The sequence below is a fragment of the Entelurus aequoreus genome, linkage group LG05, assembly GCF_033978785.1.
Source record: "Entelurus aequoreus isolate RoL-2023_Sb linkage group LG05, RoL_Eaeq_v1.1, whole genome shotgun sequence".
In the NCBI taxonomy this organism is placed as follows: Eukaryota; Metazoa; Chordata; class Actinopteri; order Syngnathiformes; family Syngnathidae; genus Entelurus; species Entelurus aequoreus.
Genome location: NC_084735.1, coordinates 44,668,109 through 44,740,197, shown reverse-complemented (window position 1 = coordinate 44,740,197; position 72,089 = coordinate 44,668,109). Strand labels below are relative to the sequence as shown.

The 72,089-nt window shown below is 39.4% G+C and overlaps 4 protein-coding genes across 7 annotated transcripts in view; 1 reads left to right on the top strand and 3 right to left on the bottom strand.

The window, feature by feature from the left end:
- The window catches only part of specc1 (sperm antigen with calponin homology and coiled-coil domains 1), a 149,094-nt gene extending 126,991 nt beyond the window's left edge, over positions 1-22,103 (bottom strand). The window contains exon 1 of the mRNA XM_062048193.1: positions 21,993-22,103. The gene's annotated coding sequence lies outside the window, so the exon portion shown is untranslated. The remainder of the gene's footprint in view (positions 1-21,992) is intronic.
- A 3,289-nt stretch (positions 22,104-25,392) lies between these two features.
- Positions 25,393-35,885, top strand: timm22 (translocase of inner mitochondrial membrane 22 homolog (yeast)). The gene is made up of 4 exons (XM_062046408.1): positions 25,393-25,719; positions 26,086-26,282; positions 35,214-35,286; positions 35,368-35,885. Exons 1-4 carry the CDS (start codon positions 25,461-25,463, stop codon positions 35,442-35,444), a joined length of 606 nt encoding a protein of 201 aa, XP_061902392.1. The 5' UTR covers positions 25,393-25,460; the 3' UTR covers positions 35,445-35,885.
- Positions 35,886-37,179: 1,294 nt separating this feature from the next.
- Positions 37,180-45,418, bottom strand: LOC133650670 (ester hydrolase C11orf54 homolog). Of its 2 annotated transcripts, none has more exons than XM_062048190.1 (9): positions 45,309-45,418; positions 44,806-44,951; positions 44,635-44,733; positions 41,711-41,784; positions 41,531-41,632; positions 38,635-38,811; positions 38,365-38,514; positions 38,173-38,289; positions 37,180-37,833 (listed from the first exon to the last, which is right to left on the bottom strand). In XM_062048190.1, exons 2-9 carry the CDS (start codon positions 44,870-44,872, stop codon positions 37,660-37,662), a joined length of 960 nt encoding a protein of 319 aa, XP_061904174.1. In that variant the 5' UTR covers positions 44,873-44,951; positions 45,309-45,418; the 3' UTR covers positions 37,180-37,659. The 2 variants fall into 2 exon arrangements, with proteins under 2 accessions (XP_061904174.1, XP_061904175.1); XM_062048191.1 differs by having other exon boundaries at positions 44,806-45,020; positions 45,309-45,387.
- Positions 45,419-49,602: 4,184 nt separating this feature from the next.
- On the bottom strand, positions 49,603-70,088 carry LOC133650669 (tRNA selenocysteine 1-associated protein 1-like). Of its 3 annotated transcripts, none has more exons than XM_062048188.1 (9): positions 69,902-70,088; positions 63,068-63,165; positions 62,884-62,983; positions 62,753-62,802; positions 58,897-59,028; positions 55,822-55,938; positions 55,144-55,342; positions 55,026-55,059; positions 49,603-50,217 (listed from the first exon to the last, which is right to left on the bottom strand). In XM_062048188.1, the coding sequence occupies exons 1-9, from the start codon at positions 69,923-69,925 to the stop codon at positions 50,057-50,059; spliced, it is 915 nt and encodes a 304-aa protein (XP_061904172.1). In that variant the 5' UTR covers positions 69,926-70,088; the 3' UTR covers positions 49,603-50,056. The 3 variants fall into 3 exon arrangements, with proteins under 3 accessions (XP_061904172.1, XP_061904173.1, XP_061904171.1); XM_062048189.1 differs by having other exon boundaries at positions 62,884-62,980; positions 69,902-70,087; XM_062048187.1 differs by having other exon boundaries at positions 62,884-62,998; positions 69,902-70,086.
- Positions 70,089-72,089: the final 2,001 nt, after the last annotated feature.

Below are 72,089 nucleotides of genomic sequence, written 5' to 3'. Positions count from 1 at the left end.
TCTCAGCACGACAGACTTCCATCAGGCTTTCCAGCATGCTACCCACCACAAACATCTTTCTTCGCCTCCTTGCTGAGTTCCCCACCCTGGCGCAGCCCACGTTCTCGTCAGCTACCGCCAAGCATGGTGTGGAACACCACATTGCCACCACGGGCCTCCGTTTGCATGCACGAGTCCGGCGCCTGTACCCTGCAAAGCTCTCCGTCGTTAGAACTGAATTCAAGACTATGGAATGCCTCGGGATCATTCACCTCTCAGACAGCCCGTGGGCGTCGCCCCTCCACATGGTGAAGAAACCTGGAGGTGGTTGGCGGCCATGCGGTGATTACCGCAGGATCAACAATGCGACTACCCCGGACTGTTTCCAGTGCCCCAAATACAGGATTTTTCCACCAATCTGGCTGGGAAAACAGTTTTTTCTAAGGTAGATCTTGTCCGGGGCTATCATCAGGTGCCGGTCCACCCCTCTGATATCCCAAAGACGGTGGTCGTCACCCCATTTGGCCTGTTCAAATTTTTACGGATACCCTTTGGCCTTAAGAGCGCCGCACAGACTTTCCAGCTGTTTTATGTGGCTTGCCGTTTCTGTTTGTCTACTTGGACGACATCCTGGTGGCGAGCAACTCTCTGGCCGAGCATATGACCCACCTCAGGAGCCTTTTTCAGCACCTTAGCCAACTTGGCTCATTGTTGACCCGGCTAAGTGCCAGTTTGGGTTGTCTGTAATCGACTTCCTTGGACATCGAGTCACAAAGTGCGGGGCAGTTGCCCTTCCAGTGAAAGTTGCTGCCATTGCAAACTTCCCCAGCCCGCTCACGGTTAAGGCGATTCAGGAGTTGCTTTGCATGGTGAATTTTTACCATCATTTCATCCCCCGGGCAGCTGACCTCATGCGGCCGCTCTATGATGTTCTTAAAGGGGCTGCTCCCAAGCACACGGTGGACTGGTCTGACGCACGGCACATTGCTTTTGCAGGGGTCAATTCTGCTCTAGCTAACGCTACCCTGCTGGCCCACACATTACTTGATGCTCCAGTTGGAATCACCACGGATGCTTCAGACTATGCTGTAGATGCAGTGCATGAGCAGTGGGTGGGTGACACTTGGCAACCTTTAGCTTTCTTTAGCAGGCAGTTGCGCCCCTGCGAGCGGAAATATAGCACGTTTGACCGTGAGCTCCTCCGCCTCTATCTGGCCATACGTAATTTCCGTTTGCTGCTTGAAGGAAGGCATTTCACAGCTTTTGTGCACCACAAACCCCTCACTTTCGCAATGGCCAAGACGGCCGAACCATGGTCGGCTCGGCAACGGAGGCACCTCTCCTACGTCTCCGAGTTTACGACGGACATCCAGCATCTTGCTGGTAAGAACAATGTCGTTGCTGACTCCCTCTCCCAAGCAGTCACGGGCTGACCATGTGGGGCTCAATTTTGCACAGATGGCAGTTGACCAAGCAAACGACCCAGACATCTAAGCTCTGAAGGCTGCAGCCAAAGGGCTACAGTTGTCTGAAGTTCCATTTGAGGACACAGGTGTTACGCTCGTTTGTGACACCGCTACGGGTCAGCCACGGCCCCTTGTGCCCACAATTTGGAGGTGGCCGCTATTTTGAGTGGCTTCATGTAAAAAGATACTTCTGCTCTTTGTGTGAATAAATGGCGCACACGTTTGTGTGTCAAAGCTATGTCAAGTTGTTTTGCTTTCGCGTTACAAGCACAACAGTATCATCATTGGTACCGTATCGATTCAAATGTGAAAGGCACCCATCCCTAGCGGTTAGCAAGGCTTATTGTATCCCTCTACAGTGTGTAGTGTACAATGTTAAGCTATTTCTCATCTTCCTTGTAAGAAACGGTACATTTGCCGTCATGGACGCGAAAATTAGTGACTCGCACATCAGCTGATAGCTCATTAGCGAGGACTACATTGCGTTCAGGACAAATTTGCAGGCCACAGCTAGAACGTGTCATCAAAATGCATTATCACGATATGAAGATAATCCTAAAAGCTTTATCCTCAGCAGAATTTATATAACTTATATGATATATGTGGTGCAACCCTAAATGTAAAGTAACATAATATAATTATTCAAATCAGGCCCAAAATCTAATCAGTTGTTCCCTAACAGCTTCATGAAAATTTGACAATAACTACGAGTTATTTTGCCGACTAACTTACAGGCAAACCAACAGCACTTATTACATAACCCCCTGGCAGAGGTAACAAAATTGAAGATATAAAGCGTTAAAATTAAAAAATGTTATACCCACTGTTATACTGTATAATGATAGATAAATACCACTATGTTCAGTGATTTAAGGACTCAGTTTCTCTTCAGGCATGTACACCATGTGCCAGACAAAAGTGAAAAGCCTTGGCAAAATAACTGCTAGCAGATGTTTGCAACGTCGTCTGAAAAATGACCAAGTTATTCGCTTTTCTAAATTTCATGTGATAATGTGATGGTTACAATGCCAATCAAATGATTTATTAAAAATAAACCCCGGTATCCATTTTCAGCTTTAAACCATAAGGAATGAGAAACAAATCAATTCAGATAGAATCAATTTGAATATACCAAGGGATTAGTAACACAAAGGTCACTGACAGCTCACTCATTTAGTACTGATGGTACATGCTGAATACTCAAAGCTACAGTAAATACAACATTGAGTAAATACTTCACACTACTCACTTATTTATAGGCCTGTCTACTTTTGTTATTGTAGAAATCCTCACTTATTGATCTGCATTGTGTCTAAATATCAGACACTATAGTTTGTAAAATGCAAGTACAGTCAGATATTCCAGAATAATATGTTTACAATTGGTGAGAAATTGTATTTAATATGAGGGTGATTCATTCTGTATGGTTCTGAATTTTATGTTCTTCCAATGTGGTCATTTAAATCCCACATCCTATGGTATGCCAAGGCTGAAGTATGTGGGTAGAAACAAAACTGCGCTCTGGCCTAGAATGAAACAGGCCTTAGATTGTGGCAAGAGGCTATATTTGTTCTGACCACACCCCTATTTCACTACAAATCAGTAAGTTGAAAATATAATTGCCTGGCTTTAGGCTAGTTTTAAATGTAATAACATCATATGATCCACCTGAAAAAACAAGTCTATGCACAGTATTCCTTGTCAACTATCTATTTATCCATCTATCTAACAACACACAAGTCATCTGTCTAGATCAGGGCTATTTAACTGGCGGCCAGGCGGCCAAATGACACCATATTGGCCACGTGTGTTTAGTTCAAAACTCAAGAGACAACATTTTTGGAGCAATTATCTAAAAACTGGACAACTCTTCCACACACAACCGTGGGCTGACCTGGCAGAGCGTGGACAAAGATCCCCCATGACTATTTGTTGATTATGAATATATGAATACTTTTTTATTGATTGATTGAAGAGCTTTGCATTGACCTTTTAACAACCTAAAGACCATTGTGTGTACAGGGCTATTTTCTTCAGAAATGTTCAACTGATAAAAGACATGGACCAAAAAAGAATGTCCACTGCAGGAATGTTGGTTCTCAAAACAAAACAAAAAAATTCTAATAAAATTGAAAAGAGAATTCCCCGGTCCTTAGCTTTCTGGAAATACGGCTCCTAGAACAAATTAGCCCTGGTCTAGAAACAGAGGTAAAATATAACTATCTAGTTGATACACTTTATGGACAGCTGCAGTACAACGGGCTTGTTTAAAACTATCTTTCTTAAATATTGACCCAGTACAGTAATCTAAAACATACAGGAAGTGGACAACTGTCAATAGAGCAACTGCATGACCTGGCTACTAAAAAATAAACAGCTGCCAAAGCATCCATTTTTCCACTGTACTTATTATTAAGTTTATCTTCTAACAAATGTACAGTTTCAGAAATTATGCAAAAAGAATTTACATTATGTAATAAATATAATAAAATGTATATGCAAACCTTTTTTAGCTTTGCATCAAAGTGCAAAAAAACACACCAATTATAACTATAAAAAGGTTCTCTTACAACCCATACTGTAAGTGAAATGGGTCAAAATAACAAAATGGACTTGATGGCTTCTGACTTGATTGTCACCTGGTTACATAACTCTCAAGGGTGATACAGGAGCCATTATTGACAGAAATATTAGCATGAATACTGGGGAAAAAACTGCTGTCTGAGTTGCTTCCACATTTCTTCCCTCCAGGAAAAGGCCTGAGTCAGACTCTCCACTTACACAGCTTGGTTCCATGGAGTGTGAAAACAAATGTACAAATGCATGCACAATGATGATGATTTAGCTGAGTGGGTGGTTTTACACTACAGTTTTTCCTTCATCACTGTAACTAAAAATCAATGTTTCTACAACCACACAGACATGATTCAACACTGTGTTTACAAAGTGGATATTGTAAGTAATAACACATTTAACGTCAATTGCCAACATTCTCTGTTCATGTCGCACACCTATTAAACATTCTCTGTTCATGTAGTCACTCCTGTCAACACACACTTTATTGGTTCTTGATGAAGACAGTTTATTTCAATTACCTCTTAAAATATTGACGCGTTCCACTACACATTTGTCTGCTTGACTTAGTTGACACCTTCAGATGCATCTGTTCAAATGTGTTTATTTGTCTTGACTATACAAATGTGTTTTTTTTTCCTTGTTTTGAATTTTTTATGATTTTACCTTATTTTAAAATCTTTATTTTAATTCTGAATTCTTAATTGGGATTTTTTTTATTGCCAGTATTGTGACCATGGTGTTATGAAAGGCACCAAAAAATAAAATAGAGCCGGTCACTAAACAGATTTCTTTACGCAGGGATGATAGCCTGCAGAGGGTGGCTTGCATTATCTACGATGGCCAAAAATGTGTTTAAAGACTCTCTGCAACCATTAACCAGCCTGAAGGAGACCTTCTTGAAGGTGCAAGCCTACCACAGTGAAGAGGTTTATACTGGCAACACTGGACTTTTTTTGCAGGCATTATTTCTTGCAGCCTCTTCTGGAAATACAGTCTGCTTTGGCCCTTCTCTTACAGGTGGTCTGTGTTGGTTGGCCAGTCACAGCCCAAAGTACCGCCACGTCACTTCCCTATAATGAATTATTAGCTCCTTTGTTTTTACAGTGTTAAGATGCAGGTGGTTGGTATGGTTCCAGACACCAAAATACTTTACAAAACGGTTGTATCAGACGTTTCTGATTCAATCTATGATGGCTGTGTCATCTGAGAACTTCTGAATGTGACAACTCAAGAGTAGTCTGCAATATATAGAATGAGAAGGAGGGAGGCCAGCACAGTATCTTGAGTAGCGCCTGAGCTGTCAAACCACTGTCAAATATGACGTCTTTTAGCCGTACAAACTGCGCTCTGTCTGGAGATGCAGCTAGTATAAAAAGTAGCATAAAAATATATGATAATATAAATAGTAGGGGTGTAACGGTATGTTCACCCTGGACAAGTCGCCTCCTCATTGAGAGGTATTTACATTATTAAAAGTTAAATTGTTAGTTAACTTTTCTTAGAAACAGCATATTCCAGACTGACAAACATGTCCACTGTGGAGAAAATTGCTTCTCAGGAAGTAAAAGTTGAAAGACACTAAAGTAATCATTGTTTTACACTTGTTACATTGAAATATCACAATGTCACTAGAAAAGATATGTTTTTTTATTTGCTTGAAACAGTGGATGTCCGTGCATACTTATTTGCACTTAAAAATAATGTTTGTAGTAATACATATGGTTATTTTAGCATTATGTTTGTGTTCAATTACAGTAAGTGTGTTTATCCTAAACATTCCTGCCATTTCATTTCATACACTATAACATTTTTAAGGCTTTTGGACATATACCACAATAATATTGTGCCGTGGCCTTAAAACCTTGATAATATCGTACCGTGAGATTTTGATATCTTTACATTCCTAATTACAAGCCCCGTTTCCATATGAGTTGGGAAATTGTCTGTAATTTCCTCGTTCTTCTGCTTCGTCTCCTTGTTGTGTGCGCAGTTGTGCACTCTACTCTCTAAAAGCCCTAGATGTTATGACGTCATTGGGCAGGCAATCTGTTTATATTGTGGGAAAGCGGACGTGAGAACAGGCTGTCCCCACTCAGGTCCGCATTGAGCTGGAGGGGGCGTGGCCTCCAGCTCCGGCTGAATACCGGCAGTTTGTCGGGAGAAAATCTCTGCCGGGGAGGTTATCGGGAGAGGCGTTGAATACCGGGAGTCTCCCGCTAAAAACGGGAGGGTTGGCAAGTATGATATACTCTCATTCCCCTTTCTTCCTTAGCGGCACACCTAGCAAAACATGGCTAATACTAACGCTAATGAGACGTTTGTTGTCAGCACTTTGGTTTTGCGGCAACAGGCGTGGAACTAATGACTACACACGGCAAAGTGTTTAAAAAAGGCAGCAGCATCAGTGTTCTGATGTAACGTGGTACGCTACTTTTGATGTGGTTTTATGTAAACAGGACAGCATAAGAAACACAGAAAGTTCAATGCAGGAAACATCATTTTACTAATGAAAGCACCAACCAGAACTAAACACAAAAATGACCTTGATATCAATTAGAAAGAGGCAACTTTATGCGCAACAGACAACACACACACACATACACATTACTACTATCTACGAGGGAACAAATCAATGATTGAAGTGACTAGCTTCAGCTCGCAATCCAAACAAGCGCGGCCACCAAAACAACATCGCGGGTAAAAATATGTATAGTGTGGAAACATTTCCCGTTATTCTTGTTAAATACAGTACATGAATACCTTACCCATTTAGCAAAGCAGATATTGTTTTTATGACACTACATCTGTGATACAGGAGCATTTAAAGTGGGAAATGTCGGACATCTAGAGGATGCGGTACGAAATTGTGTGAAAAATAACTATCATTTTAGCCATTTTCGTCAATCAATTCAAATACTTTTTAAAGCAGAAATGCAATGAAGGCAGAACGGCAGAACGTCAATTACAAACACAAACACAGAAAATATTAGGCACCAATGCGGCGGTATCATAAGACTAAACATACAATTTGTTGTATAGCTAAAATGTTAAGAATTAATCAATGATACAATTCTGTACATTTAGTCTATTAGATTGATAACAATGCCAGAGTTCATCAATATTTCAGTAATTTAATTAATAATTTCAAACAAAAAATGCTTGTTTCTTTTTAATCAAGTCAGATGGTTTTGTTATTTTATTGTTTGTTCTTATTGCTGCTATTTTAACTTTTTTTTTTTTTCCACAAAACCAGTGAAGTTGGCACGTTGTGTAAATCGTAAATAAAAACCGAGTACAATGATTTGCAAATCCTTTTCAACCTATATTCAATTGAATAGACTGCAAAGACAAGATATTTAATGTTCGAACTGAAAAACGTTTTTTTTTTTTCAGGGGCATTTTTACCACTGTGTTACATGGCCTTTTCTTTTAACACTCAGTAATCATTTGGGAACTGAGGAGACCCATTTTTGAAGCTTTTCAGGTGGAATTTTTTCTTTCGTATTTTATGCTTCATAATGCACCACACATGTTCAATGGGAGGCAGGTCTAGACTACAGGCAGGCCAGTCAAGTACCCGCACTCTTTTACTACGAAGCCACGCTGTTGTAACACATGCAGAATGTGGCTTGGTATTGTCTTGCTGAAATAAGCAGGGGCGTCCATGAAAAAGATGTTGCTTGGATGGCAACATATGTTGCTCCAAAACCTGTATGTACCTTTCAGCATTAATGGTGCCTTCACAGATGTGTAAGTTACCCATGCCTTGGGCACTTATACACCCCCATACCATCACAGATGCTGATTTTGAACTTTGCGCCTATAACAGTCCGGATGGTTCTTTTCCTCTTTGGTCCGGGAGGACACAACGTCCACAGTTTCCAAAAACTATTTTAAATGTGGACTCGTCAGACCACAGAACACTTTTCCACTTGGCATCAATCCATCTTAGATGAGTTCGGGCCCAGCGAAAGCGGCGGTGATTGTTGGTTGTTATTGATAAATGGCTTCCGCTTTGCATAGGAGAGTTTTAACTTGCACTTACAGATGTAGCGACGAACAGTAGTTACTGACAGTGGTTTTCTGAAGTGTTGCTGAGCCCATGTGATGATATCGTTTACACACTGATGTCGCTTTTTGATGCAGTACCGCCTGAGGGATCGAAGGTCAGAGGCATTCAATGTTGGTTTTCGGCCTTGCCGCTTACGTGCAGTGATTTCTCCATATTCTCTGAACCTTTTGATGATATTATGGACCATAGATGGTGAAATCCCTAAATTCCTTGCAATAGCTCGTTGAGAAATGTTGTTCTTAAAATTTGCTCACGCATTTGTTCACAAAGTGGTGACCCTCGCCCCATCCTTGTTTGTGAATGACTGAGCATTTCATGGAAGGAAGCAGCTTTTATACCCAATCACGGCATCCACCTGTTCCTAATTGGCCTGTTCACCTGTGGGATGTTCCAAATAAGTGTTTGATGAGCAGTCCTCAACTTTCTCAGTCTTTTTTGCGACTTGTGCCAGCTTTTTTTAAACATGTTGCAGGCATCAAATTCTAAATGAGCTAATATTTGAAAAATATAACAACGTATACCAGTTTGAACCTTAAGTATCTTGTCTTCGCAGTGTATTCAATTGAATATAGGTTGAAAAGGATTTGCAAATCATTGTATTCTGTTTTTATTTACGATTTACACAACGTGCCAACTTCACTGGTTTTGGGTTTTGTACATAAAACTGATTCGGATTCAGATTTTTTTTTAAATATACTTTGGTTTTTTACCACCTTGCGTATCCTTGCTTTTAAATTGCCCCAAGTTTAGTAAATGTTTTTATTTTTGTAACAGCCCAATGAGCAGCACAGTTACAGTGATATAATATATGTATTAATAAATTAGTCATCTTTGTTGTTGGAAAGCACGTGCCTGAAATATCCCAAGCTGAATTTAAAAGTCGATGGCTAAATTAGAGTCACATTGAATAGGTTTATGCTTCATAATCCGATTAGTTGACTAATTGTTAGGAGTCAAACACTAGTCGACTATTAAGATAGTCGTTAATTGCAGCCCTAATTAGTACAGTCATAGCCATCAATGCAATGGTTTGTGTTTTGGTCTTGGTTTCCTCGTTTTCGGTTCAGACAAAATTTATTTCTGCTGCATGCCTAGTTGTCAATCAGTTCCGTGATTCTATCTGCGATTCCGTTGACACAAAAATCAAAGGACCCAGATCGAACATTATAGCGCATTTTTCGGCTCACTAGCCATCACTATATGATAAAAATAAGGTAAACTTAATGCTATCTTGATAGGAAATAACTATCTTTTAAATCTGGCATTACTGCCACAAATAGTAACGTGTTACTGAGGAAGATATGACATGTTAAGATTGCGAACACTAGATAACTAACCTGACACTAAGAATAGAAGGACAGGCAAATAAATTGGGTTTTACTTTAACCGCAAAATAAAGTTACAATTGACAGTAAATTAATCAAAACTCAAAAAATACACGCTAACAACTCCAAAAGAAAAACTGGACGGTTCAAAGCTCCTACCTATTTTAATTTTTCCAATCATTTTTTAATCTTACTTAGACGTTTCTTTTTAATCAATTATGTATGTTGATACCTTCTTGATTGTATTTATTTGCATTTTATGTTTTTTTACAAAAAATATTTATGTTGTGACTTGAGTTGCAGGATTAGCAACAGCAGACTGCTTTCAGAACTGCATTTTATTTAGAAAGGATTATGTTATTTATTTTAAATACATCAGCTGGGATAGGCTCCAGCACCCCCCGCGACCCTGAGAGGGGCAAGTGGTAGAAAATGGATGATTGGATGGATAGACGGGGGTGTGGCTGGAGCCTATCCCAGATGCATTCAAGCAGAAGGCAAGATACACCCTGGAGGACAAGTCGCCACCTCATTGCAGGGCCAACACAGATAGACAGATAAGCATTCACAATCACATCCACACACTAGAAAACTACACATTTTAGAAGCGTAATTATAATACAGTGGAACCTCGATTTACAAACCTAATTGGTTCTTGAACAGGGTTCATAAAACAAAAAGTTTGTATAGTGAAGCACAGTTTCCCATAAGAAACAATGTAAATATGAATAATGGGTTCCGGCCTCGACAAAAGTCCTAATTTTAGTGAAGCTTTGTACACTTTGAATACAATATATAATACTTTATATCAGACAAACATAACAGGAAGGTGATGGATCATCTTTCTATTTAATAACAACAGAACTTTGCTGTATGCGCTGCCCTACCAACACACGCACACACAGAGAAGCCGATGAAAAATCACAAAAACCTGTAACTTTAACAATCATATGAGAGAAGGGGGGAGAGAAATCACCTATGGTGTGTATGTGTGCCACTGTAGAGGAAAGGAGAGGGAACGTTCCCTATCTGTGCAATAAGTGCTCTATAATAGTTTTCCAAAAATGTCCTGTCCTTTCACAATTAAAACTTGCTGTAGTACGAAGCATGTCTCGTCATTCTTCCATACTTGTGAGCACCATTGGTGTACAGTACTCCTCACAAATCATATTTTTTTATCCACAGGGATTCTCTCCTTTTTGTCTTGCTGGTCTCTTGGCTTTTTGGAACTCATATTGAGTTAGCAAGATGGAGAAAACTTATCAATAGGAAAAAACACACATTGAAGTGCTGTGACATGACTAGGAAGGCAGAACATGAGTGCAATGCTCCGCCTCCTCTACAATGATGAGCCCTGAGTTTTGCCTAGCATGCATGTAAAATGAATGACTGAATGGCGCGTTCGTACACAGAGACGTGGTTCGCACACAGAAGCATGCGTGGCTCAATCTGAAAGTTCATATATCGAGGGGTTCGTAAATTGAGGTTTCACTGTACCATATACCACAATACTGTGAAGCGGTGAGATTTTTACCTAAGGTTATTATATCATCACAAAATCATTCCAGACCATGCCTAAACTCAACCATCAACCCACGGGGACAGAATATATACAGTAATTTGGAAAAAAAAATGGTCTTCTATCTTGGTCAATGTCACAACCCTCTACAAAATTTAATGGCAAGTCTTTGACTCTGTTCTACTGGTAACAAGCAAACATACAAACACAGGCAAAACATAACCTCCTCTGACATGCTTAGTTATTGGTAGAAGTTATAATTAACTTAACACACATTAAAATGTAGCTACATTTACCATGTTATCGGCCAAGTTCAGCCACCGCACACACAATGATTAATGTATTGGACTCCACTGCTTCACCATAGTGATGTCATGAGCATAAATTAAGTGTCCAAGAAGGATAAGTACTGGCAGCCAAGATGGAGAGTTCTCATCCGAAGTTCATCAAAGACTGTATTTTTAGTTTTTTAGGGCCAAGCTCTCCTGAGGGCTAAACTTCCTGCTCTCATGATGTCGAAGTTCGTGTCTGATAAACAGCCTATTTTGCAAAAACTTCAGCTGATCCCTGTGTGCATGTAGAGCGAGTGGGCGGATTCCATAAGAACATTTGCATAGCATCCATGAGAAGCAGTGAACATAACTCAATGATTTTCCATAATGGAGCATCATAATGTAAGTGCCAGGACAAGGTGTTCCACTGCATCTTTTTGGATCAAACCAATACATATCTACTATCTGATCTGCATTGTGCAGATCATTGTTATTCATGTAATCAACTCGCAGACAAATAATTCTACTCCCATCGTACTTGTGCTTACTTTGCACTTTTGTAAACTTGCTCAACCTGTTTATCAAGAAGAGACAACTCTACAAGACATACTTTATGCATTAAAGAAGGAGCAAGGCAGGGGAAAAAAACTTGACTTTTTGTCAATGCTGGTCCAAGTGACTCGTTTGCAGAGACAGCATTCCTTGTATACATTAACCTTCCTTCTAATACAAACCACTCTCCGATACAAATTATAGAGGACAGAGAGTCTGGCAGGAATGCTATTGTACAATATGCATATCTTGGAAATACTTTATTTAATCAAATGATACTTGGAATCAAGCAGTCATTGCTTTTCCTATCAGCCCATCTCAATTAAGGCTTCTCCAACTCAAGCTGTACCACTCCAGCTGCATGAAGGCAAATGTGGCTTCCTGATCACACACCACATGCTTTGGCTGGAAGAAAGTCTTTAAAAAAGTCCACTAACAAAACCACAGAAAAACATATTTGGAAAAATTAATGTTATGCAGTATAACAAGTGTATCAACATTTACTATCACCATTGTTGAGAACGGAACAACTGTTCTTTTCTGTATTTGCTTTTGCTCAAGGGCAAAGCCTTAAGTCGATTTGTAATTTGAATAATTATTTTATTTGTGTCTTTCCAGCTTGTAGATAAAGCACTTTTATACATTGGCTAATTTTCTGCTCAGTTCCTTAGTGTGTTGTTTATATTATAATACAAGACACAAGTCCACATAGGAGGCATTCTTACAGAGACCTTGAATTCTCTTTAGAGGATTAAGACAACCATATTCATGTTTCAAAATGAGCAGCTTCCTGGGCATCTTATACCACCGATGTGCAACTGAACACGGGTCCTCCCCAAACAACCCCTCAGCTATAAATAGTAGGAAATGACCGGAACTGCCCGGATAATGATTCAAAGAGCATACAGAAAACAAATAGAAGTTAGCTATTTTAGTTTGTACAAGGATGTGCTAATAACATAGGAGAATAATTTTAAACATGCTGAAAATGGAGCAATACAAATGCTATTTTAAGTAACTATGTTGAACACCAGGCAGACAGAAGCGTGCTTGTTACACAGTAAGTACACCCATTATTACTTTATAGTTGACCTCAAATGCCAAACTATATTTGAGTCTTCACTAAAGTCTGACAACCCATGATATTACATAAAGATTAACTTCTCTTCTACTGTGCTTTACCACAAGCAGACTTCAAACTATTCCCTCCCCTGGTACGGTTAACCATGAAAAGAAAATAGGCTTAATTTAGCTTCAAATAACATCTACACTGTAATGCCTGGCACATATGTACGGTGTATTCTCCCTATGACAGCATCAGAAAGTAAAAGCTCTGTTTTGTTGCCCTGTTGGGTTCATTTCATGGTGAGTCTCCTCCATAAACACAAGACTGCAGACACAACTTAACCTTACCATTGTTATTAAAATAGGCCAAATTGTTATACTTTATGTACTAATTATTATACATTTTTAGTTTTTAATTGCCTTTTACTTTTGTGGCTGTATGTAAAAATGGTGCTGCTTAAGTGGCAGCTGGTTGCAGCACCTCTGTACTCTTTTATATCATCTTGTGTGCTCTTTAATGTTTCCCTGTTGTTTTCATGTGTTTTTCCTTTTGGTTCAAAGCCCTTTTGGTACTGCGCAAGAAGGGGTGGCACTTTTGTACTTTTTCTTGCTTTAATACTTTTTGTGGACTTTTTAAATCTGCACTATGTAAAGCGCTTTGAGTCACTAGAAAAAAACGCTATATAAATATAATTCACTTCACTGCAACCACATAATTTCCCCATTGTGGGATAAATAAAAGAATCCTATCCTAATTAAAGGGGAACTGCACTTTTTTGCCTGTCATTCACAATCCTTAAGTAAGACACACATGCACACATGCTTTTCTTTTTTTAAGCCTTCTGAGTCCTGACAAATATATGCGAGCAAAAGTCCGCTCACAACGGAGCCTATGGGAGTCGCTCTATCCTGCCTATAAAGCGCTTTAAAAACTTCCAAACACATCCATCACCATTTTATACACACGCTGTAAGTATGTATATATGTAATGTAGTAACAGGGACATTTATAATAAAATGTACATGTGCACATTAATTACAGAAACGCGCGCAATAATTACACAAACGCATCACAACATTCACTTTTTCTTTTGACAACATCACTGATTACTCACTGCAGACTTCATAAGAGCCAACAAACACAATAAAACATCACTTACTGTACAATGTTTGCCGTCACTGGGATGTTGATGTATTCATTTTCATATGAAGAATGACTCAATCCTCACAAAGAAAAAAGGCGGTGGAACCAAGCATCTTTGTGTCTTTTTCGACATTACCGGGTCTAAATTGAATGCCAAAGTTGACCAATTTGTCGGATTATGTCCTCATCCTTCTACTATCAAGGTGAGAGGCATTATCTATGATCTAGAACAGTTGTTCTCAAACTTTTTTTCACTAAATACTACCTCAGAAAAAACTTGGCTCTCCATGTACCACCAGAATGACCAAAATTAAAATACAATAAGCGTAGTGTATTCATTAAAAACAAGGCTGAGGTTTTATTTAACAAGTATATTTAATATTTTTTGCCACTGCAACATTACACAGTTTGAACAGTAGCACTGTGTTTGAATATAGGAAAATAAAACACTGTACGTTAATTGAAGTGATTCTTTGGCATACCACTAGATGTAGCCCGTGTACCACCACAGTTTCATCAAGATGGCGGCGCTTCACGGCGGCAGCTTCTTGCAAGCGCTCTTGGAAGTGTAGACCGATTTGGCAAAAATACCAGTCAATTCAGTCAATTTCATGGCTGGCTCACAGCGTGTTCACTCCGTGATCACTTACGACCGACTTACGATTCTGGATGTGGAGAGATCGGGCCATTTTGGGCTGAAAGATGCGTGTACGGTGGACCTACTCGCTAGCTTGGGAATTCTTTGCGAGCTACATCCAGCAGTGGCCTTTGAAGCAGCGGCGTCCACTACCAGCGGAGACCGTCAACGAAAGAGACGTAAGCGGTGCGCTCAGAAGCAGAAGCGGGGATGTCGGGCGGGGTTAACAACCAAGCTAAAGGCGTTGTTATTAGCGGGGCTAACAAAAAAGCTAAATACTAATCCACAAAGAAGCGCTAATAAGGAGTCTGTTAAGCTAGAACTAGCCAGTGCCAGGCTGGATAATCCCTGCACACAAAGCAATTCTCTTAGAACAATATACAATTCACATAATGTTTTTTCTGCGTCAGAGGTGGACATGCATTTTACTGAGGTGGCAAACAATCTAAAAATACCTGTCATATCAATTCCTAGATATGGTCAAAATTATTTAAAGTGCACTACGCATAATAAACGTAACATTATTAATATTGCTACTACGGATACTTTCAACAAAAACTCCTCAAAACAGCCCACTACCTATAATATGGGCTTTTTAAACATAAGGTCATTGTCTTCCAAAACGTTATTAGTTAATGAAGTCATTAGAGACAACAATCTTGATGTCGTTGGTCTAGCCGAGACCTGGCTCAAACCAGACACATTTTTTGCGCTGGGTGAGGCCTCTCCTCCTGGCTATACGGGAACGCATATTGCCCGTCCCATTAAAAGGGGTGGGGGTGTTGCACTAATATACAACAAAAACTTTAGCCTTACCTCGGACCTAAATAATAAATATAACTCGTTTGAGGTGCTTACTATGAGGTTTGTCACACCGCTGCCTCTGCACCTGGCTGTCATCTACCGCCCCCCAGGGCCCTATTCGGACTTTATCAATGAATTTTCAGAGTTTGTTGCTGATCTAGTGACGCACGCCGACAATATAATCATAATGGGAGACTTTAACATCCATATGAATACCCCATCGGACCCTCCATGCGTGGCGCTCCAGACTATAATTGATAGCTGTGGTCTTACACAAATAATAAATGAACCCACGCATCGCAACGGTAATACGATAGATCTAGTGCTTGTCAGGGGTGTCACCACCTCCAAAGTTACGATACTCCTGTACACTAAAGTAATGTCCGATCATTACCTTATAAAATTTGAAGTTCTGACTCATTGTCAACAAACTAATAATAATAATAATAACTACTATAGCAGCCGCAACATTAATGCTGCCACAACGACGACTCTTACTGACCTACTGCCTTCGGTAATGGCACCATTCCCAAATTATGTGGGCTCTATTGATAACCTCACTAACAACTTTAACGACGCCCTGCGCAACACCATTGATAGTGTAGCACCGCTAAAGCTAAAAAGGGCCCCTAAAAGGCGTACCCCATGGTTTACAGAAGAAACTAAAGCCCAGATATTATCATGTAGAAAGCTGGAACGCAAATGGCGTGAGACCAAACTTGAGGTTTTCCATCAAGCATGGAGTGATAGTTTAATAACTTATAAACGCATGCTTACCTCAGCTAAAGCTAAATATTACTCAAATCTCATCCACCTCAACAAAAATTATCCTAAATTTTTGTTTAGTACAGTAGCATCGCTAACCCAACAAGGGACTCCTCCCAGTAGCTCCACCCACTCAGCAGATGACTTTATGAATTTCTTTAATAAGAAAATTAAAGTCATTAGAAAAGAGATTAAAGACAATGCATCTCAGCTACAACTGGGTTCTATTAACACAGATACGACTGTATATACGACGGACACTGCCCTCCAAAATAGTTTCTCTCTCTTTGATGAAATAACATTGGAGGAATTGTTAAAATGTGTAAATGGGACAAAACAAACAACATGTTTACTTGACCCAATTCCTGGGAAACTTATCAAGGAGCTTTTTGTTTTACTAGGTCCATCAGTGTTAAATATTATAAACGTATCACTTTCCTCTGGCACTGTTCCCCTAGCATTCAAAAAAGCGGTTATTCATCCTCTACTCAAAAGACCTAACCTCGATCCTGACCTCATGGTAAACTACCGCGCTCCCACCTTCCGTTGATCTCGAAAATCCTCGAAAAAATTGTCGCACAGCAGCTAAATGAACACTTAGCGTCTAACAATCTCTGTGAACCTTTTCAATCCGGTTTCAGGGCAAATCACTCTACGGAGACAGCCCTCGCAAAAATGACTAATGATCTATTGCTAACGATGGATTCTGATGCGTCATCTATGTTGCTGCTTCTTGATCTTAGCGCCGCTTTCGATACTGTTGATCATAATATTTTATTAGAGCGTATCAAAACGCGTATTGGGATGTCAGACTTAGCCTTGTCTTGGTTTAACTCTTATCTTACTGACAGGATGCAGTGTGTCTCCCATAACAATGTGACCTCGGACTATGTTAAGGTAACGTGCGGAGTTCCCCAGGGTTCGGTTCTTGGCCCTGCACTCTTTAGTATTTACATGCTGCCGCTAGGTGACATCATACGCAAATACGGTGTTAGCTTTCACTGTTATGCTGATGACACCCAACTCTACATGCCCCTAAAGCTGACCAACACGCCGGATTGTAGTCAGCTGGAGGCGTGTCTTAATGAAATTAAAAAATGGATGTCCGCTAACTTTTTGCAACTCAACGCTAAGAAAACGGAAATGCTGATTATCGGTCCTGCTCAACAACGACATCTATTTAATAATACCACCTTAACATTTGACAACCAAACAATTAAACAAGGCGACTCGGTAAAGAATCTAGGTATTATCTTCGACCCAACTCTCTCGTTTGAGTCACACATTAAGAGTGTTACTAAAACGGCCTTCTTTCATCTCCGTAATATCGCTAAAATTTGTTCCATTTTGTCCACAAACGATGCTGAGATCATTATCCATGCGTTCGTTACATCTCGTCTCGATTACTGCAATGTTTTATTTTCGGGCCTCCCTATGTCTAGCATTAAAAGATTACAGATGGTACAAAATGCGCCTGCTAGACTTTTGACAAAAACAAGAAAGTTTGATCATATTACGCCTATACTGGCTCACCTGCACTGGCTTCCTGTGCACCTAAGATGCGACTTTAAGGTTTTACTACTTACGTATAAAATACTACACGGTCAAGCTCCTGCCTATCTTGCCGATTGTATTGTACCATATGTCCCGGCAAGAAATCTGCGGCTTATTAGTGATTCCCAGAGCCCAAAAAAAGTCTGCGGGCTATAGAGCGTTTTTCTATTCGGGCTCCAATACTATGGAATGCCCTCCTGGTAAAAGTTAGAGAAGCACTTAAGTCTCATCTTAAAACTCATTTGTATACTCTAGCCTTTAAATAGACTCCCTTTTTAGACCAGTTGATCTGCCGTTTCTTTTCTTTTCTTTTCTACTCTGCTCCCAACCCGGGGTGGACCGCTAGCCTATTCATCGGATGGGGACATCTCTACGCTGCTGACCCGTCTCCGCTCGGGATGGTTCCTGCTGGCCCCACCATGGACTGGACTTTCGCTGATGTGTTGGACTTTCACAATATTATGTCAGACCCACTCGACATCAACCAATCAATCAATGTTTATTTATATAGCCCTAAATCACAAGTGTCTCAAAGGGCTGTACAAGCCACAACGACATCCTCGGTACAGAGCCCACATACGGCAAGGAAAAACTCACCCCAGTGGGACGTCGGTGAATGACTATGAGAAACCTTGGAGAGGACCGCATATGTGGGTAACCCCCCCCTCTAGGGGAGACCGAAAGCAATGGATGTCGAGTGGGTCTGACATAACATTGTGAAAGTCCAGTCCACAGTGGATCCAACACATCAGCGGGAGTCCAGTCCACAGTGGGGCCAACAGGAAACCATCCCGAGCGGAGACGGGTCAGCAGCGCAGAGATGTCCCCAACCGATGCACAGGCTAGTGGTCCACCCGGGGTCCCGACTCTGGACAGCCAGCACTTCATCCATGGCCACCGGACCTATGCAACTCCCCCTCGCAAGGGACAGGGGAGAAGAGGAGAGAAGAAAAGAAACGGCAGATCAACTGGTCTAAAAAAAGGGGGAGTCTATTTAAAGGCTAGATTATACAAATGAGTTTTAAGATGGGACTTAAATGCTTCTACTGAGGTAGAATCTATAACTGTTACCGAGAGGGCATTCCAGAGTACTGGAGCCCGAATAGAAAACGCTCTATAGCCCGCAGACTTTTTTTTGGCTCTGGGAATCACTAATAAGCCGGAGTTCTTTGAACGCAGATTTATTGTCGGGACATATGGTACAATAAAATCAGCGAGATAGGCTGGAGCTAAACCGTGTAGTATTTTATACGTAAGTAGTAAAACCTTAAAGTCGCATCTTAAGTGCACAGGAAGCCAGTGCAGGTGAGCCAGTATAGGCGTAATATGATCAAACTTTCTTGTTTTTGACATCCATTGCTTTCGGTCTCCCCTAGAGGGGGGGCGGGGGGGTTACCCACATATGCGGTCCTCTCCAAGGTTTCTCATAGTCATTCACATTGACGTCCCACTGGGATGAGTTTTCCTTGCCCGTATGTGGGCTCTGTACCGAGGATGTCGTTGTGGCTTGTACAGCCCTTTGAGACACTTGTGATTTAGGGCTATATAAATAAACATTGATTGATTGATTGATTGATTTGAGAATCCCTAATCTTGAATAAACTTTCATGAGCTCCAAGTTGAGAAACAGCTTACGAACTGATGTCAATATAGCAGCACAAGCTAGTTAGCTCTCTGTGATCACTGCCCCGCTAAAATCAGGTTGTTTGCGTTAGCGCTTATAATAACAATATCACGAATACTTGGTCAATACCCAGGTCACAAAATGTAAACAGAGTATTGTTGGCGGTTTTTGGATGGTTAATGGGCAAAATAGAGGACCTCCCATTGACACCGTTGTAAGTGGTCTTTTATTTACGAGTTAACATTCATTTAAAAAAATACATGTCATCTTGTCTCTCATAATGATTGGGAATGATAGGCAGAATCCTGAAAAAAGTGCAGTTCCCCTTTAACATTCTGCTGTACAGACTGTTTATGAGGCAGATTATTGTACAGTTGCTCATTTCCTTCTGTAGTCCACAATACCAATCTGGGTGGCACTGGAAGCAAGGTAGGTGAAGTGTCATCCCCAAGGATTAGTACCAAGAAGCCTCAAGTTTCTGGATAACTTCTCTACTATCTGACCCACGCTGCCACATGTCTAATTCAGCAAACAACCAAGTGTTTCATCCACCGCCTAATAACATCGGTCTGGTAACGTCAAGTCGGTTATTGCGTGAAAGAAAATGGGCCATTAAACATCAAAACAGCAAACTTTTACTGACAAAGCACAAACAACACAGCCATGGTGGCTGCTTCACTAATGAGGAACAAATGGCTGGACAATCATGTGAACACAAGAAGGGAATTATATTACAGCTGTAAAGCAAACAGTAAGTAGTAGTTTGTATGCAGAGTCAAAGGCTGCATTTACATTTGTAGTCCGGACCAAAAAAACATAAAAAAGATACTTGGTGGTTGCTCAATTAGACAGCGTAGTGACATGTATGTTGACCACCTCATGTAATCAAACCATCAAGTCTTCTAGGTCACATACACTCGCAGGATTTTCTTTTCTATGGCAGAAATTTTTACCAGCTGTGATGCAACATAGACTATATATAAATCCCAGAGATGTAATGCTAGGGGAAGTCTTTTTTACAACTTAATCAAACTGTAATAATCAACTCAAACACTTTTCACTCATCAATCTGTTGTTTCGGTCACGTTTGGTGAGATCATATCCGGTGTTTTGGACCATCTGCGTTCACACTTGCCTCATTCAGGATTAGAGTCTTCTGACAGGCGGATGACACCCATGTTTCAGGTGGTCTCGGTCTCCCTGTTTGGTTTGGTCATGTTAGTCCTGGACTGTGTTCACCCTTGGCCAAACCGACCATACTAGCAGCGCAAACGGACTCTAGCCTGGTTTAACCGGACCAAAAATTCAAGAGTGTGAACGCAACCTAACTAAGAGTCATTATTAAGTGTCACAGGAGGTAGGACGAAGAGCAACTTTAGGCCATAGTTTTAAGTCGAGGTTCTGTCTACTGAATACATTTACTAGAAAGCCTAATAACTGGACACTGATATTTCTAATACATAGGCCTAGACCAGGGATGTCAAACATGAGGCTTGCAGGCCGGATCAGGCAAATAGTTTATATTGGGACGAGGAAGAATACCAAGCAAGAGGTACACAGTAAAGCGGGGCTGCGACTCCTCCCCCTCGAAACAAAGTAAAACAAAGAGGAGTAATATAAACAATTGGTAACCCCACTTAAAATAATGCATGACACACTGCACATTGATATAGTTCTGTGAAGATTATTGTCTTCTGTGCAAATTTAAAGAAAGTGAACAGTGTGATTTATTGCAATACTGTCCATCTTTTAAGTTTGGTTTGTTCAAATTGTTCACACATTGTACAGCTTTTATTTTTCTATCGATACACAGTAATGCCTGGGAGGCAAAGAGTAACGCAACCCTCTTGAATAGTTTCTACCTCAGTTTTTATGGTTTGTTGAGTTAGCACAGGATTATAATATGGAAATTACAAAAGTTTTTATTTATTTAGTTTTTGTTAAATGATGATCTGTGACTTGAAGTGTAATTGCTTTGTAGATACACTGAGATTAAGTCTAAATTCATTTTGTTCTTGATGGTGTTTTTGAAACTGCACCAATTTTTATCCTCAGAATTTTCAACTTACTTGAAGTGTTTTGTCAGTAGGATTATTTGTGATATGTACATTTTCAGAATGTGCTTGTTCTATTTTGGTAAAGCAAAGAAAAACAATTCGAAGTTGTTGTAGTTGTATTTTTAAGTTATTATGCCATGATTTTACCCCTCCGGCCCATGTGGGAAAATATTTTCCTCCATGCTAAGCTAAAATGAGTTTGACACCCCTGGCATAGACAGTGTGCTTTTGCAAAAACAGATGGAAACTATCGATTAGACAGAACGTTGTCAAGAAAATATAAACCAAGATGAGGATTAGACGAGCCCTGCTGGCAAACTTACTACAAGATATTAATTCAAAATGACTTGTCCTCTGACTGATATTATTCGTCAAAATATCATTACGTTAATCAAAACGTCTCATTTTACCGCCATTGTTAGCACGATCGATGATATCCGAGCCAATTAAACATTGCTTCTCAATTACCCGGACAGAAACGAACGGAAAGGCAAAGTTTAGACATTTCGTCATGCCAAAAATCCCAGTCCAATGTCAAATGGATGCTGATATTTTCATATGTATTTAATGCTTCTTCTCACCTGGTCAGTAATGCGGTGGTACTGCTGTTGTTGCTGGAGTGCAGGACGCAGACCGCCACCGACCGCTACCGACTCTTTAGCGCGAATGTGTCACAGCTGGCCGGCCGCCGGTGCACCACGGGATAGGAGGAGCTCATGGTGCAGTGCGCCAGGTGGCTTGTGGGAAATGAAGTCCTGGTAGACATTTTCAGTTATTGCGTTTGTGAAATGTATAATACCCTCAATAAAATACATTCATATCACAAACTGTAACTCAAGTGGATAGGTGTAATACAATACTGTATGATTTAAGATACGATGTCCGTGTCATATTTGCTCGAATGTGCTTAGAGGATTTTATTTTCAAACAGTGAATACTTTTGGTTGAAAAGTACAAATAAAAAAATCCTATCGTTTATTTTATGTTATTGGAAAGAGTGTCAATGGATATATATTTCCACTTTAACGCCGAGCATTACGGATGTGACGAATCTGCTCCCGCTCTTCGACAACTACATTTACCAAGTACCTAAGGAGCTGTCACGTTGGGAGGCAAAATTACTGATTAATACAACAATTAGGCAGTGGCGGGCCGTGCGTTTCCCACCTAGGCCTTCAGTGATCTCCGACTTCAATGATTACCTCTCAAAATACCATAATTGATGTCACCACATGATCATTGCTGGAGAAATACTATACAGGAACACATTTACGCACTACTGTTGATTGAAACACATCAACAGTATACAAAACAGGTTATTTTCTGGCGCATTTAAAAATAAATTATAACGCATCAGCAATTAAAACATGTATCTGCTTGGCTTATGGAACTTCCGGTCAATAAAGTTTGATTCAAAGTACACACTTATCAAAGATATATTAACTGCCCTGACCACTTGAGGGCGACAAATACAAATGTAACAATGTTAATTGTTGACGTCCCACTGGGGTGAGTTTTACCTTGCCCGTATGGGCTCTGTGCCGAGGATGTTGTTGTGGCTTGTGCAGCCCTTTGAGACACTTGTGATTTAGGGCTATATAAATAAACATTGATTGATTGATTGATAATTAAATCAGTGGTCCCTAATGTGGATAATGCATATGTTTAAGAGTTATTTCTTTATTCATAATCATGTTTGAATCAGCTCATATTTTTCCATGTATACTCTGTATACCAGTTTCTCTTTGTCTTCAGATTGCCTGTTTAGACAGGGTCGTAAACCATCAGGAATGTGAACACAACCCCCAAGTCTCTCTTCTTATCAGTGTTGAGAGGGTGGCTTTCTTTGTGTGAAAAGAGTTGCTTTTTCCTTTGGAATGCCAGATCAACTTGGGCTGCGCATTCGTATGTGTTGTTCGAGGCTGGTCTCTATTCTGAAATATTTGACAATAAATTACAAAATACCTATTCTGTGCTTGGTGGTACCTTTGAGTCAGTTTATATGTAATCTAAGGAACTTGGGACTGACCAGCGTTTTACATCCAACTTGGAGGAACATCTGGTCAAACGCAACACTAACCACCGGGACACAGCCCGGTACTGGTCTGTGGCCTGGTACTGGTCCGGGCCGATTTTTTATTAAATCAACATAAAAAACACAATATACGTTATATATCAATATAGATCAATACAGTCTGCAGGGATACACTCCGTAAGCACACATGATTGTATTTTTTTATGACAAAAAAAAAACAAAAAAACATATGTGCAGCATGTGCTGATAGAGTGTAGGAAGTACAGGTCGCAGAGGAAGGCACTAAGGCAGTGGTCCCCAACCACCGGGCCGCGGCCCGGTACCGGTCCGTGGATCGATTGATACCGCGCCGCACAAGAAATTTAAAAAAAAAAAATAGAAAAAAACTAAAATTACTTTTTTATTTTTTTTAATCAAATCAACATAAAAAACACAGGATACACTTACTTAATTAATTAGTGGACCAACCCAAAAAAACTCCCTCCCCCATCTACACTCATTCACTCTCATTCGCACAAAAGGGTTGTTTCTTTCTGTTATTAATATTTCTGGTTCTTACATTATATATCAATATAGATCAATACAGTCTGCAGGGATACAGTCCGTAAGCACACATGATTGTAATTTTTTATGACAAAAAAAAATTAAAAAATTACCTTCCCCTCCCCCCACCCCCCGGTCCGTGGGACAAATTTTCAAGCGTTGACCGGTCCGCAGCTACAAAAAGGTTGGGGACCACTGCACTAAGGAACAAATTGTACAGTCTAGGTAGGGGATGGAGTTTAAAGACAATTTTAGGGAAGGGGGAAAACAATAAAGAATGTAGCAAGGCTTTAATGCAGGGGTGTCCAAACTTTTTCCACTCAGGGCCACAGACTGAAAAATCAAAGCATGCGGGGGCCATTTTTATATTTTTCCTTTTTTTAAAACCAGTACAATATATAGTTGTTGTTTTTTAACCTTATGGCTTTCCTCAAGTTTGGTCCCCGGTGCCCGGAAGGGTCTCAGTCATAAAAATGTTAGAAATAAGTCAAAAATTATTATTTTTTCATTTAACGCTTGACTCTCGAGATCAACTTCAGGTCTGTCTGTCGTTATAACGTTTTTTAAAATGTTTTTATGTTTATGCCCTTTATGTCAATAACCCTTACTTATATGGCAAACACACAAACTATGCAACATTTTCCCCAAAACATTTCAAAGTGGAATATTTGATGTGAAGTAATCGGAACCTTAAATAGGTCAATAATTTATAACAACAAAAAAATAAAAAGAATAAGTGTTAAAAATAAGCCAAATTTCTATTGTTTTTACTATTAACACTTAAGTCTGTAGATCTGTTGATTATAAGATTTTATAACTGTTTCATTTTTGTTTGTTTGTTTGATTGTTGCCCTTTGTGTGAAAGAAAACTTTGTTTTGCACAAAATATGCAATATTTTCCCCCTAATATATTTCAAAGTGGCATTGTTCCAGTGAAGTAATTGGAGCCTTCAATAGGTCAATAACAGTCTGCATGGCAGCTTTGTGTTATTAGTGTCAACATTGCCACTTTTTCTTGTTACATTTCACCTGTTTACTCTTTTATTACACTTTTTCATGTTTTACATTTTTATTGTAGTATTTTCAGAATGTGCCGGGGGCCGTTAACAAATTAGCTGGGGGCCACAAATGGCCCTCGGGCTGCACTTTTGACATGCCTGCTTTAATGGGATATACTAAGATCACAGGCTTAATACTTAAAGTATAGTTTTTTTTAAATTTGTTTTATTTTATTATTATTATTATTATTATTATTTCCCCCTTTTGTTATGTGTGGTGTTGTATAAATACATATTTGACATGTATATACCAACATAGTCTGTAACCCAAGTACTCACCCTGAGGATACACACTCCAGGACAGTAGGTGGCGGTATGCACTTATAACGTTAGTTGCGACCCGCCATCAAAATGAAGAAGAAGAAAAAGAAGAAGACGAAGAAGAAGAAGCAGAAGTTGTCACATTGACAAACATGGCGGCGTCCACGAGTTTCACAGAGGCTGCCCTCGCCGATTCTAAAAGTTCTATTTCAACTGGCCATAGCGTGGGAAACGCACCGATTCAGTACAGTATGATTCTGGATCATCTTATTGGGGACAAGAGGACGGTGAAGGACATGAACCCCGGCATCATGGGGGGACTGCCGGTGCCTTCTAAAAGTGAAGAGCAGAAGAGGATTGAGAGGGCAATGGAGAGCTGCGCTTTTAAATCTCTTTTGGCCTGCGTAGGAGGTAAAAAGACTGAATGAATATACATATTAATAATGTTGTATGTAAGTCAGTGTCACGATATGTAACTTTAAGTGAAAAGCATTTCTGTCGTGAAGCTCACATGTTTCACACAGCAGGTGTCCAAAGTGCATCCAATTTTTGGCCTTCCAACTCTTTTATTATTCTAAAAAAAACTGATGCATTGTCTAAAATATAGATTGTTACATATTACCCCAGTAACTATTTGCTTTGACACCTATAAGTACAAGTTATAGGTGTAATTTCCCATAAAGTAAAAGAGGGGTTTGTTTAGGGTCAATAAATATATGTCTGTTATAGTCCTTCCATCTAATCAGTCTGTGTTTGTATCTGGTTTGTTTTGTACAGGGTTTGTCCTCGGTGGAGCGTTTGGCGTTTTCACAGCAGGCATCGACACCAATGTTGGTTTTGATCCCAAAGACCCTACGAGAACCCCGACCGCTCGAGAGGTCCTCAGAGACATGGGCCAACGGGGCATGTCCTACGCTAAGAATTTTGCTATCGTGGGCGCCATGTTCTCCTGTACGGAGTGCATCATCGAATCGGTAATGCCACAACTCTGTTTTATATGCTGTTAGATAATTTAACCCCATATTTTCCTCTAACCAATACCTTGGTGACTAAAACGACTTAAAAAAGGCCATCTTTACATTTACACTATCTACTCGAAACCACTGATATTAGTCAAAATCTTCTTTATAGGGCTCGACAATGTGATGGGTAAACGCAATGCGTCGTGGTTTTTGCTGGCCTCTAAAAAGCTTATTTACATGACAAAATGCAGGACTCTGTCCTAAAGCTGTGTTCTTTTCTTTCCCAAGTTCAAAACATGGGACAAACATGCGACACTATTCACTGCCACAGTGGTTTGCATGATCGCTTCAGGAACAAAAAACGATTTGGTGAGATTTGTCTCATTTCCAGTGCAGAAGCAAAGCCAAGGAAGTCTGATTAGTGAGCTAATAGAGATGACGAATAGCCTTAATAGCTGCCGTGAGATGATCAAACTACACTTTTAACGGCATCACCTGGTATATGTTGGTGTTTACAGCATTTTTACATTGGTTAGTTTGAATCAAAGCATGTTTTATTCTGTTGCACACGTAACATTTAGCAGCATGTTAGCATTAGCTAAACTAAGCTAAGCTAGCTGCGGTTTACAAACAACGTACAGTATTTGGGGAAAAAAGCAATACCCCCATTCATAGATCAGTAAGTGAGAAGACTTTAAATATTTCCCGCATTGATGCACAGTGTATTTCAGACTTGAAATATGTTTAGTTTGAAATAGGGCTGTAACTAACGATTAATTTGATAATCGATTAATCTGTCGATTATTGCTTAGATTAATCGATTAAAAATCGGATAAAAGAGACAAACTACATTTCTATCCTTTCCAGTATTCCATTGGAAAAAACCAGCATACTGCCTCAGGACTCCTGAGGCAGCGGACAGGTACCGACAGGCCAAGCGGTGTGCGGCTTCAGCGGTCGCGGAGGCAAAAACTCGGACATGGTTTGTCTGTGAGCCTTTACCAACTTAACATTCCGAAACGTTTGGCCTGTATAAAAACTGACTTGGTTGACGACCGACATACCAGTAAGGCAGCTTGCTCAAATCTTGTCTATTTTACATGCTCATATAGATCAATTCCACCAATTTTACTATATTTTGAAGGTGGCGAGCGTTTGGAACAAGGTCACTTTGTTACGATATAATCACTTGATTTTTTTCTTTCGTACGATCCATTTTAATCCAATTTGTTGCTCTCTCTCACAATACCGCTCTAGCTATGTAAACCAAAACGTTGTCCAGCAACAATGGCTACTCAGACCCCACAATGCATTGCCAAATCACATGCCCTTTCTAGGTCTACTGGCCAGGTATGATCAACCACACATGGAATTTGTTGCCAGTAGTTTGTTTCACTCTTAGTGCAGTACTTAGAGTAATGTTGGGGGGGGGGAACGTCATAGTCATTACTGTTCTCCATCCAATTATTGTTAAACACATTTAGGGATGTGCAATATGGCCTTAAATCTACACTATATCACAATATACAGTATATTGCAGCCTCCTGTGATAACGATATTTATAGCAATATAATGTTTGGCATACAAATGATAATAGAAACATTTCAAAACGAGTTATAAAGGCTCTTAATTTCACTGCTGACATTAAGTACATATTACGCCATTTACGGTTGTATTATTTTCTCAAAACGATTAATATTCTACTTGTTAATTTACTGTTAATATCTGGTTGCTTTCTGTTCCTATCTACACTTCTGGTGAACTGTAATAAGCACTTATTATTCTTCAGTGGTTTCTCAGGATGTAACAATGTAAAAAAAAATCATATAACGAGTATTGTGACAAATGATCACGGTTATAATTATCGCTGTAATGTCAAATGTATTTTAAAAAATTCCTTACATACACTGCAATCTTAATGAAGTTGTATTTTATTTTTTTAACTAAATAGACACACAGTCAGTGTTCCCTCTAATTTTTCATGTGTGTGAGCAAACGCAAAAACTCCCTGAGTATTCAGTGGAGCCCATGTGAGCAACATCAGACGTGCACACTGTGGCTACACCAGCAGCACACCTGTCCCAAACCTGACTAAATAACAAGTTCAATCTCCATCCATCCATCCATCCATTTCCTACCGCTTGTCCCTTACGGGGTCGCGGGGGGTGCTGGAGCCTATCTCAGCTGCATTCTGGCGGAAGGCGGGGTACACCCTGGACAAGTCGCCACCTCATCGCAGGGCCAACACAGATAGACAACATTCTCTTATTATTATAATCAAATGACAGCAGTCACTTCCATGAGGTTCAATCAATCAATCAATCAATCAATCAATCAATGTTTATTTATATAGCCCTAAATCACAAGTGTCTCAAAGGGCTGTACAAGCCACAACGACATCCTCGGTACAGAGCCCACATACGGGCAAGGAAAACTCACCCCAGTGGGACGTCAATGTGAATGACCATGAGAAACCTTGGAGAGGACCGCATATGTGGGTAACCCCCCCCCCCCCCCCCCCCCTCTAGGGGAGACCGAAAGCAATGGATGTCGAGTGGGTCTGACATAATATTGTGAAAGTCCAACACATCAGCGAGAGTCCAGTCCATAGTGGGGCCAGCAGGAACCATCCCGAGTGGAGACGGGTCAGCAGCGATGAGATGTCCCCATCTGATGAACAGGCTAGCGGTCCACCCCGGGTTTGGAGCAGAGTAGAAAAGAAAAGAAAAGAAACGGCAGATCAACTGGTCTAAACAGGGAGTCTATTTAAAGGCTAGAGTATACAAATGAGTTTTAAGATGAGACTTAAATGCTTCTACTGAGGTAGCATCTCTAACTTTTACCGGGAGGGCATTCCATAGTATTGGAGCCCGAATAGAAAACGCTCTATAGCCCGCAGACTTTTTTTGTGCTCTGGGAATCACTAATAAGCCGGAGTTCTTTGAACGCAGATTTCTTGCCGGGACATATGGTACAATACAATCGGCAAGATAGGCAGGAGCTTGACCGTGTAGTATTTTATACGTAAGTAGTAAAACCTTAAAGTCGCATCTTAGGTGCACAGGAAGCCAGTGCAAGTGAGCCAGTATAGGCGTAATATGATCAAACTTTCTTGTTTTTGTCAAAAGTCTAGCAGCCGCATTTTGTACCATCTGTAACCTTTTAATGCTAGACATAGGGAGGCCCGAAAATAAAACGTTACAGTAATCGAGACGAGATGTAACGAACGCATGGATAATGATCTCAGCATCGCTTGTGGACAAAATGGGACGAATTTTAGCGATATTACGGAGATGAAAGAAGGCCGTTTTAGTAACACTCTTAATGTGCGACTCAAACGAGAGAGTTGGGTCGAAGATAATACCCAGATTCTTTACAAAGTCACCTTGTTTAATTTTTTGGTTGTCAAATGTTAAGGTGGTATTTTTAAATAGATGTCGGTGTTGAGCAGGACCGATAATCAGCATTTCCGTTTTCTTAGCGTTGAGTTGCAAAAAGTTAGCGGACATCCATTGTTTAATTTCATTAAGACACGCCTCCAGCTGACTACAATCCGGCGTGTTGGTCAGCTTTAGGGGCATGTAGAGTTGGGTGTCATCAGCATAACAGTGAAAGCTAACACCTTATTTGCGTATGATGTCACCTAGCGGCAGCATGTAAATACTAAAGAGTGCAGGGCCAAGAACCGAACCCTGGGGAACTCCGCACGTTACCTTAACATAGTCCGAGGTCACATTGTTATGGGAGACACACTGCATCCTGTCAGTAAGATAAGAGTTAAACCAAGACAAGGCTAAGTCTGTCATCCCAATACGCGTTTTGATACGCTCTAATAAAATATTATGATCAACAGTATCGAAAGCGGCGCTAAGATCAAGAAGCAGCAACATAGATGAAGCATCAGAATCCATCGGTAGCAATAGATCATTAGTCATTTTTGCGAGGGCTGTCTCCGTAGAGTGATTTGCCCTGAAACCGGATTGAAAAGGTTCACAGAGATTGTTAAGACGCTAAGTGTTCATTTAGCTGCTGTGCTACAATTTTTTCGAGGATTTTCGAGATAAACGGAAGGTGGGACACCGGCCGGTAGTTTACCAGGAGATCAGGATCGAGGTTAGGTCTTTTGAGTAGAGGATGAATAACCGCTTTTTTGAATGCTAGGGGAACAGTGCCAGAGGAAAGTGATAAGTTTATAATATTTAATACTGATGGACCTAATAATACAAAAAGCTCCTTGATAAGTTTCCCAGGAATTGGGTCAAGTAAACATGTTGTTTGTTTTGTCCCATTTACACATTTTGACAATTCCTCCAATGTTATTTCATCAAAGAGAGAGAAACTATTTTGGAGGGCGGTGTCCGTCGTATATACAGTCGTATTTGTGTTAATAGAACCCAGTTGTAGCTGAGATGCATTGTCTTTAATCTCTTTTCTAATGACTTCAATTTTCTTATTAAAGAAATTCATAAAGTCATCTGCTGAGTGGGTGGAGCTACTGGGAGAAGTCCCTTGTTGGGTTAGCGATGCTACTGTACTAAACAGAAATTTAGGATCATTTTTGTTGAGGTGGATGAGATTTGAGTAATATTTAGCTTTAGCTGAGGTAAGCATGCGTTTATAAGTTATTAAACTATCACACCATGCTTGATGGAAGACCTCAAGTTTAGTCGCACGCCATTTGCGTTCCAGCTTTCTACATGATAATTTCTGGGCTTTAGTTTCTTCTGTAAACCATGGGGTACGCCTTTTAGGGGCCCTTTTTAGCTTTAGCGGTGCTACAATATCAATGGTGTCGCGCAGGGCGTCATTAAAGTTGTTAGTGAGGTTATCAATAGAGCCCACATAATTTGGGAATGGTGCCATTACCGAAGGCAGTAGGTCAGTAAGAGTCGTCGTTGTGGCAGCATTAATGTTGCGGGTGCTATAGTAGTTATTATTATTATTATTAGTTTGTTGACAATGAGTCAGAACTTCGAATTTTATAAGGTAATGATTGGACATTACTTTAGTGTACGGGAGTATCGTAACTTTAGAGGTGGTGACACCCCTGACAAGCACTAGATCTATCGTATTACCGTTGCGATGCGTGGGTTCATTTATTATTTGTGTAAGACCACAGCTATCAATTATAGTCTGGAGCGCCACGCATGGAGGGTCCGATGGGGTATTCACATGGATATTAAAGTCCCCCATTATGATTATATTGTCGGCGTGCATCACTAGATCGGCAACAAACTCTGAGAATTCACTGATGAAGTCCGAATAGGGCCCAGGGGGGCGGTAGATAACAGCCAGGTGGAGAGGCAGCGGTGTGACAAACGTCAAAGTGAGCACCTCAAACGGTTATATTTATTATTTAGGTTAGGTGTAAGATTATAGTTTTCATTGTATATTAGTGCGACACCCCCTCCCCTTTTAAGAGGTCTGGCAACATGTGTATTGGTATAGCCAGGAGGAGATGCCTCATTTAGCGCAAAAAAATCGTCTGGTTTGAGCCAGGTCTCGGCGAGACCAACGACGTCAAGTTTTTTGTCTCTAATGACTTCATTAACTAATAGCGTTTTGGAAGATAATGATCTTATGTTTAAAAAGCCCATATTATAGGTAGTGGGCTGTTTTGAGGATTGTTTGTTGAAATTATCCGAAGTAGCAATATTAATAATGTTGCGTTTATTATGCGTATTGCACTTTAAATAGTTTCGACCATATCTAGGAATTGATACGACGGGGATATTCAGATTGTTTGCTTGATGTTGCGATAAACTGAACGCATCATAGTTAGCTACCTCAGTACAATGTATGTCTGCCTCTGACACGGTCACAAAAGAAAAAACATTATGTGAGTTGTGTTTTATTCTAAGAGAATTGCTATGTGTGCAGGGATTATCCAGCCTGACGCCGGCTAGTTCTAGTTTAAATGGCTTCTTACCCGGAGACTCCACGTTTCTTTGGTTAGCTTTTCTCTTTGTTGTTAGCCCAGCTCGGCATCCCCGTTTCTGCTTCCGCTCGCACCGCTTATGTCGTCTCCATTGGCGGTCACCGCTAGCACTTGACTCCACTGCTACCAAGGCCGCTCGATGTAGCCCACGAAGTATTCCCATGCTAGCGAGGAGGTCCGCCGTACATGCATCTTTCAGTCTATAACGACCCGATCCATCCACATCCAGAATTGTCTGTCGGTCGTATGTGATCACAGAGTGTTCACGCTTTGAGCCAGCCATGAAATTGACAGAAATGACGGGTGTTTTTTGCCAAATCGCTCTACACTCCCAAGAGCGTTAGCAGAGCCGCTGCATTCTCATGCGATGCGCCGCCATTTTTTATTTTTATTTTATTTTTTATTTTTAGGTTATTTTCTAATATAAGTGTTTAGGCCCACTTACAATGACAATAACAAAAAATATTGTTTTTCATTAACTGTGTACTTGTATTGTTTGTCTGGGTGGAGGTCCTGCTTTGGAAATAGTTTGTACCCCTTTCAGACATTGCATTTAGTTCCCATTAAAACATTCACATGTTGCACAATGAGATGTAAGCAGGGGATCATGTGTACATTCCTGCAACTTCCTGTATGTAAAAAATATATTTTTATTAGTATTTATTTAATATACTAACAGCATTTCATGATTAATATTTATAAATGAAGATTCATAATAAATGACACTAGAATAAGCACACATTTGATTGGTAAATCATAGCGTAACAACCTGGAATTACACTTTATGTGTGGTGTTGTAGTTGTCCAACTTTTTGTGTGTCTGTAAACGTATCACTGGCTAAGTGCCATATGTGCATGTGTTGGCGCAAGTGAGAAAGAGCGAGCGGCTGCTGTTGATATAACAAAGTTGCTTTTGGTCTGGTTTGTACTGCAGAAAATGACCAGTTTTGCTAGATATCATTTTTTTTACTAATGTTTTGGTGATGTGTTTATGACCGACAAGTTTTGCTCAGTAAAGTGATGGATGGAATTCATGTCCTCAAAGCGTCTCGACAGACGTTACAATATTTGAACAATGATGACGAAAACTGTTTTCTCTGTCGTGTCCGTGTGTCGAAAATTGTTATGCGCTTATTTTTTTATTTGATTTTGTGCGCAGCATAGATTTGCCGTGCGCAGAGGACGCTTGAGCAGTGCGCAGTTGCACAGGCGCACACCTTAGAGGGAACGTTGCACACAGTATACTTTTTTTTTGGGCAGAAATAACATTCAATATTGTTGTGGATTCATAAGAGCCATATTATTTTTACTTGAGTGTTTGTATATGTTTATCTTCTTCCTTTTTAATTTAATGTTTTAGAAAGACATGCACCTGGGAATAGGTTGATTGGCAACTCTAAATTGGCCCTAGTGTGTGAATGTGAGTGTGAATGTTGCCTGTCTATCTGTGTTGGCCCTGCGATGAGGTTGCGACTTGTCCAGGGTGTACCCCGCCTTCCGCCCATGTGCAGCTGAGATAGGCTCCAGCAACCCCCGCGACCCCGAACGGGACAAGCGGTACAAAATGGATGGATGGATGAAGAATGTTTGTTAGTACATCAGTCGAGGAAAATGAGCAAAGTACATACATAACATCCTGTAATTTGATTTGGATATACTTATTTTATCTTGATAGATTGAAAATTAACACTAATGAGTTGACTGATTATCACATAATTTATTCAGTATAAATAATGACAAATAAAGAGAGATTACTATTAACCACAACATGTAAGTTTAAAAAAAACAACATTATCATTTGTACTTATATTCTTCTTGTACAATTACAACATTATACATGTTAAAAACATGCTTGTAATTTTATTAAACACCTTCAACATGTTAACAAAAAATGTCTTTCATAAATAAATAAATATTAGTTATAAATATATATATATACATGAGTTTGCATGTTCTCCCCATGACTGTGTGGGGTTCCCTCCGGGTACTCTGGCTTCCTCCCACCTCCAAAGACATGCACCTGGGGATAGGTTGATTGGCAACACTAAATGGTCCTTAGTGTGTGAATGTGAGTGTGAATGTTGTCTATCTGTGTTGGCCCTGTGATGAGGTGGTGACTTGTCCAGGGTGTATCCTGCCTTTTGCCCAAATGCAACCGAGATAGGCTCCAGCACCCCCCGCGACCCCGAGAGGGACAAGCGGTAGAAAATGGATGGATGGAAGGATACATTTTCAGAATGTGCTTGTTCTATTTTTAAACAAAGAAAACAATCTGACCTTGTCTTTTTTTTTAAGTTATCGTGCCGTGATTTTACCACTTGGGAGTTGATTTTTCTCCATGTGGCCCCTGACCTAAAATGAGTTTGACACCCCTGCTATAAGTAGTTGTAATGAATTCAAACAGTCCAGTGATTTGACAGTGAGCTCTGAGAATGGGCTTTACTGCCATCTAGTGTTTAAGTCTGTGTGGTAGAAAACAATTAAAATAACAATACAGGTGCATTTTGCGTGAAGAAGCGCATGTAAAATGTCGGGGCACTTATTATGACATTTCACCTTAAAGGTATTCCTGCCGCATAGCTTAAATGCTTGTTTCAAAGCAGAAGGTTCTGGGTTCAAACATGGTGATGCTGTAGTCTTACTGCTCTGTAGTCTTACTACTCGCCTCACTTTCAGTGTTTGTCCTCATCTTCTCTTTTTCCATCTCTCTTTTAACGCCCTTCTTTAGGTTTGTCTTGCATCTGGAAACATAACATAGTCATTGGACTGTGTTTGTCCTATTCTAAATTGGTGCAATTAAGAGATTGCATTATATTCCGCTTTGAATGATGGCGGCCCTCGGTGATCAACTGTCAGCAAGATGTTCAAAATATTAAGATTATTGAAACACATGTTTACAGTTCTCTAAACAATCATGTACTATAAAACCAGCTATGAATCAAAATGTTTTCTTGCATTGCTTGGTTGAATGTATTAACACATCTTTTATCTCTCTTTATTTGCAGCACAGAGGAAAGTCTGACTGGAAGAATGCAGTGTACAGTGGCTGTATAACTGGAGGAGCAATTGGCTTTCGTGGTATGTAATTATGATTCATATTGCATGTATAACTATATTATTGTCTTACGTCCACGCTTTTTTTTTTTTGCACATTCGTAGCTGGTCTTAAGGCTGGTGTCCTAGGATGTGGAGGCTTTGCTGCTTTTTCTGCTGCCATTGAGTATTACCTGCGATGAACCCTGAAAGACTGTAGTACAAGATTGTCTCTTTGGACGTCTGGATGAGCTATTGAAGTTCAACTATGACAAAAGCGATGAAAGAAGTCCACCAACTTTTTGGCCTGAAAGTGGAGAACTGCTGTAGAGGCAGATGAGATGATTTGCAACATTTCCAAAGTTGGTGTAAATGGACAATAGTGTTAAAGTGGGACTAAAGCCTTGTTTTTATTGTTTAGCAGTTTTCCTGTGGCAATAGTAAGAAGGATCTGAAAAGCACTGTGCACCCCTCATACTTCTTTTCATTGAGCTTTGCTATTTATAAGTAAGTGTGTTTTATTTTGTTGCTGTGTGCAAAACATTCTCAATCAGTGTAAATAAGAAATTGTCAGTGTCCTTTTTAAATTGTCCTGTATTATGAAACTTGTCATAAACATTACATTCATGTGTTGTTAAATTAAATGCTTGCCTTTTTTTCCTCCGATCAATTTGACATTGTCCTCCAACAATATAATGTTACTATGTCAGGTAGCTTTATTTAATATGTAGAAAATGTGACCCAGTACCAAAATCTTAAGCAATACTTCACGTCTTGGCATGCATGTTTAAGTAACCAATAATTATGCTGTCCAATCAGCATCTTAATATGCCGTACCTGTGGATGACCGTTAAATTGATCTGCCAGCTGGACCTACGTCTCTGGAAACTCCTCTCTGCTGTAGCGGGGCAGCTTGGCCTTTCCTCCTGGCTATGATGTCTCCTTAGTCCTAGGTGGCGACGGCGCAGTGTTGGAGGAGATGGTCTACATTAGGGGTGTCAAACTCAAATACAGAGTGGGCCAAAATTTAAAACTGAACAAAGCCGCGGGCCAAGGTTGAACAAATTATCCTTTAACGTACTCTACGAGCTATCGTCACGTCCGCTTCTCATCCATTCTAACATCGTTGAGACCCAGTCACAAGATATGTGCGGCTTCTGTACGCACACACGAGCGAATGCAACGCATACTTCATCAACAGCGATACAGGTTACACTGAGGGTGCCAGTATAAAAGACTTTAACACTGTTAGAAATATACGCCACAACGTGAATCCACACCAAACAAGAATGACAAACACATTTCGGGAGAACATCCGCACTGTAACACAACATAAACACAACAGAACAAATACCCAGAATCCTTTGCAGCACTAACTCTTCCGGGACGCTACAAAATACACCCCTGCTACCACCAAACCTCCCCCTCCACACACACACACCTTATAGCGTCCCGGAAGAGTTAGTGCTGCAAAGGGTTCTGGTTTGGTGTGGATTCACAGTGTGGCGTATATTTCTAACAGTGTTAAAGTTTTTTATTCGGCTACCCTCAGTGTAACCTGTATCGCTGTTGATGTAGTATGCGTTGCATTCTAATGTGTGTGCGTGCAGAAGCCGCAAATGTTAGGTGACTGGGCCAGCACTCGTTGGGCTGGCTGGCGTTTGGAAGACTCCCGGGAGGATCGGCGGGCCAGCTTTAGTGTTAATTTGATATCGCCAAGGGCCAAGTGAAATTACACGGCGGGCCAAATTTGGCCCGCAGGCCAGAGTTTGACACCCATGGTCTACATTGCATTCTTCTCATGCTGATCTTCGGGGTGAAGACTACAATATCATCATAGTCATTGACTGGAAATATGTTTTAGACACATTAAGACAATTTATTTACTAAATAATCATAAAATAGACAATACTTGACAAAAAGAGAAAACAGTTTGAGGCAGACCAGTTTATTTTCATTGAATTCCTATTCTAGAAAATTTGTTTTTATTCAAGTTTTTTGCTGAGTACAAAGGTTTATTTACACAAGTTTGGTTAAATATTGTCTATGTACACAATATTGCGCAATATTGACTTTCTTGTTTAGACAGATGAATGCTTTATACATCTCCAAGAGAAATGAACAAAAAAAATAGTTCCTGTACATGTAGAGTGAAACCCAGGCCCCCTGGGTTAATGCCAGGAAGCTTAACTGCTAGACGATATGGGATTTAGACAAATTGATTGGTATAATTGTCATTAATCATTCTATTTTGGCAGGAATGAGAAAATACATCTTTATTCAATATCTGTAATTATTTTCAATATGTAAAGTCAAAATGATGAGTTTTACAAAAACTGCTATTTGTGTGGTGCTATACTTTTGTAATTGTGTGATTGAATAGCACTGTAAGTAGTAGTTGAGTTTCAGTTTTTGTTTTTAATCTCTTCCCACTGTATGTGTCTCTTTAGGTCTGTCGATGCGGTAAATAGACTCCGCAGGCATGAAGTAGCCCAGGTACTCCACACTGTCAGGTGTGGTGTCGATGTAGTAGTGGCCACCTTCTCCATGGTGGCTGAAGCAGTGTGTGTGCTCCACACGTAGGTCCAGTCCCTTCATACAAAGCACAAAATATACAGCAACACCAGTTTAAAACAAACTAGCTTTGTTCATTTTCATTCATCATTCTAGGCGGGATATCCGTATGAAAAGTTTTGGTTTAGGAGTCTTGCTGGGAGTCTTTCCTGATACTGGTCAGGAATCAAACCTATGCCCTCTGCCACATAAGGCAGAAACGTGTACCACTACACCACCTCGGATTATGCAATATCATTACGATGAAAAAACAACATCTGAACATGGCGCGAATGAATGATGAGTTCTCAAACTTCTCACTGTAAAGCACTGAGTCTAGAAAAGCTGTGTTAGTCAATGTTATTAATGCTTACTCACAGGGTCCTTGGATACAAGCACAGACTGGCAGATGAGGGGGGCGTTCACCTCAAAGTGCTTCAGCCAGTTGTTGACCGCTTCATCGGTGACCAGTGGACAGCCGGAGAACTCTCTGGGCTATCAACATGACATCATTACTACACCTATATATTTACAGTTGTTGCGTCATGCTTTCTGACATCTAATATTCACCATGATGTGGATGTTGGCTTTCCCCTTCTGGATGATGAAGGTGCCCCCCAGGGCAAGGCTTTTATCAGGGTACTCCACTTCCAGAGTCTTTCTCAAGGCCGTCACTATGCTGTAGTCTCCGGTTCTCTTCTTGGCATGTACCTTAATGACCTGAGGGAGAGGAGAGGCAGCCTTGTCAGTTTGCTCTAGTAAGTGAGCTCATGTTTAACCAAACCGACAATACTGATGAAGCATCCGTTTTTTTTAATGAGCTGTAAAAAGTTTCATTACCTTTCCCGGCTTCCCCTCACAAGCGTAAAAATTCCCGAGCAGAGCAAAGTTACAGTCTGAGAATTTGTCGCTGTATCTTTCTTGCAGACACTGACCATCTGCTGGATTGATGGAGGAGAAGTAGCTGCTGTTCACTGCAGGCCTTCCTTCTGCTTCAGTTAGAACTAGAGGTATCAGCTGTGGAAATATTAATTATCTCAACACCGTTTAAATTTGAAAAGTGTGTTAAGCAGGAAGTGATGGTGTGAAAAACGAATTTTAAGTAAATTGATCTTTGCTATTTCAATATTAATGGTTATACGTTGGTGCTGTTTTGTTTTGTACATGAATGCCATGTGTGTGATCTATAACATTGTCATTGAAGAAAGCGTTACATAATACTTCAGTAAAACCTCAATTTTCAAATTTAATTGGTTTTTGAACATGGTCCGTAAATTGAAAAGTGTGTATAGTGGATCCGAGTTCCTCATAAGAAACAATGTAAACATGAATAATGGGTTCGGGTCTTGACAAAAGTTCCTATTTTAGTAAAGGTTTGTACACTTAGAACACAATATAAAGTGTTATACCGCACTGTATATCAAACAAACTTAACAAAGAGGTGATGCATAAACTTTCGATGTAATAAAAAAGTTAAATCAACAACAACAAGCTGCTCTGCCAAAATGCACACACACAGAAGTCACTCTGGTGTCCTCTCACAAACAAAGTTTAGAAAATCGTTAACTTTAACAACCATACTGCTACAACAGTAAAATGCACCCACATTCACAACGGCACAGAACTGATGAGAAAGAAGCAGACAAAAGGAGAAAGAACGGGAGAGGGGGGAAAGGGAAGCCGTGTCTGCGTGTTTGTGCTTTGCAAGATCGAGGGGCCGTGCTGGAACGAGAGAAGAGATAGTGTCTTCCCCTCCGCTGTGATATAATACTGTTCAGGCATCTTTTCCCAGAAAAGACCGACTCAAAATTTAAACTTGATGTGGTTACCTACTGTGCTGTGGTCATGCTTGTGAGTAACCATTAAAGGCCTACTGAAACCCACTACTACCGACCACGCAGTCGGATAGTTTATATATCAATGATGAAATCTTAACATTGCAACACATGCCAATACGGCCGGGTTAGTTTACTAAAGTGCAATTTTAAATTTCCCGCGAAATATCTGCTGAAAACGTCTTGGTATGATGACGCTGCGGATGTGACGTCACGAGTTAGACAGGACATTTTAGTCCAGCACCGCGGCCAGTTTAAAGTCGTCAGTTTTCATTTCTCATTATTCCACAGTATTCTGGACATCTGTGTTGGCGAATCTGTTGCAATTTGTTCATTGCATTATGGAGAAAGAAGCTTAGCAAGCAAAGAAGAAAGTTGTCGGTGCGAAGCGGAGTATTTTGCGAGGGAAGTCAGCAACACAACACAACACAGCCAGTGTTTCATTGTTTACCATCCCAAAAGATGCAGTCAAGATCGAAGAACTCGGACAACAGAGACTCTTACCAGGAGGACTTTGACTTCGATACACAGTCGCCTGTAGAGAACTGGGACAACACAGACTCTTACCAGGATTACTTTGATTTGGATACACAGACACAGGCGTGCTACCGTGAGTATGCAGCTGCGCTTCCAAACATTTGATCGCTTGCCTGTACGTGCGTGTCACGTACGTAACTTTGGGTAAATATTTAAGCTTTATGAACCTTGGGTTAGGTGAACGGTCCTTTGGGCTGAGTGATTGTGTGTGTTGTGCAGGTGTTTTTGAATTGTATTGGCGGGTTATATGGACGGGAGCTAGGAGCTAGCATAACAAACACGCAGGTGTTTGTTATGCGGGATTAATTTGTGGCATACTAAATATAAGCCTGGTTGTGTTGTGGCTAATAGAGTATATATATGTCTTGTGTTTATTTACTGTTGTAGTCATTCCCAGCTGAATATCAGGTCCCACCCGCCTCTCACAGCATCTTCCCTATCTGAATCGCTTCCACTCCCCACTAGTCCTTCACTTGCACTTTCCTCATCCACAAATCTTTCATCCTCGCTCAAATTAATAGGGAAACCGTCGCTTTCTCGGTCCGAATCGCTCTCACTTCTGGCCGCAATCACTGTAAACAATAGGGAACTTTGCGGAAATGTTCAACTGACTACGTCACGCTACTTCCGGTAGGGGCAAGGCTTTTTTTTGTCAAGATACCAAAAGTTGCGATCTTTATCGTCGTTTTTCTCTACTAAATCCTTTCAGCAAAAATATGGCAATATCGCGAAATGATCAAGTATGACATATAGAATAGATCTGCTATCCCCGTTTAAATAAAAACAATTCATTTCAGTAGGCCTTTAATGTACTCCTTGCAAATAGTCTTTTTTCTTTTTTTAATTCAGAGCGATTCCCTCCTTCTTTCCACGCTGGTCTGTTGAGTTTTTGGGACTCTTACAGAGTTAGCAAAATGGATTAAAATAGTCAAAATGCTGGTGTGTTGAGACGTGCAGCAAGTCAAGTGGATGGCTCCGCCTCCGCAACAATGTTTTGCCCTGCTCTCTTGCCAGCAGGTGCCTGAATGAAGCGTTCGTCCACAGAGACATGGTTCGCACACGGAGGCATATTTGGTTTGATCTGAAAGTTCCTTAATCGAAAAGTTTGCATAGAGAGGGGTTTGTAAATTGAGGTTCCGCTGTACTAAGTTACAGTGTATAAGTAGTGGTCCCTGCTTATTCACTCCATCAGTTTGAGGGTCCTTGACCTGGAAAAGGTTGAAGGCTCCTGATCTGTAACACTATTAGGGTCATGACTGATGCCTATATTTTGCAACATTTATAGATATACTTTTCTGAAAAAGGATTACCTACAGTATATGAGTCTTTTGACAGGTTAATATTAGTTAGGTAGAAAGGCATACCTCTGCGTTCATTCCCACGACTCTGGAAGGAACAGCTCCTGCCCCAAGAAAGAACGCTCCTGGTAGATCCACCTCCTTTGATATTGCATTCAAGTCATACTCCTTCAAAGAGGATAAGATATAACATCATGATAATATCAACATTATACTGCTCTCAAAGTGACGTGTTGCAAAAATGACCTTATGCCTTTGAACCACAGGTACCAGGTAGGGTACTCCTCCCACATCCGTGACCCGAGGACTTCCACACAAACCTCAAAGATGAAGAATATGGCAAAATAACACAGGCCTGCAAACTGACATGCAACATATGGATTTATGGGAATTCTTGATTTTCCAACTTGTCATTTATACTTTTGCCTACAGAAGTTTACAAGAACATATTTTAGGTTAATAATTTCACGGTGGCCAACAAGAGCAAAACTCGCAGCAAAGTCCAACCGGCTATCAGGCAATTGCCAAATACCACATACCTAAAATCAAATGGCATGTATTTATCTAGTAATGTATACATATTATAATATCAATTAATGAACATTTCAGAAATGATCATTAAAGTTTCATACACTGTACGCCTCTATTATTTTGTATCATTTGCAATATTATGTTTACATGTGATATTTATTGTTTATTGATTTTCCAGTTGGAAAAAAAACTAAATCAAATGGTCACAAAATAAACCAAGCCCACTTTGTTACGATCACAAACTGAGACAATACTTTTAATACAATTTAACACAAAACAAATTAAAAGGAAATTCAAATCTGCAGCCCATACAATAACCCAGAGATTCTCAAACTGTGGTACGCGGGCTCTATTTATAGACTTGAGGTACGCTTAATTATATATTCAAACACTGTGTTACTGTTCAAAGTGTGTGTCGTATTACTGTGGCCATACATATTAAATATAGTTGTTGAATAAAACCACTGACTTTTTTTTTAATGAATATTTAGGTCTACTACGCTAATGTATTTTGATGTTACGACACATATTCTTTCTCATGCACATACGTCTTTTTCTCACACACAACATTTCTCATTCAACGTCAATAATCTTTCAGGCACTGTATATTTACAAACATTTGTAAACTCTGAACATGACCGTACACATTAACACCAGCATGTCGTTAACTTACAATAGTTTTAACAGTTTTGTTTATTAACAATGACATGTCCCAACGGACAAATATTGTTGCAAATAATCACGTCCTCTGCCACTACTTGTTCAGAATTTGCACAGTCCATCTTCACAAAGGTTTATAAGTAAAATGTCCATTAAAAGTAACCTGATGATTGTGAACGATTAGTTCCAGTGTATACATAGATGTCCATGTTGTGGTTCAGTGGTAGTCACTCTTCACAGGAAGGAAATACACAGTATCTAGTCTGCAGTTGTTCCTTCTGAAGACACTGCCCCTTAGTGTTTTGGAAGAGAATTACAAGTTTGGCACCACCCACCACGGAAGAACTATAAATCAAACAGTACACCATTGCGACGCGAGAGTATATTCCAGTGTTTACACAAGTTACGGGACGCAAGAGTATTGCTTGTATTACGTCACGTGACTTCTTCCTGAAGGGGAAAACCAGTGGTGGTCTAACAAGCCAAGTTGGTTATGTTGTGCAGCAAGCAGCGAGCGAACTATCTGAGTATGCAAGGGGCCTAGATCTTCCTGCAAAAGCAGATACAAGCAGAATAATCCAACTATGCAATAGAATAGGTCCCTATACTTTATCCAAAAAAAAAAAAAATTTCCAGTGATATCAAGGTTTATCCATCAGTGGAGTTCCCAGATACATCGAACTATCTTGAGCTACGACATCATTCTACAGGACGAAACAGATACAAACTTGGAAAAACATGGGAGGCCTACAACTTCTTTGTGTGTGGCTGGGTCAAGGAAATTGGTAACAAGACTAATAAATCATGCATCGCTTTTGTTTGGTTACGGTCACATTTCATGATTTAACTTTGCGTCTCGCGAGGACACGTCCATGTAAACACCCAACAACTGCCACAACATGGCTGCATATCCAATTAACAAACTAACAATTACTGAACCATCTATCATATCATATGTTATCACACATTTGTGTACAAAATAAGCAAGGAGGGAAGACACCTAACCTGACAAAGTAACATTGACTCTGACTTTCTGGTTTCTGTTTGTTAAAAAGTAAAATTCTAATAATATCAAAATAATACTTCAATGGCAAATACTAAACAAGTAAAGTATATTAAAAATGTATCAAACAAACATTCAATGAATTGGTCACTGCAAATGTGTGTGTTCTTCGACTCTGCTCCCTTGGACTGGAGTTTGTGCCGCTTTTGTCGTTGTCTTTCGTAAAATCGTAGGCTCTTTTTCATTACCCCTTGAGGAACTCTGAAGAAACCTTTATCGCTTTCGCAATTTGAACAGTGTGTACAGCCGAAAACAACGCAAGCATGGGGCATTTTTCTTCGACCCATTGAGACCAGATCGGTAGGTTGTGAGTTCAAACCCCGGCCGAGTCACACCAAAGACTATAAAAATGGGAACAATTACCTCCCTGCTTGGCACGCAGCATCAAGGGTTGGAATTGGGGGTTAAATCAACAAAAATGATTCCCGGGCACGGCCACTGCTGCTGCCCACTGCTCCCCTCACCTCCCAGGGGGGTGATCAAGGGGATGGGTCAAATGCAGAGGACAAATTTCACCACACCTAGTGTGTGTGTGACAATCATTGGTACTTTAACTTAACTTAACAGACATTGCTTGACCACCAAGCATATTCAATGAACCGGTCGTGACGTGATTAAAATCCAAGCAATTCACCAGGCTTCAAACCCATGCATTATTGTGCTTACTAATTGTCATTTTCTTTGCTTTCTCTTATTTCATTTAAAACATTTTTCTATTTATCTTATTTTTTTCTTGTTTGGTGTTTACTGTCTTCTGGTTAGTCATCTGTGTTTGGCAAACTGTATAATATTGGAAATGCATTTGCATTTTGTATTATAAAACTAGGAAGTTAGCCAGGCTACAAAACGCACCAGACCCAAGATAATCCCTCTTAAATATTTAAGACGTAATATTTCCCAGTACAGCATTCGTTACCTTTAACAGGAAAGTAGAAGGGCTCCTTGGTAAGGTCGGGACATTCCACAACACTCACTGTAACTTCTGCAAAGTTATCTTCCAGTCCTTTTTTTAACACTGCAAAACATGTGTCACTCTCACATGATCAACGCCTCTTGTAGTAGTATGCGTTACAAATGATGTTCTTACCAGTAGTTAGTTCCTCCAGGTCAGGGACGTGCAGCTGAACCTTTTCAGTTTTGCTAATAGCTGACATGACTGTGCTTTACTGTACCAAAGTGCAAGTTTGGCTGCAAGGCAGGAAAAGTGCACAAATATGCGCCTCCAATGGTCCTCTGCGTGTGTATACAGTCCAGGAGTAAACAAGGTTAGGAGAGTTCCCAGTCTCGTCAGTGCTTCGTTGCCTACACAAGTTATGGCTTACATTTGAACCACAAGTCGCCCAATAAATGTATCGTTGATATAATTAGTTTGTCACAATATAAACTGTTCAGTGTGGCGTAAAGTAAGTGTATTAAGGAAATAAACACACACAAAATTAGGACTTTGTAATGGGTCACGTCGTCACGTGAGGGCGCGTATGGGCGATGTCCATGTACACAAATTAAAAAGACACAAACACTAACATATACATACATAAATCCCTGAATACGAACATATATTACACATATATTGATGGACGTTTCGTCTACCTGCAACACAGAAACAGACGTCTGGGGCTCGTCCACTTTCTCATCACCTACTGACTACTTCTTCTACCTCGGCTTCAGCGACTGCTGCGGGAAAAACAGCGCTTTCTGCTGGCAAAAACCAACATTACAATATAGTGTGGAAAAATAGACCTTATGAGTACTGATAGGAAATGACCTCAAGTATATTAAAAAAATAGGGGCAACTTTTGTCATGTTTTAATGTATATTATAAATATAAATAAACATTGTCCGTGTTGACATTTATGTGCATTTTATACAGCCTTTTTCATTTCGACATAGGGGTGTCCACTCAGGGCCACAGACTGAAAAATCAAAGCATGCGGGGGCCATTTTTATATTTTTCCTTTTTTAAAACCAATACAATATATAGTTGTTTTTTTTTAACCTTTATGGCTTTCCTCAAGTTTGGTCCCCGGTACCTGGAAGGGTCTCAGTCAAAAAAATGTTAGAAATAAGTCAGAAATTATTATTTTTTCATTTAACGCTTGAATCTTGAGATCAACTTCAGGTCTGTCTGTCGGTATAACGTTTTTTAAAATTTTGTTTTTATGTTTATGCCCTTTATGTCAAAACCCTTATTTATATGGCAAACACACAAACTATGCAACATTTTCCCCCAAAACATTTCAAAGTGGAATATTTGATGTGAAGTAATTGGAACCTTAAATAGGTCAATAATTCATAACAATAAAAAAATAAAAAGAATAAGTGTTGAAAATAAGCCAAATTTCTTTCTTTTTTTTTTTACTTTTAACGCTTAAGTCTGTAGATCTGTTGATTATAAGATTTTATAATTTTTTCATTTTTTGTTTGTTTGTTTGATGCCCTTTTTGTGAAAGAAAACTATGTTTCGCACAAAATATGCAATATTTTCCCCTCAAAATATTTCAAAGTGGAATTTTCCAGTGAAGTAATTGGAGCCTTCAATAGGTCGATAACAGTCCGCATGGCAGCTTTGTGTTATTAGTGTCAACATTGCAACTTTTTCTTGTTAAATTTCACCTTTTTACTCTTTTATTACACTTTTTCATGTTTTACATTTTTATTGTAGTATTTTCAGAATGTGCTGGGGGCCGTTAACAAATTAGCTGGGGGCCACAAATGGCCCTCGGACCGCACTTTGGACATGCCTGGTGTACATGTATTATAGTGCATCTGGAAAGTGTTCACAGCACTTCACTTTTTCCACATTTTATGTTACAGCTTAATTCCAAAATGTTGGTCCTCACAGTTGTACACACAATAGCCCCTAATGAGAATGTGAACTATTTTTTTTTAGCTTTTTGCAAATGTATCAAAAATGAAATACGAAGAAATCACATGTATACGTAGGTCTTCACAGCCTTTGCTCAATACTTTGCTGCCGAAGGTGCATCAACAATTACAGCCTAAAGTCTTTTTGAATACGATGCCACAAGCTTGGCACGCAGTTTCGCCCATTCCTCTTTGTAGAACCTCTCACGCTCCATCAGGTTGGATGGGAAGCCATTTTCAAATCTCTCCAGAGATGTTCAATCGGATTCAAGTCTGGACTCTGGCTGGGCCACTCAGTTGTCCGAAGGCCAATTAATATCTTGGCTGTGTGTTTATGGTCCTTGTCCTGCTGAAAGATGAACCGTCGCCCCAGTCTGAGTTCAAGAGTGTTCTGGAGCAGGTTTTCATCCAGGTTGTCTCTGTACATTGCTGCATTCATCCTTCCCTCTATCCTGACTAGTCTCCCAGTTCCCCATCCCCACAGCATGATGCTGCCACCATCATGCTTCACTGTAAGGATGGTATTGGCCTCATTTCCTCCAAACATGACACCAGGCATTCACATCAAAGAGTTCAATCATTGTCTTATCGGACCCAAGAATTTTGTTCCTTATGGGTCTGAGAGTCTTTCAGGTGCATTTTGGCAAACTTTTACTAAGGCATGGCTTCCGTCTGGCCACTATATAATACCGGATTGGTGAAATGCTGCAGATATGGTTATCCTTCTGGGATGTTGTTCTCTCTTCACAGAGGAATGCTGTAGCTCTGACAGAGTGACCATCGGGTTCTTGGTCACCTTCCTGACTAGGACCCTTCTCCCCCGATCGCTCAGGTTAGACGGCCGGCCAGCTCACGGAAGAGTCCTGGTGGTTCCAAACTTCTTCCATTTATGGATGATTGAGGCCAATGTGCTCATTGAGACCTACAAGGCAGCAGCTATTTTTCTGTACTCTTCCCAGATTTGTGTCTCGAGTCAATCCTGTATCGGAAGTCTACAGACAATTTCTTAGACTTCATGCTTGGTGTGTGCTTTTGCCATGCACTGTCAAGTGCGGGACCTTATATACAGATAGATGTCAGGTCTAACCAACTGATTTTACCATAGGTGGACTCCAATTAAGCTGTAGGAACATCTCAAGGAGGATGAGCTGAAACAGGATGCACCTGAGCTCACTTTTGAACTTCATGGCAAAGGCTGTAAATACTTATGTACATGTGAGTTTTAGTTTTTAAAAATTAGCAAAAATCTCTTAAAAAAATAAATAAATAAAATGTTCACATTGCCATTATGGGGTATTTTGTGTAGAATTCTGAGGACAAAAATGTATTTCTTCCATTTTGGTGTAAGGCTGTAACATAAATGTGGAAACAGTGAAGCACTGCAGGTTACATAAAAGTCTTGATCAAGGTCTACCGACAAGAACCCTACATGAATTAGGAAACAGTTTGTATTTTCTCAGCCCATAGTAAATCCTTAAAATACAATTAAACCAAGAAAATATATTGCAACATTGTAAACATTTTCAAAAAGGCGAAAAACTGTTGAAACGTTGACAGTGATAAAACAGTTGTACCTCAAATTACGGGCTTATTGGTGACAACTTATTGGTTCTTTGATGGAGCTTTTAACTCAAAACACTTGTATCTCAAATCAACGTCTCCCATTGGAGTGAATTTAAATACATTTTGGCCCTCCAAAACCACACAAATTTAACATGTAACATGCCTTTTTAAAAGAAACACATTTTTAGGACAGAAATATTGTATAAAACAATTAAATTGAATATACTATTAACAATAGTAGGTGTATGTAGTAATAATAATTTACAGTGTTTACCTTGAAGAGTGGAATTATACGGTATCTCCTTCCAACTGATTCTCTTTCTCAAACAGCCTCAGGAACTTCGACATATTTTCATAGATAAATGTTTGCCGTTTGGATATTATCTCAACATTCTTGGCCAGCGTTACTCATTCTGCTTCAGTATGATGCAGACTAGCAATGACACACTCACTTCCACTTCCGCTTATCTGAGGTCGGGTCGCGGAGGTAGCAGCCTAAGCAGAGAAGCTCAGACTTAACCTCTCCCCAGCCACTTTGTCCAGCTCCTCCCGGGCGTTCCCAGGCCAGCCGGGAGACAGTCTCCCCAACGTGTCCTGGGTCTTCCCCGTGGCCTTCTACCGGTGGGACGTGCCCTAAACACCTCCCCAGTACACTCAAATTGCTTCGCCAAATTGGCGGCACACTGAGTCATATTTTTGATGATTTATTTATTTAATTCAATTAATATCATCCACTTCTTCTCAGCACTGTTCTTCACACTCACCTTCTTCCTTCCCATGGTAGGAAAAAAGTTATGTAGATCTCTAGCTTTAGGCTAATAATAGCAAGAAAAACCAGACATTTTGGGCCGATCTTACGGGGTTCACTTTACTACACCAATTAATGGCGGAAATACTTGTAAATAAAATTTTTGCTTGCAAACTTAAAGCATAGCAATTAGAAATATAGTAGTACCTCAACTTAAGAGATGAAGGACAGTGCTGAGAAGAAATGGGTGATATTAATTTGAAGAAATAACTCTTTAAAAATACAAATGAGCGTAAAGCTGATTTGACGAAATAAATTGAGCGTATCACTGCTCGTCTGCACCATACTAAAGCAAAATGAGTATAATGTCAGCCAAAGATGTTAAAATAATATCTAAACGGTGGACATGACATGTATCCATGAACATATGGAGAAACTGCTGATGGTGTGTTTGACAGATAAACAAACATCCAGAACATCAGTAGGATTTCAGAGCTTTGGTTTTACATTCTCAAGGCACTAGAGGGTGTCACCAACTCATGGTTGTTGTTTTTTTGCTTCAATTGACTCTGAAAGCTTGCTGGACCATCAGTATAATGGGGTGGAGGTTATTTCAAGTAAATTCCCAGAGGTACCCATTCCTATCTGTGACATACCCATTTTCACTGCAAGTTTTGTATTAACATATCTAAACCAGACCTCAAGATATACATTTGATCTTTCCAGCTTTATTGTATTTTAATACAACAGCATAACTCAATACAACACTTGCAGATGTATACATTAAACCACAAAGTACAAAGAATTTCCAAATGGAATTTCACATGAACAAAAACAATTGTATTTTATGTAATGTGGAAATACTTTTTGTACCGAATGCAGCTGAGTTAGGCTCCAGCACCCCCCGCGACCTCAAAAGGGACAAGCGGTAGACAATGGATGGATGGTAGGTTAGTTTGTTTAGTTTTTTAGAAATAAACCATTTTAAGACAACACACTTGAGATTAGGTGGCAAAAGCATTCAGGATGTGAAATGCCAGCAATTGATTTGTATCCTGTGATCACTCCATGAAACTATTTTTCCTTAAAAAAGATGGATTATATTGTCAAACCTCCAGTGGACAGCTGTAGATAAAATCGTATGGGGCAACTTCCTGTGGACTTAGTAGCAAAGTGGTTCAGGTATGGTTGCCATCACTTGGTCCTGTTCCAAGGCGAACTCCACTGATTGCCAAGGACACTCAATTAGAGCATCATACAGTTCTTCACTGCTTTCTATGAAGCTCCTGTTGGTTTCTGCCACATCCAGTTGTGGCGAAGGGTCTGAAAAACAGTGACAGCATGCGTTCCTTACAATGTGATTGGACTGTAATTGATCATTGTACACACCAGAGGTGTCCTGATACGACTTTTTCACTTCCGATACGATACCAATATTGAAGCCTTGAGTGTTGGCCAGTACCAATATTATTCCGAAAAAATATGAGCACAAACCATACATGTGTGGCATGTTAAAAATAGGCTTGATAAAGCAAAATTAGTCAGAGAACAACAGTAGGTATGAAAAACACTAAGTTAAGGCATAAAAGTTCCTACTTTTATCATTTTGTAATGTGGAATGTTATTAAAGGTTTAATCAAGTGAGTTTACTCATAGAACAATGGTACGCATATGGACTAGGTTTACACTGCAGGCCAAAGTGGCCCAAATCAGATTTTTTTGAGATTTGATTTTTTCCAGCTGACTGTTTACACTGCAAATAAAATGTGATTTTAATAAGACTCCAGTGTAAACGTGCACAGGCCCCAATGTGGCCTCGACGTCACTTGCATGCGCACTTTGATAAAGTGAAAACAAAGGAACTTGACCGGGAGGAAGACTAAAATAAGATAAAAGTCGCAACATGAGAGTAAATTAAATTAATGTATGAATGGATGTATATAGTGTAATATATTTGGGAGGGTGGTAATATTTTTATGGTTGTTAAGTAGAGGAGACACGGTCATCAGCGTGGCTCTAAGCAAATGCGCCACAGCGTCAAATTCGGTCTTTCAACAACCGCTATTTCTTCGGAATCAAAATATATATTCATATATTACATATAGGCTATTATTTGCGCACTATTGACAAGTGATGCACCGATAATTGGGTCATCTTAAATAGAAACCGAAACCGGATGTTGTAATGAAATATCCATTTCCGCTGGCGACTGCGTTTTTCCAGCGCACACGAATGACGTAGCTTACCCAAAGCTGACGAAAATGTCACATTCGAGTCACATTCAGGTCGCATTGCATTTAGACCAGGGATGTCAAACATCTGGGGCCGTACTTATCAAGCTTCTTAGAATTACTCCTAAGAAGTCTGCTAAGAGTTGACTTAAGAGTAAATAAATTATTCGCTGAAAGCTGCACTTAAAAGTTAGTTATCAAGCGTCTTACTCACACTTTCAGCGAAGTGTAGGACTGAATCTTAAGTGTCACACTCAGAGCTGAATTACGACATTACTATGTGCCGTAAACGGAATTTTAGGTGACGTAATTTCTGTGTCCATAGAAATGACCAATCACGGAAGGGAATCCGTTGTCTAAGAATAAAGAAATATCTTGGAAATATTTAAGTGGACAATGGGAGTGTATATTTTGACAATAAACTACAAAATAATACAAAACAAACTAGTCCCCGCCGGCACTCACGCTACCGCTCCCTCTCTTCTATCGCCCACACACTCACTGACGTCACTCACCTCACGGCCACACACATACGCTACTGTCATAACATTTTCTTTCCAATTCATTAATTAGGCAACTAATTTGAAACTGGTGTGGGTGGCTCTATATATACTAGCCCACTGCAGACACATGCAGAAATCAACAAGGAATCGAAAAGTATTAAATCTGTGACAAAAATAATATCCGCTCTGTCTAAACGATACCGTTTGATCAGCTGCTCGTCATCAAAAAAAAAAAACATTGTTCCGTTCCCTGAACGTTCGCGCACGGCTCTCTCGCCTCAGTGCCATCCCCTGCTGGCAACTCCTAACCACTTAAGACACCTCTGAAGGTCTCTTAAATATCGTGGAGAGTAGGAGTGATTCTTAGACTTAAGAACGTTGATAAAAAGCTTTTATTATTAAGTTTGAGAGTAGGACTAAATTTCGCAAATTCTCAGGACTTAAGTGTAAAATGGCACTCTAAGAAGCTTGATAAGTACGGCCCCAGGCCTGCGGTGAGATGAGTTTGCTAATGCTAGGTTCACACTAACGGCGCTTTAAAGCGGCATGCAAAGCGGCATGCAAAGCGGCATGCAAAGCGGCATGCAAAGCGGCGTTAAAGCGTAACAAAGCCTGATTAAAGCGTGAGGGTCCTAATGGATCGTGGGAAAGCTTGTAGTGAAGCGGGACATGCGGCAAGTTCGCCAAAATTTTTTAAACGGTTTAAAAAAATTCTGCGCTCTGTCAAGAATGGAATAAAGCGCAGAGAGCGTCTCAAAGCGTGACAAAGCCTGACAAAGCTCAGCAAAGCTTGACTCAAAGCGTAGGAAAGCTTAACAGATCTTGGTTCAAAGCGCAATAAGAAGTGACTGTGATATTGACTAGTGACATTGAAACTTTATGTAAAACCAACACAGGATTACAAATCCATTCTCTTTTGCATCATTGCCTTTTTTATACAATGATCATTGTTTCTGTACTTCTGCTGTTTGATGCTGCAGTTTGACATTTACTGTCTATAATTTTTCTGTATGAAAATGTTAATAATAAAGAGAATATGTTACGTTTAAAAGAAATGCCTTTTATTATTGTCAACTAGCATAAGAAATGAAAGATAGATATGTATTAAGATGACAAAGAAATAAAAGAAATGAAGATATAAAACATAATATAACGGAAAAAAAAGAGAAATTGAAAAAAATAAATGAATATAAAAAATGTGTGACATTGAAACTTTATGTAAAACCAACACAGGATTACAAATCCATTCTCTGTTGCATCATTGCCTTTTTTATACGATGATCATTGTTTCTGTACTTCTGCTGTTTGATGTTGCAGTTTGACATTACTGTCTATAATTTTTCTGTATGAAAATTTTAATAATAAAGAGAATATGTTACGTTTAAAAGAAATGCCTTTTATTATTGTCAACTAGCATAAGAAATGAAAGATAGATATTTATTAAGATGACAAAGAAATAAAAGAAATTAAGAAATAAAACATAATATAACGAAAAAAAAAGAGAAATTGAAAAAATAAACGAATATAAAAAATGTGTGGAAAACAGTATACTGAGTTTTTCACATTTTTTTCTTATTTTTGTTGTAACAATGCACAACAGAGCTTGATAATCGTGTCAGAGCCTGATTTAAAGCGTCAGGATCGCATCAAAGCGTAATAAAGTTCAATAAAGCGTAATAAAACGTATCAAAGCGTGATTTAAAGCGTATCAAAGCGGCATCAAATCGTGAGGAACGGTAAAAAAGCGGCAACTAATTCGTATCAGAGCGTATCAAAGCATAACATTACTTCGGAGATCGGGATATTCGTGGAAAAATGGACAAAAATGACGGGGCTTTGCTCGCCGCTTTAAAGCGCGGCAAGCGCCGTTGGTGTGAACCAGGCATAAGTGTAAAACTGACTGAAATACAAGAACAGACAAACTGTGTGCTTAGCGGAGGATATTTAGATGTTAACTGGCTGTCCAGCTTTACACAAGTAAATATGTTGCAAGACTGCTTGTATCGGAGCTTAGATCGGATACTTTAGATGCAAACCAATTTCATTTGATACTTGTTTTTTTTACTATAATCGGACCAATATCCGATATTAATATTGGACCAATAGCCGATATCAATATAGGAACGGAACATACAGTATACAGTCTTGAATAAAATCTTAATACCAGAGGAAATTATTTTCAAAGTACAGCTACATGTACAAACAGACCACTCGTGCAACTGCCCTTTTGCCCTGCATGAGAAGAGTGTCAATTCTGCTCGATCCCAATTTTTTTTCATTTAACATCATTGAGCTCACTGTGTCCTGGGAAAGTGCAGTGGAAAAGTCTGACAAGCCGAATAAGTTGGAGGTACGCTGAGATATGCTGAGCTTGCAGCTGGGTGGATCGATCCATATATCGGCAGTGTCCGTACAAGCGTAGTATTAAGATATAATCGATACTAAAGTGATTTGATCAATATTTTTATTTTCACAAATTCAATTGTATTCATCTTAATAAACTCAGGTAATAAATCCTTGGACATAGGAGGACTTTTAGGGCAAAATCCAAATGACTTAAGTCAGCAGCACAGTAGACGGTATTTATTGCTTTTGTTTAGTTATTATAGTACTGACTTTGTTTTGTTTAAATAATTGTATGTAATAAAAAAGAATAAGGAACTAGTTTACATATTGTGTGTAATAAACAGGCAGAAGATCCAATTGGAGAAGGGGAAGAGGGATTTACTTGTCTTTTATTTCCGGAGTTTTGTGTTTTTGAAAAAAGTAAGTAAGCTATTATTACACACAAAGTGTTTTAGTGTTTTATTCTGAAAATTAACCAGATTTATTTTGTTTACATGTTAAACTTCCTGTTCTGCTCGAAGCTTGCCTGTGCGAAATTGATGCGTCTTTGCCACAGCAGCCGTTAAAAATAAAAGCCTTGCCTATTTGCAGTTGGCAGATCCTCCTACGTGTAGTTTAGCTATTCATTGTCTTCTGGGGATGACACTTTTAAAAAAATTACTTTACTTGCCGCCATGGAGGCAGACTTAGAAGTAGCTTTGTACTTTTGAGGGACGTTGGCCACTAGTGAGAATGCTACATTGCTTTGAGGACGCGTTTGCTCACTTGTTACTGTCAAATTTGCAGGTCATCAAAATGCATTATCACAATAGAACGATTGTATTAAAAACTTGTTATCGTCTGTCAAATGTATATAATCCTAGGAGCAGCATGCTTGTTGCTCTGTGGAGCATGGCGCAGTTTGATGCAGTAGGCCTACATAATTATCAGCTGAAAAACCAATATCGATTTTTAAGCCAAAAATCAATCCATATCTTAAAATGTTGTTCAAGATACGTTGTGAATGTACAACCAGGCAATTAATAATAGCACTGTGCATCTACACACAAACCTTCAAGTCCATCATCCTCAGGAACCTCTGGTTCCTAAAACATAAAAACAAAGGCAATGTCATCGTTTCCACTTCTAAAATATGGAAATGGTCATCAACTAAGGTCATGAGAGCATACCTGTTGTTGGGCATACTGTGAGTAGTCATACTGTGAATAGTCGTAGCCATACGTTGCTGAAGTCTGATCGTAGCCCCAAGAAGAGTAATAGTTAGGATAAGCCTGCTGTTGGTACTGGCTGTACTGGTCATAGGTTGTAGGGTAGGAGGTAGTAGTTGGCCAAGTTTTGGTCTCAGTCTGTGGCGGCCTGTTCCTTAAACTGCACACATAGAGAAAGTCAAAGGTAAACCTATGGCATTTTAGCATGGTGTTACAAATAATATATATATATATATATATATATACCTGTGTATATATATATATATATATATATATATATATATATATATATATATATATATATATATATATATATATATATATATATATATATATATATATATATATACACACACACACACCGGTATACATATATATATATATATATGTGTGTGTGTGTGTGTGTGTGTGTGTGTGTATATATATGTGTGTGTGTGTGTATAGATGCATGTATATATATATATATACACATATATATATATAAATCTAGCATTGACACGACGTGGCGACGACGGGGGCGCAGGGGGTGGCGGACCGGTACTTTTCAGAGGCGGTATAGTACCGGATATGATTCATTAGTATCGCGGTACTATACTAATACCGGTACTACAAAATTTGTATTACCGGAAAGTTACTTACTTGTTAGCAGCCAAGCTTAGTCGCAGAGGTTTACTACCCAGCCCCAAAGCTCCCTGGCACTCGTCCAATGCTTTCTTCTGCAGACGCTCATCTGGGAACTGAACAAAGCCGCAGCCCCTACAGAAAGTCACACATACATACATTATTATATATATACATATAGACATATATACAGTGCTTTTTGTGTCTTTTTACACATTGAAATCAGAAAGGACGCGCAATTCCAGAAGCCCGCACGTCACCCGGACGCGGATATATATATATTTTACTGCACGGTTTGCTTGTTTTTTTTAATTTGATCTATTATCGCTTTCCGCCTCAGTTTTGTTTTGTTTAAATTTGCCGGATCAAATTTCCGTCCCTATGTATTGCGCTTTTATCGGTCGTAAATTTTGATTCACCGAGAGTTTTATCAATGACAAATAGGGCTGCAACAACTAATCCATTAAAATCGATTATAAAAATAGTTGGCGATTAATTTAGTCATCGATTCGTTGGATCTATGCTATGCGCAGAGGCTACTTTTTATTTATTTATTTTAATAAACCTTTATTTATAAACTGCAACATGTACAAACAGCTGAGAAACAATAATCAAAAAAATAAGTATGGTGCCAGTATGCTGGGGGGTTTTTTCTCAATAAAATACTGGAAAGGATAGAAATGTAGTTTGTCTCTTTTATCCGATTATTAATCGAAGTAATAATCGACAGATTAATCGATTATCAAATTAGTTGTTAGTTGCAGCCCTAATGACAAATACTGCCTCAGTTTGCACTCGGACCACTTTACCGCGAGGGGCTGTCAAAAGAATGACTTCCTGGTAAACACTAAGGTGAGTGTAAAGTCAACCTTTTTAACTTAATCCTGTGCCATGTGTCCAGTAAATGAGTTGTTTTAGTCTTTGAGAGTCCATGGAAACTTCACTTTTATCTCCCGCTGAAGCGAGATCGTTCGAGGATGGAGACAGGCTAGCAGTTAGTTTAAAGCTAACAAGCACCCGACCAGACCCGGTGTTCCTGGGATTAAAGGCCTCGCCTTTTCTCCTCTAAACATATCGCTGGGCATTGTGGCCAAACAGCTGAAGTTTTGTTTTATCTGACATCACATGGACAAAAATAAGACCTTCTGGAGGAAAGTTCTGTGGTCAGATGAAACAAAAATTGAGCTGTTTGGCCACAATACACAGCAATATGTTTGGAGGAGAAAAGGCCTTTAATCCCAGGAACACCTTTCCTACCGTCAAGCATGGTGGTGGTAGTATTATGCTCTGGGCCTGTTTTGCTGCCAATTGAACTGGTGCTTTAAATGGGACAATGAAAAAGGAGGATTACCTCCAAATTCTTTAGGACAACTTAAAATCATCTACCCAGAGGTTGGGTCTTGGGCGCAGTTGGGTGTTCCAACAGGACAATGACCCCAAACACACGTCAAAAGTGGTAAAGGAATGGCTGAATCAGGCTAGAATTAAGGTTTTAGAATGGCTTTCCCAAAGTCCTGACTTAAACATGTGGACAATGCTGAAGAAACAAGTCCATGTCAGAAAACCAACAAATTTAGCTGAACTGCACCAATTTTGTGAAGAGGAGTGGTCAAAAATTCAACCAGAAGCTTGCCAGAAGCTTGTGGATGGCTACCAAAAGCGCGTTATTGCAGTGAAACTTGCCAAGGGACATGTAACCAAATATTAACATTGCTGTATGTATTCTTTTGACCCAGCAGATTTGGTCACATTTTCAGTAGACCCATAATAAATTCATAAAAGAACCAAACTTCATGAATGTTTTTTGTGACCAACAAGTATGTGCTCCAATCACTCTATCACAAAATATAAGAGTTGTAGAAAGTATTGGAAACTCAAGACAGCCATGACATTATGTTCTTTACAAGTGTATGTAAACTTTTGATCGCAACTGTATATATATATATATATATATATATATATATATATATATATATATATACTGTATATACATACATACACATATATACACATACATATATATATACACACACACACACACATACATACATACACAAATTGTCATACTTTTACACTACTGAACACATTGCAGTATTGCTTCCGCATTAAATATTTAACTCGAATACAAATTCACTTCTAATATTTGTCTTGATTTTTTGTGAATACTGTCCATCCATCCATCCATTTTCTACCGCTTATTCCCTTTGGGGTTGCGGGGGGCGCTGGAGCCTATCTCAGCTACAATCGGGCGGAAGGCGGGGTACACCCTGGACAAGTCGCCACCTCATTGCAGGGCCAACACAGATAGACACCATTCACACTCACATTCACACACTAGGGCCAATTTAGTGTTGTTTCAATTTAGTGAATACTGTCTATCTGTTATAATAAAACTACCAAAAAATTATGGTTTGGTATGACACTGTTCATGTCTTTGATAGGTGGTCACTTATAAAATCGGAAGGAGAAGAGATAATTTCCCCAACTGTATGCCGTGTATGCATGTTCCAAACTTTTCTATTTTTTTTACATTAACACGTTGTCTTAATCATCTTGATTTAAGATATCTTGTTGGATGTGTTTATGCTCAATGCGTGCCAATAATTTCACCCTACAAAAACAATAATATATTTTGTGCGACCACAGGAAGCATCTTTCGACATGGTTGTTTTAACAAATGAGCAGCTACTTACTCCAAATGTTTGGTTTAAAAAAACATATTCCCAACGATTGCCCATGCTAATCATCCAATGTGATGCTTTTAAATATATGTTCAGTTAACTCTCTGGGGAATATCTAATTGCATAGCAATAGAGTAGCTAAAGAATTTAAAAAGTACGGTACTCAAGGAGTTATGAGTTTATAAAACATTTTTGGATCCATACGTTTGTCTACCTTTTTTGCTAAAATCGCTCAGTCAACTTCAATCCTAAATAAAAATAGCAAATATCCTGGTTTTTTTTTAAACACATCTAATGCTTCTTTGATATAATTATGTAATTGTATTTATTTAGAAAAAATGGTATAATAAGTTATTATCCATATAGTAAATGTGTGTAAGAATCAGCTAAAAACAAACAAAAAAACACTTACTTCGAGTTTCCCATGCTGTCCAAAACCACTTTTCCTCCACGACAAGAAGGGTAGCGATTGTAGAAGAACTCGTACAGCATTCCATCATCCACCTCTGGAGTCAGATCTCCCACAAACAAAGAATACATCTGACTATATAAGGAGAAAGGGATTGGTTAAGACGACATCTGGAGTGCCACATTTTGTTATGTTACAGCTTTATTCATCCATCCATTTTCTACCGCTTGTCCCTATCGGGGTTGCTGGAGCCTATCCCAGCTGTATTCGGGCGGAAGGCGGTGAACACCCTGGACAAGTCGCCACCTCATGGCAGGGCCAACACAGATAGACAACATTCACACTCACATTCACACACTAGGGTCAATTTAGTGTTGTCAATCAACCTATCCCCAGGTGCATGTCTTTGGAGGTGGGAGGAAGCCGGAGTAACCGGAGGGAACCCACGCAGTCACAGGGAGAACATGCAAACTCCACATGGATGTATTTTTGAAAAAAGATTTTAAAATATCAAATGTACATACAGCATTAGCTTTTCACCAAACTAAACTGGACTTTATATTGTGAGGATGAACAATTTCATTTTTAATGTTCTTACTTAGAGGGGAACTGTACTTTTTTTATTTTATTTTGCCTATTATTCACAATCCCTATGTGAGACAAGAACACATACTGTATGTCTCTCTTTTTTGTAGATTCTAGATTGTAAAAAACAGCTCATACAAGACGACTAACAATGCAGCTAATGGGATTCATCTATTCCGCCTATGCAGCCCTCTAAAAATGTTTTCGAAAACCGGCAAAAATGCTCCATTTACATGTCGTGACCTGCATGTTAACCAAGTATTACCAACATTGTTATTATAAGAGCTAATGTATAGGAACTATCTTTAGTAACATGGCGCATTGGTCACAGAGCAGTAACTAGCTGACATACTGAGCCGACGAGCTGCTGCATCGCCTCTGAGTTGGTAAAAGTTTGTGCTAAATTATAAATCATGCCTCTTACTTGTATAGTTGAAGTGGCCATAAACCGAAAAATTGGTCAACTTTGAAATTCACGTTAGACCTGAATTCATGGCAAGGAAGACACAGCAAGAAGCTTGTTTTCTCCCAGCATTTTTTAACCGCGTAATGAGGATTATGATGAATTCATCATCTAAACGGGGAACAGAAGCCTAATACTGAAAGATATAAACATCCCATTAGCCAGCATCCTAGTGAGAGCGGACATTGTACCGTAATTGATTGTTTTATTAGAGCCCGAGCAGCAAAGGTTGTGAGAGCCCTATCGTAATTGCTCCATGCATTATTTTTCTTCCACATTGATGCCATTTTTGAGGCCTTTAACATGCACAAAAACTCACCAATTTTTGCGAGCGTGTCTGGTCTGGAATTTTTTTAAATATTTTGGGGTTTAGAAATTTCTAAATTGACTCTCTAGTGCTCCCTTGAACATTTTAAAAAATTTGCCCGGCCTCCAGAATAACGTGTCTCACGAGTGTTGTACTTTTACGAACTCTTACTAAGGACTTTAACCAAATGATTTGCGATTAAAATGACAGATCTTAGACAGATGGGCAATGATAAATTGCAAAGGAATTTTATCTATGCTATAGAAAACGAGCGCGGCATGGCGCCAAAATTTGATCTGATGGGTTTGCCACAAAACTTTCAACATTTATAACTCTGTTCCACACATTCAGATTTATTAGGTACAGATGATGATGACACCTTGAAGTGATGTACGGGTCAGTATCTGTTCATATCCATTCATAGTGGGCGGAGCATGGCTGTGCCAACTGCTCCTTACATTACATATATACTTACAGCATGTTTATAAAAACGTTGTTGGAGGTTGTTAAACAGGAAAAGAGAAAAACATATGTGTTCTCGTCTTACATAAGGATTGTGAATGATTGGCAAAATTCCAAAAACATGCAGTTTCCCTTAAAAGCGCTGAGATTGCTGGGTCTGTCATGTTTACTGTTTTTTCTGAAGCAGACGAAAAGCAACATGTTCAACATTCAATACTTAATGAAAACTGTATTGTTCAGAAAAGTGATTTTACTGTGTTTTGATGCTTTAATGTCAAGTTTTTATTGGACCTGATGTTTTTTTAGTAAAAAGACTGAATCTGTTTAAGTTTGTTAAAAACAATCAACGACTTCATAAAGTCTATTTGTTTTGGTTGTAGCAATAGCGCTACACGACATGCACCAAAACTGATATCCCGGTATTTTAAACAAAACATGCAAAGTGTTTAGTTTAAACTCAACACCACATGACTGTTACTACCAGTTTTCTGAAAATTACTTTTACTAAGTAATACATTACAGTTACTCGTTACTTATCCCAAAAAGTAATTTAATTACTAATGGAATTACACTTTAATAAATCTTATTCACTACTAGAGAAAGTAATTAATGAGTTACCTAACAAAAAAAAAATATATATATATGCCATATGCAGATGAGAGAAGTTTCGTATGAGAGAAGTGCGTGCGTGTGTGTGTGTGCCTTTTAAAAGGTGGTGTCTGTAACATCAGCAAGGGTTTCAGCTGTGCTGCATTTGTTAGATTTAGCAGTTAGCAGCGGCAGTTTGTCGGGTCTGACGGTTGCTCTGTTTAATCTTTTCACCAGATTGTGTTACAACTGGTTAATAAAGAGATTGAATGTGCTTTGATGGCTGTCATTTGTTATTGTCAACAAATGGGGCATACTTTGGATTGGAAAGCTTTTCACTTCAATCATTGATTTGTAGTTCATTATTCCCACGGCACATAGTAGTATTATGTATGTGTGCATGTGTTGTCTGCTGTCAAGTACAAAACAACTGTATTTGATAGACAGCAGACAAAACTATTTGATATCAAGTACATTTTAGCGGGGTATTGGGTGTTGCTTTTATTAGTAAAAATATATTTCCTGCATTGAACTTGTTATTTTTCTGACGCTGTCTGGTTCAAATAAAACCATATCAAAAAGTAACGTGCCACGTTACATCAAAGTATATTGCTGACGGTCTGATCTGGTACTGACCAGAGCAATCCGACTGTTTAAAGAATATTTTATGTGTGAATGCTTTCACACAATTAAAACAAAGCATCGCGATTTCTGCCCAGTGCTCTCTGAATGTCAAAGTGAAGAAATTCAATGAAGCACAGGTAAACGGCATGAGTAACTACCAAAGGCAGCATATGAAGATATGATGTACTGGTATGGCAGTATTGTCTCAAATACATATCTCTGTCTAAAATATACCGGTATAACTTCTATAAACGGCATACTGCCAAGCCCTACATAGCAATCTTTTGATACACCACAATAATGTATATAAAAGAGAAACTAATTAGATTATTTACAGATCATAATTAATAAATCCCTTTTTTATTTGTACGTATTAATTTATTTTAAATCGCTTGACATTGTAAGGCCACCAAGTCAGCTAGTGTTGGTTTTACTGCTTCTGATCAGACAACTGGGCTGAATTAATTATTGTTTAGACAGAGACAGTTTTGAAACTACACGTGCGGATGGACATAGTTTTAATACAGGAGAGGCCTTTTTTTCAAGGTATCAGTGTTCATGGCCTGAATCATGTCCAATTAACTAAATTCACCACAGATGGATTCCAATTAGGCAATACAAAACAGAGGAAAGCTTTAAATACTTAAGTACATGCGATTTCATTTTACATTTTTGATACATTTGCAAAAATCACAAAAAAATATTTTGTAATTTTTTGGGGTGAATCAGGCAGTAACATAACAAAATGTGTTAAACGTGACTAAATTCTGGATTCTACTTAAGTTATGTGTTAGTCTTTTGCTGATGTCCTGTTTTTCATTTGGACTCACCCAGTCTCTTGTTTCCCAAAGGTGGCTCGATTTAACTTGAATCTTGTAGGCTGTGAGTAGGATGCACATTTACAATCAAATATGTCACTCCAACTGAAATAAAAACACACTTTCCGTTATTTTATTCATACCGGGCTGGCTCCTGGTAGTGATTTTCCATTGATTTTACGAAGACACCTCTCAGCTGTGGCCTCATCTGCCATCTCAACAAAACAATAACCTAGAGCACTGCTGGAGGATGGGACACTGTTTAAAGTAAAATTAGACTGACAGCAACAATTACCAAAAAATACAATGTGTGGTTTTGACACTCACCCTGTCAATTTGTTGCGTATAATCCGAACACTGACCGCCTGCTCGCCCATGGTAGAAAAGGCTCGAGTGATGAACTTCTCATCCATGTAGGAGTCCAGCTAAATTAAATTAAAAATATTTTATTCAATACAAGTTTTATTAAGTTAAGGATGTTTTTAGGCAAAGCAACAATCAACTCAATGATGGTGGAATCTCAAAATGGATGTAATCCCTTCGGTTAGTAGGAGCTGCACCTTCAACCATCTACTCTAGAGTCACACTTAAAGGTGCTGTATGTCACTGGCTCAAGATTTCACTTTTTTTTTTAGCCCACCCCAAAATTGAAGAAACAACCAATGGCTACCATATGCTACCAACTGTGGTTTTAAATGAACAAATTTAACAACTAAATGTCTATATTTCTCACAAATAGAAGTTAACTATTCAAAAAATTCATCACTTGTCGGAGACGTTTATGGCTGTCAATCACAGCTGTCTCGTACACTTTTTTAATCCACAGCCGCGGATTACAAAAGGATCCAATGGCCGCCGTGCTGCTGTTAAAACAGGTGAGCGAGAGCATAAATCCACCCAAAACACTGCCCTTGCGACGTGGCGTCATCCTTTTTCTCTGTGTTGCTTTCCTTAAAATACGCATTGAGGCTTATTTATTATGTTTGGCAAACTTCCATCCATCTATCCATTTTCTACCGCCTGTTCTCCGTTTTCACTTTGGTATTAAATCAATATGCAAAATTAAATCATTACAATCAGCGATTATGTGGGAAAACAATCAGCACTCTTACAATTGAGCGCACTGAGTTGAAATAAATAATAAGAAACATAGCTTTTGGTTTTTATTTTTTCTTCATACAGTTCTGTAGTTAGTGTAGCCATTTAGCGTATTTAGATGCTTTATCTGATTACCTAACAGGCTTGATATTACATTACACATCTCATAAATCTCACTTTTGGCGTTAACGCACTTTTTGTGTCTTTTTACGCATTGAAATCAGAAGGGACGCGCATTTTTTGTAAGTCCACGCGTCCTCGTTCTTTTTTTTTTTTTTTTAACCGACCCTGCCTTCTCCACGTTTTTATTGGTCGTCTCCAAAGTAATGAACTTTCCGGTACAATTTCTTACATTTTGATTCGCCGAAAGGTTTATCAATCACAAATACTGCCTCAGTTTGCACTCGGACAACTTTACCGCGAGGGGCTGTCAAAAGAAAGACTTCATGGTAAACACTAAGGTGAGTGTAAAGTCAACCTTTTTAACTTCATCCTGTGCCATGTCTCCGAGAGTAAATGAGTTGTTCTAGTCTTTGTAAGTCCATGGAAACTTCACTTTTATCTCTCGCTGGATCGACATCGTTCGAGGATGGAGACAGGCTAGCTGTTAGCTTCAAGCTAACTAGCACCCGACCAGACTCCTCCACCCCAAAACCATACTTTGCAGGTCAACAAACGGGGCAATATGTGCCTTTTGAATTGTTAATGTGCAAGGAGTGTTCGAAATGAGTATCTTGGAGAAGTGGCTGACAAGTTAGCAAGTGGGGCGGTATAGCTCGGTCCCCACTTCCGCCATCCTCGTCACTGCCGTTGTGTCCTTGGGCAAGACACTTTACCCACCTGCTCCCAGTGCCCCCCACACTGGTTTAAAAGTAACTTAGGTATTGGGTTTCACTATGTAAAAGCACTTTGAGTCACTAGAGAAAAGCGCTATGTAAATATAATATACTTCACCGTCATTGTTTACTGAAGCAGAGATGGTGACTGTGCGTTATGATAAACGCGCTTGCGTCACCAGGCTCTGCTTTTTAATCGATAGACTTATCAGATTAAATTTTTTATTATCTATAGCAGGGGTGTCAAAAGTGTTGCTCAGAGGCCATTTGCGGCCTACAGCTAATGTTTTAAAGGCCCATGGCACATTCTAAAAATACTATTAAAATAAATTATAACATAACAAAAGTGGAATAAAAAAAGCTTACAGGTGAAATGTTATTTAGAAAAAGTGGCAATGTTGCTTAATAAAAAAAAAAAGCTTTTTTTTTTCTTTAAAACTGTCATTGCTCAAAACATAATATTGAATCAAAATCAATGTTTTTATGAATTATTGATGGAATAAAAAAGCTTACAGGTGAAATGTAATTTAGAAAAAGTTGCAATGTTGACTATTAAAACAAAGCTGTTTTTTCTTTAAAACTGTCATCGCTCAAAACATAATATTGAATCAAAATCAATGTTTTTATGAATTATTAATGGAATAAAAAAGCTTACAGGTGAAATGTAATTTAGAAAAAGTTGCAATGTTGACTATTAAAACAAAGCTGTTTTTTCTTTAAAACTGTCATCGCTCAAAACATAATATTGAATCAAAATCAATGTTTTTATGAATTATTAATGGAATAAAAAAGCTTACAGGTGAAATGTAATTTAGAAAAAGTTGCAATGTTGACTATTAAAACAAAGCTGTTTTTTCTTTAAAACTGTCATCGCTCAAAACATAATATTGAATCAAAATCAATGTTTTTATGAATTGTTGACCTATCCAAGGCTCTGATTACTTCACATCAAATATTCCACTTTAAAAAAAAATTTTTGATGAAGATTTTGCATATTTTGTGTGTTTGCCATAAAAAACATAGTTTTCTTTGACAAAAAGGGCAGAAAACTAACAAAAAAACAACATAAAAAAACAAAAATCTTCAACATAAAAAAAAAAAACTACTTAGAATTGACGGATAGATCTGGGGCCGTACTTATCAAGCTTCTTAGAGTGCCATTTTGCACTTAAGTCCTGAAAATTTGCGAAATTTAGTCCTACTCTCAAACTTAAGAATAAAAGCTTTTTATCAACGTTCTTAAGTCTAAGAATCACTCCTACTCTCCACGATATTTAAGAGACCTTCAGAGGTGTCTTAAGTGGTTAGGAGTTGCCAGCAGGGGATGGCACTGAGGCGAGAGAGACGTGCGCGAACATTCAGGGTGCGGAACGATGTCCTGGATTTGTTTGATGACGAGCAGCTGATCAAACGGTATCGTTTAGACCAGACCTGGGCATTGTGCGGCCCGCGGGCCGCATCCGGCCCTTTGTACGTCCCTGTCCGGCCCGCGTGAGGCCAATTATAAATTACAAAATAAATTTAAAAAAGCATCTATTTCGAGTGTGCAATACAACGGTGCTGCTTTTGTTTTGAAAAGCGTTATTTGTATTACTTCCGTGTGGACGTATGCTCGTGCGCGCAGCGGCAATCTCAAATTACAAAATAAATGTAAAAAAAACATCTTTGTCGTGCGTGCAATACAACTGTGCTGCTTTTATTTTGAAAAGTGTTATATGTGCGTATGTCCTGTGAGGGAAGACGCACAGCGACAAGTGATGCCCGGTTATCCCCGAGACGCTAAAAAGAGAAAAGTTGATGACGAATGGTGTGTTTTCAACAAGACATGGACTGCCAAGTAAAGGTAAAGCCGTGTGCTTATTTGTGGTACACACGTTGCTGTGTTTAAAGAATATAGTGTAACGACCTGCTGAAGTAGATGTTGTCTTCTTGAGTTGCGTAAATGAGGAGTGAGGAGACGTGCGTGTGGAAGGAACGAGATATGTTGAGCTGTGTTAGTAAAGCTTGCTCAATAAAAGTTTAAAAAGAGCGTCAGACTTGATGTGCACTTCTTCTGGACGCTACAATTGGTGGCAGAAGTAAAACTTTGCGCATACTGCACTGTTTGTGTGCTACGTCATCAGGAGGCACGTACCACGTGAGGAGCTCGCCGCAAAGAGAGAGAGAGAGAGAGAGACAGAGAGAGAGAGAGAGAGAGAGAGAGAGAGAGACAGACAGCGTTTACAGGTGCAGCCACTCTGCTTGCCATGGGGGGAATTCCGCCCTCAATGAAGACTCCCAGGTTTGATGGCAAGGCGAACTGGGAGGCATTTCATCCCACTTCTGACATCAATTGTAGCGTCCAGAAGAAGTGCACACCAAGTCTGATGCACTTTTTAAACTTTTATTGAGCATGCTATACTAACACAGCTCAACTTATCTCGTTCTTTCCAAAAGGAAAACCAATCCTCACTCCTCATTTCCGCAACAGCAACGCTTCCTCCTTCTTCGCCAATCACCTTACAGGCGTGCTACGTTCACAACAAAGAGGATGCAGGATAAAGTGACAGAAATGGAAATTTTTGTATTGTAATATACATCAGGAAGTGTTGTGTAAGAAAGTGTTAAAAATAAAACCATCAAAAGCCATCTGCTTTTGTATAAAGATAAGTTAGGTTAAATGAAAATATTATTATTATTATTATTATCTATCTTACAGTATATCAAAAATAATTTGAGCAAAATTTAATTGAAATATTGTCGGTGTGGCCCTCCAGCAGTGCTCGGGTTGCTCATGCGGCCCCCGGTAAAAATTAATTGCCCACCCCTGGTTTAGACAGAGCGGGTATTAGTTTTGTCACAGATATAATACTTTTCGATTCCATGTTGATTTCTGCATCTGGCTGCAGTGGGCTAGTATATATAGAGCCCCACCCACACCAGTTTCAAATTAGTTGCCTAATTAATGAATTGGAAAGAAAATGTTATGACAGTAGCGTATGTGTGTGGCCGTGAGGTGAGTGACATCAGTGAGTGTGTGGGCGAGAGAAGAGAGGGAGCGGTAGCGTGAGTGCCGGCGGGGACTAGTTTGTTTTGTATTATTTTGTAGTTTATTGTCAAAATATACACTCCCATTGTCCACTTAAATATTTCCAAGATATTTCTTTATTCTTAGACAACGGATTCCCTTCCGTGATTGGTCATTTCTATGGATACAGAAATGACGTCCCCTAAAATTCCATTTACGGCACATAGTAATGTCGTAATTCAGCTCTGAGTGTGACACTTAAGATTCAGTCCTACACTTCGCTGAAAGTGTGAGTAAGACGCTTGATAACTAACTTTTAAGTGCAGCTTTCAGCGAAGAATTTATTTACTCTTAAGTCAACTCTTAGCAGACTTCTTAGGAGTAATTCTGAGAAGCTTGATAAGTACGGCCCCTGAAGTTGATGTAGACTCTAGAGATGTATGCTTTAAATAACGTATGTATGCCCTGGCACATGATTATCATAATTTCATGACCGAAGCAAAAAACTTTTCACACTTTTATACTGAAATAAATACACCTACAACTTATTAACTAAGAATATAGAAAAAAACTACCGTAAGGGGTAAAGTTTAGATCCATGAAGGAAAGAAGAAAGTGAATGAATGTTTATAACTGAATACATTTACATATGCATAAAAATATGTTTTCTTTTGTATATTTTTTTAAATGAATTAAGTAATGTTTACGACAACCTTTTTCCAAAACACAATATAGAATGTGAGATATACCAGGATAATGCATACATTTATCATTTGTTTTCAAAATGGTTACAAAAAAGTGGGACCCCAAAAATAGGCTGTGGGACCCCATTTCTATGACTTGATGGGGTCCCTGGGACCCCATTTTGAAAATTCCTAGCGCCAACACTGAATCTGTAACGTGTTTTATATAGCTAGATAAAATGGGCTGCTAGATAGTTTTTAAAACGTCAACTTCAGTGATAATAAATATTTTAAATTTTGGTAATGTTTTTATTTATGTGGGTGTATGGATCCACTCCATCGCTAACAGCAATGTTCCCCTTGCCAGTCAGATGCGGAAGTGCCTTTTGGTCACGTGGGTGCTTTATATGTTCCTGTTTCATGTTTTTTCTGACATACCCGGGTTTGTGTTAGCGATTTCTCTATCGCGTTGTATGAATGCTTTGGCACTTTTCGAATTGGAGCATTTAGATGAAGCGGTACTAGTCAAGAAAATAAATCTGAAGACACGAGCAAGAAGATAAGTTGACCAGGTCGAGAGAACATTGCTCGCTATCCGCCTCAACTAGACACAGAAGCCAGTTAAACCAAAAAAATGTAATGGTAACAATTAACATTAACACACGTCATCCACGACAAGTGTTAATAATATGTTGTGTATTTGGCTGTTCTGTATATTGAGTTGAGTCGAGTTTGAGTTTATTTATCAAACATGCATGCATACAACATGATACATCACAATTTCCAGTTTCTCTATTCAGCACGTTCGAAAAGGAGTAGGAAGAAGCAGAGCTTATTTAATCCTACCCCTTTTCCTTTACATAACAGTTGCTAAAACTTTTGTTCACTTCCTGTTCTCAATTTATTCACAATATACTCCATTAGTAATCACATTAAAAATAAATAAATAATACTCTGTGAAGTAAGTTACATTTTATATGGTGAGATGAGTAAGATTATCTTGAAAATGAATGGATGGGTGAGATAAATTCAGAATGTTTACCATAGTTCTTCTTCTTTGTACTTTGTAAACACTTTAAGTTTGAAGAGTTTCTTGAAGTGGATCATATTAGTACATTGTTTGATTTCTTTGCTTAATCCATTCCATAATTGAATTCCACATACTGATACACTGAAGGTCTTAAGTGTTGTACGTGCGTACTAATGTTTTAAATTACATTTTTCTCTTAGATTATATTTCTTCTCTTTTTTTTTAGAAGAATTGTTGTATATTCTTGGGTAACAGGTTATAGTTTGTTTTGTGTATAACTTTAGCTGTTGGCAAATTCAGTATGTCGTGGAATTTCAGTATTTTTGATTCAATAAATAAATACTAAATCAATCAATTGCGCGAAAGGAAACGTGTGAAGAAGGGTTTGTATTTTAAAATGTGATTGTAAATATCCCTACTTCATGTGCGCACACTAGCTAACGTGACCGCCAAGCTACATTACAACAATATTCATCACACAAAGCAAGGAAGTAACGATGAACTCACGTTTCCCATCCATAGCGTACTCATGGTGCCCTCAAAAGCGGGAAGTTCAATAACTGGAATTTATTAGACGAGGTAAGTTGGAGAAAAAGAGTTTAGCAACAACATGCTAACAAGCAAAGTATGGAAAGACACATGAGCGTACGTCGCGCCGACGAACAATACGTAGTGCGTCACTCCTTTACGTCTTCTTCTTCGTTGGTTCTACGGCAGTTGGCAAGTAACCTTGTAGTGCGCATTACCGCCACCTTTCGATATGGAGTGTGGACCGAGATGGAACTGTCACGGATCACCCTACGTTACATTATTTGATTTAACCCTGTCTTCTTTTTTTCTTAAATGTAAGTAATGCTTTGCACCTTACGTATTCTGAGTGCAATCCTAAAATATCTTCCAGTACTAACCTAAACTTCTCTTTCGCTATCTTATTTTCCAGTACCTCTATTATATATGACTGATGGATTGAAACTTTCATTAGTAGATTGCACAGTACAGTACATATTCCGTACAATTGACCACTAAATGGTAACACCCAAATAAGTTTTTCAATTTGTTTAAGTCAGGGTCCACGTTAATCAATTCATCCTACACTGGCACTGCATTAATATATCAATCAATCAATCAATCAATCAATGTTTATTTATACAGCCCTAAATAACAAGTGTCTCAAAGGGCTGCACAAGCCACAACGACATCCGCGGTACAGAGCCCACATAAGGGCAAGGAAAAACTCACCCCAGTGGGACGTCGGTGAATGACTATGAGAAACCTTGGAGAGGACCGCATATGTGGGTAACCCCCCCAGGGGAGACCGAAAGCAATGGATGTCGAGTGGGTCTGACATAACATTGTGAAAGTCCAGTCCACAGTGGATCCAACACATCAGCGAGAGTCCAGTCCACAGTGGGGCCAGCAGGAAACCATCCCGAGCGGAGATGGGTCAGCAGCGCAGAGATGTCCCCAACCGATGCACAGGCGAGCGGTCCACCCCGAGTTCCGACTCTGGACAGCCAGCACTTCATCCATGGCCACCGGACCTGTGTAACTCCCCCTCCGCAAGAGAGAGGGGGGCAGAGGAGAAAAGAAAAGAAACGACAGATCAACTGGTCTAAAAAGGGGGTCTATTTAAAGGCTAGAGTATACAAATGAGTTTTAAGATGGGACTTAAATGCTTCTACTGAGGTAGCATCTCTAAATGTTACCGGGAGGGCATTCCATAGTACTGGAGACCGAATAGAAAACGCTCTATAGCCCGCAGACTTTTTTTGGGCTCTGGGAATCACTAATAAGCCGGAGTTCTTTGAACGCAGATTTCTTGCCGGGACATATGGTACAATACAATCGGCAGGATAGGATGGAGCTAGACCGTGTAGTATTTTATACGTAAGTAGTGACGGATGCATATATCCACATTTATCCATAATTAAGAGTTACTTCTTTCTATATTTCTATAGTCATATTTTAAATAGCTAATGTTCCATCTTGTACTCTTTTCATTGTTTTGATCATCTCATGACAAAGTGCTTGCACTGTGGACGGCCTTTAAGTAGGAGGCAGGGAAGAGGAGTCCTCCCTGCTTCCCTTCTCGGGCCGACTTGAGATAACGGACACAATGGGCATCTGTGCGGCCGTGAGGGCGGGGGGAGAGATTGAAGAACAGAATGTTTTCGTGATGTGTGGCAGACCGATCTGGACCGGGCTAGGGAACGCTTGGGTGCTGGGTTGGTCTCAGGTTTGTCCTCTAAGCTTGGAGAATAAACCACAAAATACCAATTACTGCCTGTTGATTGAATATAAACATCAGCTTATGTGACATAAAAAGAATCTGGGAGAGACTAGCAATTTGAATTCCCCATTGGAGGAATGCTGGTCAACGCAACAAATTTGGGGGCTTCGTCCGAGATGGCACGCTGTTGATTGATGACTTCTTGCAATCTTCTGGACAGACTCAATTGGCCAATTCAAGGTAAGCAGAACCTTTCTTTTTAGATAAAATCTGCGTTAGGAGTCTGTCCTGAAGTTTGTAAGTCAAACACTGTTTTTTAATCCCAGGCACAGATTGGTGATTTTGATAGATTGATTGAAAACGATCCTAAATTTCTGTTTAGTACAGTAGCATCGCTAACCCAACAAGGGACTCCTCCCAGTAGCTCCACCCACTCGGCAGATGATTTTATGAATTTCTTTAATA

Excerpts from the sequence above, each read along its gene's own strand:
- timm22 (XM_062046408.1), top strand. The coding sequence starts at position 25,461 with ATGGCGGCGTCCACGAGTTTCACAGAGGCTGCCCTCGCCGATTCTAAA. Across the intron at positions 25,720-26,085 it reads TCTTTTGGCCTGCGTAGGAG|GGTTTGTCCTCGGTGGAGCG; the intron begins GTAAAAAGACTG and ends TGTTTTGTACAG. Across the intron at positions 35,287-35,367 it reads AGGAGCAATTGGCTTTCGTG|CTGGTCTTAAGGCTGGTGTC; the intron begins GTATGTAATTAT and ends GCACATTCGTAG.
- LOC133650670 (XM_062048190.1), bottom strand. The coding sequence starts at position 44,872 with ATGTCAGCTATTAGCAAAACTGAAAAGGTTCAGCTGCACGTCCCTGAC. Across the intron at positions 44,734-44,805 it reads CCTGGAGGAACTAACTACTG|TGTTAAAAAAAGGACTGGAA; the intron begins GTAAGAACATCA and ends CATGTTTTGCAG. Across the intron at positions 38,515-38,634 it reads GTGAGGGGAAGCCGGGAAAG|GTCATTAAGGTACATGCCAA; the intron begins GTAATGAAACTT and ends CCTCTCCCTCAG.
- LOC133650669 (XM_062048187.1), bottom strand. The coding sequence starts at position 69,925 with ATGAGTACGCTATGGATGGGAAAC. Across the intron at positions 59,029-62,752 it reads TTTGGGAAACAAGAGACTGG|TCAGATGTATTCTTTGTTTG; the intron begins GTGAGTCCAAAT and ends CTCCTTATATAG. Across the intron at positions 50,218-55,025 it reads TGAGGATGATGGACTTGAAG|ACCCTTCGCCACAACTGGAT; the intron begins GTTTGTGTGTAG and ends ACTGTTTTTCAG.